The sequence below is a fragment of the Chaetodon trifascialis genome, chromosome 18 (assembly GCF_039877785.1).
Source record: "Chaetodon trifascialis isolate fChaTrf1 chromosome 18, fChaTrf1.hap1, whole genome shotgun sequence".
Lineage (NCBI taxonomy): Eukaryota > Metazoa > Chordata > Actinopteri > Chaetodontiformes > Chaetodontidae > Chaetodon > Chaetodon trifascialis.
The window spans coordinates 10558124-10629548 of record NC_092073.1 but is presented as its reverse complement, the minus strand read 5'-3'; the positions used below and the strand labels follow the sequence as shown (position 1 = coordinate 10629548).

At 43.4% G+C, this 71425-nt stretch overlaps 4 protein-coding genes across 4 annotated transcripts in view; 3 read left to right on the top strand and 1 right to left on the bottom strand.

Annotated features, from left to right (window-relative positions):
• The window catches only part of bloc1s5 (biogenesis of lysosomal organelles complex-1, subunit 5, muted), a 3585-nt gene extending 1008 nt beyond the window's left edge, over positions 1-2577 (top strand). The window contains exons 3-5 of the mRNA XM_070986601.1: positions 599-728; positions 981-1039; positions 1379-2577. Coding sequence (XP_070842702.1) covers positions 599-728; positions 981-1039; positions 1379-1552 — 363 coding nt within the window. The 3' untranslated portion in view covers positions 1553-2577. The remainder of the gene's footprint in view (positions 1-598; positions 729-980; positions 1040-1378) is intronic.
• A 15490-nt stretch (positions 2578-18067) lies between these two features.
• LOC139346629 (thioredoxin domain-containing protein 5-like) lies at positions 18068-26483 on the top strand. The gene is made up of 10 exons (XM_070985803.1): positions 18068-18337; positions 19663-19815; positions 20321-20426; positions 20528-20624; positions 21449-21564; positions 22465-22551; positions 22656-22814; positions 23220-23302; positions 23583-23712; positions 24538-26483. The coding sequence occupies exons 1-10, from the start codon at positions 18153-18155 to the stop codon at positions 24658-24660; spliced, it is 1239 nt and encodes a 412-aa protein (XP_070841904.1). The 5' UTR covers positions 18068-18152; the 3' UTR covers positions 24661-26483.
• Positions 26484-26570: 87 nt separating this feature from the next.
• Positions 26571-70022, bottom strand: bmp6 (bone morphogenetic protein 6). Its single transcript, XM_070985805.1, has 7 exons — positions 69110-70022; positions 44130-44322; positions 40302-40450; positions 39869-40066; positions 30840-30916; positions 28498-28608; positions 26571-28254 (listed from the first exon to the last, which is right to left on the bottom strand). Exons 1-7 carry the CDS (start codon positions 69516-69518, stop codon positions 28105-28107), a joined length of 1287 nt encoding a protein of 428 aa, XP_070841906.1. The 5' UTR covers positions 69519-70022; the 3' UTR covers positions 26571-28104.
• LOC139347118 (thioredoxin domain-containing protein 5-like) lies at positions 29217-30583 on the top strand. Its single transcript, XM_070986588.1, has 5 exons — positions 29217-29286; positions 29500-29567; positions 29973-30055; positions 30330-30459; positions 30566-30583. Exons 1-5 carry the CDS (start codon positions 29217-29219, stop codon positions 30581-30583), a joined length of 369 nt encoding a protein of 122 aa, XP_070842689.1.
• Positions 70023-71425: the final 1403 nt, after the last annotated feature.

The window sequence follows — 71425 nt, the reverse complement described above, 5'->3', positions numbered from 1 at the left end:
ACTCACAACATAATACAAAAAGTATACAAACAAGAATACATAATTAAAAAACGGAGTATATTAAAACAAGAAAAGATGAAAGCATAAAAAATTAAATGACAGAGTTACAACAAATGAATTAACTCATATTATCGTCAAGTGTGCTGTCAATTTTTTCTTGAAACAATTCCTATCCCTGGCTTCATGAATATATCTTGGGAGTAGATTCCATAAACTTGTGGCTGTATACAAGACTGACTTCTTCAAAAAATTGGATTTAGGACGTGGCAGAATTATATGCTCATTGCTGGCATTGCTGTTTTGTGCCCCTTGCAAAGGGGCACAAAACAACAGAGGTTCACACACAAATGTGCCATATTAGCATAAACCACAGCACACTAGATATTGGGTCACAGATACAGTCAAATAAAATCAGTATTTTGTCATCGTGTACCTCAATCAATGAACGTCAGATTTCAATATATTGTATTTATCTCCACTGTAAGCAGTTCAAAAAAATACTGAATTCAGTTTTTCTGAATCTGTGAGTCATTCTAAATGAACATTAACTTGTTTGCTAAGCACTAACAGTAGTAAACTTTCCTCTGCTGTTGTTTAGGAGAAACGTGGACACAGGGAGAGCAGACTGCTGGAGAACCTCAACAAAATGGTGCTGGAAACAAATGAGCAAATGCTGGACACAAATTTAGAAGGCATAAACCAGCAGCTGTCGGACGTCGCTAAACGCTGTAAGTCCCCGCTCACAGATTCACGCCTGAGACTTTTGTTGCAACTCGTACTGAAACTGTCATTTCATGCTCGTCCTGACATCTGATCACACACTTGGATTTGTTTTCATGTCTTCTGAAAAAAAAAAAGCAATGTTGTGTTATATGTTGGTCAGTTTACAAATGTTACTGAAGCCTGCATCACTGTCAAAATGATGTGAATGTAAGTTCTGAGAATACAAATACAAATACAATAAGAATATCTCTTCACAGTGGAGGCTGCAAAACACATGGCAGAGAGAGTCCAGCAGAGGGAGCTAGAAGCACAGCAGGTAAAAACAAGACTTCACAGTGCAGGTGGACACAATATCATAGCCCAGATTGGATTGCAGATTGTACAGACATTTATCATACTGTGTCTTGTGTGTATACACAGCACAATTAGGCTGAATGCCAGAGCTCATGCACTACAATGAGCTCGTCTCACGTCATCAGCACCTCGATGTAGTGTACGGATGCAATCGAATATGAGAACTTAATCTCTTCTTCCTGTCGCGCTGTGCAGTCAAAATGAGCTATCTGTCCTTTCTACAGATACAGATCAAGATTAGAGTGAGCCGTTTGAGAGGCTTTCTGTCACCGCTGTTGCTCATCTTCTTGTGTCCTTCCAGAGCACCCAGCTGCAGGCGAACATGGACTGTTTGAAAGATGAGTGGGCAGAGTTTCTGAAGGAGCAGCAGAGATTAAAGGAGGAGGTGGATGAGGAGCAGGCCAAGGCTGTAGAAGAACTCCACACACGGTACTCTGAAATGAAGAAGGACTTGACCAAGAATATACCCCTCTAATCAGTTTATGCTTGTGCGGGTGTGAGGGGAGAAAAACACACTCTTATTACATGAGCACTTGTGTTTATTGTGGACATGAAAGTCTACACACGCAAAATCAATCTGCTGGCTTTGGTTGATGCACTTGGTGGTTGCATTAAAAGGTTTTGCTCCTGCACAAGACTTAACATTTTCCAAATCGTGAATGCGAAAGTGTGATTAACAATGTGACATTTTCACAGGCCATCAAACTCACAGGTTTCTGTCTTTAGCGCATGGAATTTTCACGGCACCTAAAAGGTCTGGAACATGTCGTTTTTAAACAAGCAATCATTTGATTGCTCCTTGGCTGTGAAGTTTTCAACATTTCAGGATTGTAAATGGATGCCAGCCTGAAGGGTGCTGGTGATAAATTTGCATCGGCTTCAAGTTTAAAGGAACCCGGTGTTTGGCACCAAAGCGAGATCATTCAGTGTTAGAAAAGCTCTTCTGAGCAGGTGTGTTTAAAGCACAGGTCAAGTGTTGTAGAAACGAGCTTAAACAGAACGTTTTCCAGAACAAATCGTCCCTCACCAGCTCGCCAGTGTTTGGAACGTTTGACCTCTGACATTAACTTCAAGTAAACCAACTGTCTGTGAAGTAACTTTCATTATGAAAAGGCCTTTGCTGAAACCAATTTGAATGATCAGCAGCAGCTGTTTTGTGTTTGCTGTGCCACCTCCAATCTGAATTTAATGAGTCTCAAATCCAATATTTTCACTGCTGTTGAAACAGAAGAAACGTGTATCAGATTGTGTTCCTCTGGTCTGAATTTCCTTCTGGATCTCTGTTTGGTGGTTGTCATGCTTTGTGCTTTGAGAATGACAAGAAAAAACGTGCGTGACAAAAAAAAAGAGTGTTGGTTTCTATTTAACTGTTTCTGCTTATTAGATTAAGTGCGCACAGAGGCATGTGTTTTAGTGTAAATTGAGCGAATAATGTATAAAAGTTGTAACATGAAATAGAAAAGAAGTGACGTGAAAAAGAAATGTGTGGTTCTTGAGGGGGATGTTGGACTCCAGCACTTTTAATGCAGTGTTTTGCTTTTGCCTCAGACAATGGTGTGTTGTTTGACAGGTTAATGGATGGGTGGGCACACTGGGCACATTCCTGGCATGGCTAAGAACAGAGTTCATCATAGACAACGTATTAAAACAAATATGTAAGATACCCCCAGTACTCCTCAACATCCGTACCACACACCCCTTTAGATTGCCCAGACACCTCAGCTGTCAGGCTTCACCTCATCCATCAGCTGAAGTAAAATAAATTTTCTGTATGAAAAGTAAGAATAAAACAAAACAAGCCAGCCGTGGAGTTCCTCCACTATGTGACAACACAGCTGAAGTGAACTCAGCTCTGTATCGCCTTTCACAGAAGCTGCAGCTTTTTTCCATTTTGGCTAGCAGTGACCTGCCCCCTCTGCTCCTCATGCAACACCGATCTGTGGCTGCTCTGTGTCTGCCCATATTGTATGTGTGTGCGTGAGAGAGTCAGTGACGGCTAGCGTCAGAGCAGGACACGGTGGCTGGCATGTCATCAGAGATCAGAGGGCACATGTGCATCTGCGTGTGTATGTGTGTGTTTGTGTGCACGCCTTCCCACGGTGACTGCAGCTGTCCAGCGTGGAGACAGCCCATCGTCAGCTAACGAGGAGCGACAATACGGAAACGTGGCCCACCTCTGCCAGCAAGGCACCTTTTCATCTGCTCTTGTTTATTTTTTGGGGTTTTCATTGGAAAGAAAGAAAAACAGTCAGAGTACACGAAAGGTCACCGTTAAAGTCACATGAGCGTTAGCTATTCATGAGCCGAGGCACATGCGCTTACAGTTAATACAAGCCGGGCCAGATAAGTCAGGGTTTATATCTGTTATAATGAAGTTTGACATTGCCGTGTTATGTCAGATTTAGAGAAAAATTCAACTCAGCAAAATTTTGGATCATTTTGTGAACTGATTTGTAAGTTAGCCCAGGTTTTACAGGCAATAAGGATTCCCACAGAGTAAAGGGAACACAAAAAAGTGGTCTTCCAGGATTTAACACTGGACTACAGAGGTGCACATGCGTTTCAAGGGACATAACATTGTTTGTTGCCTGGCCTGCTCTTTGCTGGTCCAGTTCCACAAAACCATGAAATACCTACCTAATGACCAGGCTGAGGCAGTGTGGGAAAGCCCCCAGGTCAGAGTAACCTCCCACCATCCACAATTTCATTGCAAGACTGTTGCTGTCAATAGTAACATGTTCTTTGCCAAACTAAATTGACATTAAGCTGTCTGGGTTTTAGATCACTGTCTGTTTGTGTCCGCAGGATTGCAACAACAACAAGTTTCGACATTCATGGGAATTTTTGGTTCTAAGTGAGAGTGCAGGCTGTAAAGTAAGAAAAGCCAGAGATCTCAGCATCTGGTCAAGTAGTTGTTGAGTGGCTGGTATTGATCAACAAGTTTTCTTGTTTTGTTGGAATAAAACTGGAAAAGTCAAACTAACAATAGGGGCTAATGCCATCATGCATTTCTGAATATAATCTGGTCAATCTGGATAGATATATCCATCAAACAGGAAACTGTGCAGCATCCCGTGTACTCAGGCTGCTGGCACAGAAACGTTCCCTCTACACACACCAGTAAGACGACTCCATGCACAGAAAAGACTTGGGCAGCGGCTGAAATCTCCTGTTATCATCCTCCTCAGCCTGCTGCCTCATGCCTCTGGACCCTGGCTGGTTTGCTTTTTGTCTCAGTGCATCAGAGAGCAGCCTGTTCTTCCTGTTTTGCAGGGAGAGCAGTGCTCTCGGGCCATGGAGCTGCCGTTGCCTGTGCCAACATAAATGGTAAAGGGAACAGGAGCACCCAGCTGGAGCTCCATTGGGCAATGGACAAAGATAAGAGGTGTGTTGGTTCATGCAATCTGATGCTTTGTCAGAAAAAGAGCTTTCCACATCCACTGGAAAAGAATGGAATATATCACAAGGATGAAATGTGCAAATAACATCAAGACATTTACTGAAAAAAAAAAAAAAAAAAAAACATCTGATTTGAGTAATTTATGCTGGGTTTAGAGCCTGTGGAGAACTGCTGAAGCTTAGCTTGAATGACATTTCAACGCATCTTCTCTCCATGTCCAATATCCTCACATGGTGCTATCACCAGCTGCCCAACCTTTTCCAACCTCACCATCAGCTGCACAACGAATGGTAGACTTGAAGGAATTCATTTGGTTTTCAGAGAATGAGCAGTATCAGCATGAACTGGCAAAAAAGATGTTTTCAGTGGGTTTGAAACAATACAATGTAGTTATATCGCCCACCGGCAGATTTTAAGTAAATATGAAGAACAATTACATCAGGAACTAAGGACAATTTGAATAGCTGTGTTGTTATAAGGTTACTCCCTGTGCAGATGTTTGGTACGTTTGACTTATTTCTGCAGCCCATCCAAATGTGTACATACATTTATGCGGTTTTTGGATTTGGGATTTATTAAGAATGTACTTAGTATACTGTATGTGTAATCCACAGAGATGATACAGATTAAAAAAAAGTCACCAGAATTATAGAAGCATATGTTATTTATGCACAGACTCAACTTCTCAACTTAACAGGAAAGTACAGGTTAAGTACGACTTAACCGCAAACTGTGGCCTCAAGATTAACATCTTGTATTGAACCCATACCTGTAGCTTTCCAATCTTAGCAAGCACTGGATATTATAAGCTTAACATTTGGGTAATTGTCACTGCAGGATACTGTGCTGGATTGCATTAGTGTTCGTGATAATGTGTCCACTTTCTGTAAATGTTCCCATCCATGTGTCTGTCCCCTGGGCTTTGTCCACTCATAGCCAATGCCCATTCATAGCTTTAGCTTCTTTGTCAGCACAAAGGGTAGAATGTAGACCTTTATGAGTGTCAGGCAGGTCAAGGGCAGCTCATGCTATGACTTGATGTTTAACTTTCTATTCACTCTTCTTTACTGCTGTACTGTTTGAAAACTAATAAAATACCAGCAGAGCTTGAACTTTCTTGAAGAAACAAATAAAATACACATGAGCCCAGAGGACTGCTACAGTTTCTCCACAGCTGACAGCAAACTTGGCATTACCAAACATTTTCTTTTTGGCCCGATCACCTTTCATTTCAGGCGACTGATGAGATAAAGCAGGCCTAACAGAAACACAATTTCACTATTTTGTTTTGGAACAATAGAAAGCAAGGTGGTGTTCATTCACAGGCACTTTACGAACAGCTTATGAGAATTTTCAGACTCTGCATGCTCACTCGCTATCTTTTGTGCTACATGATGGGCCCCTGTTACTCAATTACTAAGGGGTCCAAAATGAAAATGCCACTGAACAAAAGCACCATGCTTCCAAGTTAATAATCCAGCATAAAACAACCTCAGGGAGTCGGTGATGGGTCCTGGGCGGATTGAAATGCAGGTGGTAATATGAATTCTTTGGCAATAGCAAACGTTCACCCAGTGAATCACTGAATAAGAGCAGGAGAGCGCTCAGAGCTGCCGTAAAACAAATTAAGAAATTGATATTTCTCTGAGGGAAAGGCATTCTGGATATACTCAGACCATGGCAGCTTAGAAAATGAGCACTGGGTGGCATATAAAAGCAATCACTGGAAAGAAAAGGGTTGGAAATTAAACGTCCCACCTTTTACCATAAATGCCAGCACTCCCTTATTAACAAGCTCTGATATGCTCCCCGGTGAAGGGTTACAGTGTAACACATCAGTTTTTATGCTGTACAGTGAACAGAGTCAGTTTCTCAACCAGATGCTGTGGTCAGATTATCTCTGTTTGAAAGACACACACACTCCATTGGCATCTTTGCGCAATAGAGGGTCTAATTAGCTGAACTGCACATGATGTTTTGCGTCTGCTCAGTCTCATCAGACAGCCTTGCTAATACAGGCTCAGTGTTCCTGCCAGCTCCAAGAAACACAGATAAGAGTCCAGCAACAACAAACACCTTCCTCAGTCAATCACAGGGCAAACAATAGCCAGAGAGGACGCGGAGAGCGGCCTGTCATCGGCCAGTGGCCACCAGCAGCAACAAAGCTTGTTGTCGTCTAGATTCCTGAACCATAGAGGAATGTCTGGCTTCATTGCCAATCACATACCCTCTCAATGGACTTGGTTTTCCCTGTTTTCTGTACCAGACAGGTATTTTCCTGGTCTTTCCTGGTCTGGTCTTTTTTCAACTCCTTTTGCCCTTTCAATGATGAACACTGTAGAACACCATTTCTTATGGTATCCAAATAGAAGTAAGAACTTGCTGTAGCTCTGTAATGTAGTTAAACCTGCAGGAACAGATTTTTGGTCAATTGCAAGAAATGCTGACAAACCATTTTTTAGTTGTCCACCCAGTGCATGTAGGCTAAGTCAAATATGAACTCGCTTTTAGCTCCATTTTTGGTCTCCACCAACTCCTTAGGGAACTATCTGGCTCTTAAGCAGCTATATGCTCCACTATGTTGATAAGCTAGTTGCTAATTTTGGTGTTAACTTTGCCTTTTCGACCTTTCTGCACTGGAAATGGCTGCCTGTAGCTGTAAATGTCACTATGTGAGCGGTGAGAATGAACCAAGGCTTTGCGAGCAACAAAACAAAACCAATGATGGTAAAAAGCTTCGTAGAGCTGATGGAATCAGCAAAGATGGGCAATAACTCTCCGCAAGTTTGTAGCTACGAGTGATCCCTTTCACATACAAGTAGTTATGTGGTGCACTGTAAACAGAAAAATATTTATTATAGCCTCTATACAGTAGCTCACTGGAGGTAGAACAAGCTCAAGAGATTTAGTTTGAGTCAATTTACCTGACATTACTGAACTTCCTGCCAACTCATTTCACTCGAGATTTACATCGTCTTCCCTTGAAATGTCCCCGTTTTGACATTGTGAAATAAAGGGTATGATTTAAATCTAATCCCCTGGTCATGAGAAAACCATTTGCTCCAAGCCTTTTTGATCATGTTATTTATAACTCATTGTCTGGGTATTGATTTAAGGAAATAAGTCCTGGAACAGAGAGGAGAAATGTAGGCAATATAAAGGATGATTCAAGGCCTTGGTGATTGAAGTAACAGAGATGTTGCAGAATACAGTATGTAAAGAGAAAAAAAAATAGAAAACTGAAAATGAAACACTCAAACTTTCCGTGTTGTTTATCAGTTCTGCTTTCAGTGTACGTTCCTGAATGTGACTTTGTGAGAACATACCCACAGGGCTTTTCCAAAGGAACGTTTTCAGTGTGTGCATTGTTAGGAATCATATAAAATAAAACTGATATAGCTGTAAAAGTTTAAATAGACAATAAAATCAGACACCATTCTCAGTGAAAAGGCACAGCAGGTGATTTCCAGATCTGGACAAGATGTTTGCAACTGCAATTTCTCACTGATCAGCCCTAGTTAACCTTCAGTTTGCTTAGGTTTGTAGAAATAAATGCCAAGAAATTATCTTTCAATGCAAACTTTGTCATTTCTGTTGTCTTTCTTTTTTGTTAGCTGTTCTGGGAGCTTTCATGATACTTTTTGCTGTGATAAAGTTTGTAGCAGGATACCCTTCAAATCTCATTACACGCATCATAGATTGTAAAATCATTGATGGCCGAATTGGCTGAATATAACGATGACTGTAGGATTGTCTTTCCTTCCAGAAGCTTTTTGGATGCCTCTCAGCTCCTGATAAATGACAGGCATCTTAAAAACAGGATTATCCCAACATTTTTTGGAGGCTAAACCAAGTGTAATGGAAGAAAAAGACAAGCTCCCCAAGCGATGAACATTTCACAAAGCTAACAAAGCATAACGCTTCTTAAAAAAAGACTTTTGTCCCATTGTCAGTTGGATCCAAGAAAGTGGAATTTCTCCCCTGTTGTTCTCAGATCAAGCCCTTTGCACTCACTGAATGATCTCACGATGAGATCTCAGAGGAGCATCTAATATCCCACCTACTTCAGCCCCTGAAACCCAATAAATCAATCAGTTGTGCTTTACAAGCCTGTGTGTGTTAGCCATTTAGGAACTCGAGAATCCCTGCTGCGGATCACAGCTAAAAACCATCCTGACTGACAGAACAATGAGAGAGACAGGACTTAGAGTAACAAGGTGCATGCATGGATGTGTGTGAATGCATGCTAGTTTGTGCCTCTGTGTAGATGTGATTTTTGTGTGTGTTTGTAGCAGCTCCGGCCCATGAAACCCCTCTGCATGTGAGTCAGCCTCTCATCCCGGCTTTCTCCAGGGAGGCCTGGGCTCTTGGCAGAGGAATGCATGGGAGTGGGCTCCCTCAATAAAGGCAACTCTCTTTCAGGGCCCGGGAACGGCCCTGGGCTTTACTTTTCATGGTTTCCCTCCCCTGTCTCTCTGAACCCAAGTGGGCTGCTGCTTTTGCTACTGCTGCTGCTTCCTTTCAAGCGTAATGGCTTTACCTTGAGGCTGAGAGAGAAGGACACAGAGGAAGGGAGGAGTCCAGACCTAAAATTATGACTCACCTACTGCATACCCATGTTAAGCACTGGGTGTCATGGCATCTTTTTAGAGCTCAACGTGCATTTAACCAGGTATGTCAGAACAGCCTGGATCAGACATTATCTTAAAGGTATAGAATGACATTTTGAGAAATATGCTTATTTGCTTTATTGCTGAGAGTTAGGTGAAAAAACCTGAGACCGCTCTCATGTCTGTAAGCTAAATATGAAGCTCCAGCCAGCAGCCCGCTAGCTTAGCTGTTATTAAGGGAGCCTTAGAAGCACTGCAAGGTGGATTTTGTTACTTACAGACAGTTTCCAGTTTTATGGTAAGCTAAGCCACAGGGATGCTGGCTTTAGCAAATCAAATTTCCCAAAATGTCCAACAATTCCTTTTAAAGGTGAAGAAAGACGACAGTTTTACACCTGTTGTCAAATTGTTCGGTCTGAAGGAGTTGTTTGCATAATGAATCAGAAAGATGCCAACATTAGCAACTCCAAGCCTTCCCTACCTCAGCGATGCACTGAATGCATAAATTAAAACTTGCATAAATTTACAGGTGCACTCATTGCTCTGCACCCAGTAGTGTCGTTGAGGCCTACCAGATGTGTGGCTGTGGACAACTAAGCTCTTTGACAGCTATATGGGGAGAGGAGAAAGTGGAAAGGGACCCGAGAAAAGGTGGGGAAGGAAAATCAAGATAGAAAAAATGAAGGTGAAAAGGGCAGCAGATAAAGCACAGGAGCGCTACTACAAAAAGAGACAGACTAAACAAATGGACGCAGCAGTAAGACAAACTGGGTGAGTGGAGGGAGGAAGAGAGGAACAAAGACGAGGAAAGAGGAAGACGAAGATGGGAGGGAAAGACACAGAGAGGGGAAGACTGGTCCCTGGCTTGCAGATCAAAGCCGGCAGTGAGCAGCAGCTCCAGGCCGGTCCTCCCAGCACCTGCTGCTGCCCCACCGCCAAGTCAAACACATTATTCCAACAGACGCACCGCTTAATGGCTTCTGTGGAGAGACCTTTACTGGGCCCATGACTGCCTCTGCAGATGCTCAGAGTGAGCAGGCTGCACTGACACACTCACACACACAGAAACACACAAAGGCTGCCTCAAACTCGTCCATACTCACTGCTTACACAGGGTGATGCATCCAGGAGAGCACACACACACACACACGCGGGCCCCACTTTCCTATGTGTGATCCATCAGATCATTTTATTGCACATCTGCTTGAGAACGGACATATCCAGACACCTGTCAGAATCATGAACTCACTTGAAATGCCCGCGGCCTGATGAAGCATGTGCACAATAAAAGATTTTTTACAATAAAACGCAAACACCTGGTTCGAGCATTGTGCCCCAGTCTGCCCACTCTAGCGCAGCACTCTGTTAAAGGGACCTGGGTTATGTTTGGACCCAATTCAATATTGAGCAGAGAACAAATCATCCTAAGAAAAACAGTAAACATCTGTTTTGTGACTTGGCCACCTCTCACTGGCAATGTCAGCCTGACCTCAACAAGGCTGGGCCCCTTTTACATTTTCCATGAGAGCAAGCGGGAGTACCAGTAAGTGGGTGACAGCATCTGTAATTTCTTTTTTCTTCAAAAAGCGGAGAAAAATAAAAACAAACCTTGACGCAATGAAGGCAGGCACTGGGGCACTCTTAACGTGCCTTGCAGTATGTCCAAAAAGAATAAAACCATGGACAGTCTTTATATACGGCCTTAGCTCAGGCAAAGTGAAGCCTCATTGGTTATTGGTGACGTTTATGGCTCGCCTCATATGAAATAGTGTCTGCTGAAACATCACTTTAGAGGCTGACTTTCCTCGTAGCTTCAAGCCTTCATGGCAGCCACATGATTTGTAGGTTGTCAATGATATTTGGAAGGGGCGCTCATGTAAGAGCAACCTCGCGTGTTCTTTTCTTGGACACAAGCAGCATGTCATCCTCCATTGATCTTTATAGGGAAATTCTGTGTTCTAATTCAGACGCTGGGCCCGGCTACAAAGCGGCAGCCAAGGAGCTGGTAGCATTTTATTTCATGACTTGCTCAAGGACACTTAAGCAGAGTGGATGCTTTCCAATGTGGGGGCTTCAAGGAAGTCTCTGTTATTATTTATACCACGATATTAATTTCTGTGGCATATACCATTTGATAATGCTAAGGGGGTAGATTAATACTCCACTGAACCTCTTTAAAAACTGGATTTAAGCAACTTAAAGCATGTCACACATCCATACATACATAATTCCCTTTAATGAAGATCAGAAATATCAAATCTGTAACATGATGAGTTTCCAAGGCTACGAAATTAGAACAACTCATTTGCAAAGACTATTATATTTCGCTGAGCTGAAAACTTTCCCACTGAGGCACCAACGGTCGTATATGTCTCCTCTGTTCTCCTTATTCTCTACCTTCTTCTCATTCTCTCTGCCCTACCTCAGCCCCCCTCACAATCTGGCCAGTTTATCCTGATGTCTTTCCCAGCAGGAAGTGGGGCTTTTACAGTGAAGGCTCTGGACCAAGACGCGTCTATGCAAGGCAGAGTCCAAGTCGAGGTGGGTCCTGTCACCACCTGTGATGTCTCACCCCAGGCGACATGTTTGAATGTTCAACAAGTTGCAGTGCTGTGCAACTTCTTTTATTTTTGAGACACTTGCTGACATAGATCAAGAAAATAAATGGCAAGTGATAGAGTCTTGTGACAGAGCTTTACATTGATCAGCATAGGCACTGTTAGCAGTGTGTGGGAAGGAAAGGCTAATGTCAGCATGCTAACATGGTCACAGTGTCAATGCCAACATGATGATGTATGTTTAACATGTTCATTATCTGGATTTTGACCTGAGGATGACACTGTAGGAAAAGTTAAGGATCAACAAAATTTCTATAATTTATTTTGTATTGAACTGTGCTTTGTCTGACGCATATTCCTCCATCTTAACCACCGAACAGCAGGTCCTGTGATCATGTATTGCTGCTGTTGTCAGGAAAATACATCTTTTATCATTTGCCAATACTTGTATCATTTAAAACTTTATGTCGCCATTTAGGTAAGGTGTCAATTCAATTTCATGATGGCTGATGCCAAAGGTTATTTTCGCAGGAGCATCTCAAACAGCGGCAATTTCCATCCACACCTGTCAATATCCAACCTGTTTACAGCTTCTGTGTGGACTTTCCAGCACTGGGAAAACAGCAGGATCCTGTAAGTACACAGGCCTTGTGGAAAATGGTGGTAATTCCAATACTGTAGATACCTCAGGAGACTTGGCACGGTTTTAGTCATCCGCCTGGAACCAGCAGAGAGCAGTAGAACATAAAAACACTTGGGATACAGAGGGAGTTGTCATGGTAATCCACAACCACCATAACAATTTCTCATATCCCTCCTCTTTATTTTTCTATATATATTTACAATTACCATTTAGTCTTTCTTTCTTTCTGTTTCTTTACTTCTCACTTCCCTCATTCTCTTTCTTTCCCCTTTTCTCGCCTCTCACACTCCCTTTTTTCCTCTCTCCCTCTTTTAGCCACCCAGATGAAAAGACAAGGCGCTTTCCGACTTCCATCCCTTGACGTTTGTTTCTGGAGTTGGTCCAATCATGTGGGAGGGCCCTTTCCCCGCTGTCTTTTCCCAGCACAGGTGCCTGCTGCAGTGGCTCGATGAGCTGTCTGCAAATGACATTGGTTCCCCTCCGTTGGTCACATCCTGTGTCCCGGATATGATACTGCCATGAGTCTCTGGGTTCCTAATGGAAACACGCCTCGCTTTGGATTGCATGATGGGAAGTGCTAAAAGCATTTCTACAGAAAGGCTGTGTGTCCAACAAGGTGATTCCCATATGTTTACATGACAGAATTAGATTTAGTCAGAAATAGCCTTTGAAATATTCCAGAAAGTCCTCTTAAAGGATTTCTCAGCGTGCTCCTTGGCAATGTTGAGAGGCAGACCCCAATTTGAAACAGATACTGTTTGTGAGAGCCGGTCTACAGCTGTTTGAGAACCTGGCTGGTATTATTGCTGCTATTTAGTTATATTTGACGATGATCACATTACCTTATGAAGATTTTTATGTTTACTTGTGACAGTAGTGTGAGAGTGATCTGTCAGAGCAGGATTTATAACATGAGTGTGACATTTTGGGAAATATGCTCATTCGTCCTCTTGCTGACAGTTAGATGAGAAGAAAGAAAAAAGTGTAGAAATGTCAACCTCACTAAGAGAGTGATTTCTTCAGGAAGTGACTGCTTCAGACAAGGAAAATAGTCCAGCACACAACCTTTTTACACTTCAGTTTTTGAATGGATAAAACAAACAATGTCATGTTAATACAATTAAGAGGTGCAAGTAGGTGGATTTTTTTTTACTTCTGGACAGAGCATGTCTCACTGTTTCTCCTGCAGTCTTTATGCTCAGCTAAGTCTAAGTATTTGTCCCAAAATGTCAAACTATTGCTATGATTATTACTAAGCATGTGGGGAAGGTATCCAGAAATAAGTCATATTGTTTGCTTTAAACAGCAAACCCTAGACAATCTAGACAATCAAAGAAGCTTGGCCTTCTCTATATCTTTCATCTTGCCAGCCTTAAAGATTTACTTGTACGGATTAAATCATAGAGACACGTCATGAAGTATGTCTTACCACTCTGCTTTGAGTTATTGCCCGCTTTCTGAACTTAGTGGCCGAGAACAATATCTAACTATAGCACAGGCTGTTTTTAAATCCACACACACTCCTCCTCTCTGCTATTTGCTGTCTCTCATTTCTCACTTTCACCCTGTTTGCCACCTGCCGACTCTTGCGCTCTCAGCCACTAACTTTAAGCAATTAAGAAAATAAACAGAATGTTCTCAGGTCCCCGGGGTCCATTAATCTTTCTTTTTCCTATTACAGCATGCTGTAGCTGGCCTGGCAAGGTGCCTGGCCATCAACAATGGGTAACCAGTAGACACCCACAACTATGCAGCCTCCACTTCACCAGGCAAAATGTAAAATGTGTCAGCAGCAATTTGGTCATATTTACCACAGCTATATGACATGTTGAGATTAAATAGTGATGTGTGGTTATTGGCTTGCCATGGTAACAATAGAGCCCCTTTGGGAGAGTTGGGCCTGTGTGTAGATGTTATTTATAGTGTGCAAAAGTCAAGGAAAATAATCTCATATATCATTTTTCACCTCCAATTAACTATGAAGGCATTTCTGTTTCACTGAGAGAGCAGCTGCTGGAATGTGAGAGCGTAGCGAGAACTATGGGGCACGAGTGGATGTCGAGGCCATTTTTTGAAATAATAGCTCAAATAAACTTTAGTGGGTGGGAGTTCTCGTACTGCCGACACCTTCATGTCAGCGGGATGGGCTAAATCAGAGCAGGAATACGATCACAGCAGTCATAACAGTTGAGACAAAAATACCTTTGATGTCAAATGGAAAAAGTTCATGAAGGCAGCGCTCTGTGTGCTCTTTCACTTAGTGGCACATACATGTGTTAAACCTCTTTAAAGGAAAAGAAATTTTAGGAAGTCCGCCTAATGGTGCTGTGAGAATATCAATCTGTCAGCCTAAAATTCACAGTAACGGTCTGATATTTTCTGAAATTATTCTTTGAGAATTAGATGAGACGATTGATACCACCATCATGTTTGTCTGTTAAAAATAAGACTACAGCCAGAAATCCGTTAGCTTTCCTTAGCGTAACAGTGGGAAACTGAACATCTTAAATTGTACAAAATTGTACGAAAACTGAAGTCTACCAACAGAAATGTGCTATTTTGTTGCACTGTCATTTCTAAACTTTGGTTTTTGTACAGATTAAACAAACAAGATAAGACATGTTGATTAATGAGCTTTAGACCTGCTTTATACGGATTTTGCTACCTTTTGACAGGTTAGCTGTTTTCCCCTCATGTCCCCAAGCCAAGCTAAAGTAACCAGTTGCTAGCTAGCTTTGTATTTATGATACACATTATTTGACATAAGATATAAATATGAGGCAGCCGTTTATCTTATCTTAGTGTAAAGACTTGAAATGTGGAAGCAGCTCAGACCCGGTCTGTGAAGTTCATCCACCAGCAGCCTCTTAAGCTACGTAATTAACAGCTGAGCTTGGTAAGAAAGGATTTTTGCCATTAATAGCCACGGTTATTAATTGTTCTTTCGAAATTCAAGGGAAGTCCAAAAGGATTAAGATGGTGCTGGACGCTGCCAGGAGATTCTTGAAAGTAATGGACATATTTGGAGAAGATGATGATGCTACACTGAGGGAAGGATTTGCATCAGCTCTGGCTGTTTTTTACAGAATGGACAGTGTTGTGAATGGGATCACTTTGAGTGGACACTAATTTTCACTGTGAAGCTGCTACAGTTTAACAGGTGGCGGTAAGACACATCATGTGGGTGCAATAATAAACCTCTGGCATCTATGGAAGGAGGCAATACACATTTACTGTGTGTAGTCTGCTGCAAATTCACCAAAAGAGGAACATTTAAGTTGACTTGCTGCTGGCTGTAGCTTCATATTTAGCTTATACACATGAGAGTGCTATACATCTTATTATCTAACTTTTAGAAAGAAAGTGAAAATGCAAACTATTCATTAATCCTTTGGCTATCATGAGTAAATGGGTCTTTCTCAGGCCCACACATACAAATTGCTGTATTTCTGAAGTGGACCTGTATAGCATACCTGCTATGATGGGGCCACAAAAATCAGTTTCGCACCCATCACACAATTCAAAAAGCGTGCAGCCATCTGCAGACTGCTGACCCTTTCGCTTTGTCTGTTTTTTTCCTAGTATGCTCTCTGCAAGTGAGGTCACAGCCAAAGGGTGAAAACATTTCAAGTTCTTCAAAGCGAAAGCACATTTTAGTTTTTACACCCGAAGGTTAAAGATTGCGTCTTGTCAGGCTTGAGGTCAATGTAGCATCATCCATCTCTGTGAGGGAGTCTCTTACAAGTATATTGCCTCTCCATTGAATGTCTGTACTCCCTGTGGACAGATTGTGCGTGTGCGTGCCTGCATGTGTGTTTAACAGTGGAATTTCAATGGCTGTCGAGGGAACAGAAGAACAATCTCCTGACAGAAGTTGCCTCGAAAGTACTGACACACAGACAAGACTTCATAAACACCTTAGTCTGGAACATATATATCTAACTTCAGACGCTGACTGTGTATGGTAGGATCATTTTCACCCGCTTTAAGCATATAGACACTCAAAAAGGCCTGGCTTTATGAAAGAGCTGCAACAATCTGGAATAGTGTTATATACAGTAGTGCCGCTCTGGGCGCCACCTCTGTCTGTTTCCATGCTGTAACCTCTTCCTCTCCTCTTCCCACTCTTCCTGTTGTCCAGATGAAAGGAAAAAGGGGGATGATTAAAGAGAAATACTGTACATATGAAGGCTGTCTCCATTTGGTTTCATGAAATCATGACTCTATTAAAAGTGAAGAGGAGAGGGGAGGAGACGACTCGCCAAAGAGCTGTCAATCCATGAGGCCAGCAGGTACTTTCTACTCTGGGAACAGACACACAAACACACTCTGTCGTGGGAATTGATGCATGATTTATGTAAACTGTCTCCATTACGCTAGACTACAGCCCCCACGAGAGAGGCACTATTTATCCAATGTAATAAATTGGATTAATTATATTTGCCTAAAATGTTCTCACTCCCAGGCATCGTTTCCATTATTGAGGGGGCAAGTCTGACTCATATCTGACCATCGGTGTAGAAAACTAACATCTGTCATCTGAAACATTATTTTTACAGTTTGAGCAACATGCTAACTTTGCATTCTCTTAATCCTCAGTCTATTTTCATAATATATCATCTTTTCATGGGTGTCTTAATAGATTTATACCATTAGCTATTCTAAGAAAGGCCAATTTGTTCTAGAAAGAAAGCCTTATAGGTGTGAAGGAAACTTAGACTGCCTGCCAAAGTGGTGTGGTCAACCAGAACTTACTAGACCATTTATATTCAACCAGTTTGGCTTTTCCTCGCTCTAACAGAGGTGAACGAACTCTCCTGAATGTCTCTTAAGTTATATCCCAATGACATTTTCTCTCTGAGCTTCCTGGTATGACTTCATTGGATTTCCTAAAGGTTTAAAGTGATATTTCACGTTTGAAATTGTGCAAACCTTGTATTCATCATCTTAAATATGGTGCTAAACCTTGCGTAAATCCCTGTCTATAAAGGGTTACATTCAGTTACATGTAATATAAAAGGGATGTGAGGATGTGGCATAGCTATAATTTTGTTTTAACTGCAAAATGAAAATAAATTAGAGTCTAGTGACATTACAACAAATTAAAAGTTAGGTATTCTACTATTTTTTAGATGTTGGTACAGTCTGTGTTTCTATATAGACCATAGCAATCTCACTAAATGTCTATATTCAATGTTTGGCATTTATAAAACAGAAAGTTTTACCAAATTTTTACATAATTGGAAACTGTCAGCTATTTCTATAGACCTATGTCATCCCAATCTCCAGCATGCAGCAGCCAAGGATGCTGATATACTCATGCTGAAGGCTTTATTGATGAACATTATAGTATTGGTATGTTTTCTGCCATAAAATCTTTGACCACCTAACTTTCCCAGAGGAGTGAGTGACACTGAATGGGCTGCAGATAATTAACACAACACCAAAATCAATATCATTGTCAGTGCAGACTCTTGAATAAATATTTTGTTAGTTTTCTATCATGCAGCTGTTAAAACTACGGGTCCATGGCAGGCATGTATACACCATCCTCTTAAAGTAAGACAAAGTTTTATGCACAATCCGCCCTCCGGCAAAGTCGCTCTAACCAAACAGGCTTCCATACTTCGGAATGTCACTTGCTTGAACCTGTCAGGCTGGATAGAGTCGCAAATCGCTCGCGGGCTGCCACAGATCTACAGAACATCCTGTTAGCGCGCACAGCTGCGCTAACAGCAATCCCCATATGCATGTGTCCCATCCACAGCCCACATTCCCTGCTGAAGCTGCCGGAGGGGCGTGCACGTTCAGAGTCTTTTCACACCATCAGGGACACTATTCACCCAACGAGACAGTGATTCACCATGGCCTCAGCACTGAATTGCACACCTTTCATGTTGTGTTTTATTTATTTTTCGTTACTGTTTGCCGTTGTGTTTTGCGACGCCGATGCAGAAGAAGATGAGCATGCCAAGCATTCGTACACGGTGGAGATGTTCAATGAGGCGGTGCCCACTGCACCCCACTTTGTAATGTTTTACGCCCCATGGTAAGTGGACAGTTAGTGATCAAGTTTTCACAGACGACGCTGAATTAATTGATTGGCACTAAGATCTGTGTGTCTCACCACCTCCGTTTACAGCAAAAGTAGATAAAACATGGTTGTTAGACAGGAATTTGAGCTAACCGGCAAGTTAGCAAACAAGCTAGCTAGCATGCAAGCTAGTTGGCTACCTAGCCTCCTGCTTTTGGTGAACCGGTGTGCTAAGCTTAGCGGCTAACTAGCATAGCCAAACAGTTAGCTGAGTGCAGTTTAGTGGAACACTTTTCACAAGGGCCTCGGTGCTAACAATGCTAGTATTTCGATAGCGGTTGAAATTCATTTAAAAACTTTTAAGTGGACTTTGAACGGGGACCTCGAACAACTAAACACAGTTTAAAACTGTGCCTTTTCATAGTTGGTGCAGACGTAGTATTGCACAGCTGAAAGTTGTACATTAGTTTTTGGGGCTGCGCTTACGTGGCACGCACTGATTGACTGGTGTTATGTCAGCGGTTACAAAAGTGGGGTCCGCGGACCTGCGCAAGTCTTTGAGGAGGTTGCAAGAATTCGCAATAACAGAAGTAATTTAATCGCCCAGTTTAGCAGAGAGAGAGAGAGAAAGAGATGAAGACAGAGATTACAATCTGAAGATAAGATCAGACGTTCAACTCTTTCATCTGTTTTGTCAAAGGCCAGACTCCAGTATGATTTACTTCCGCAGGTATTTGCAGGTCCAAACCTTTTGTCTGATACCCAGATAGATATTTTTACATGGACTGTGTGACGTTAACTTTTGAGTTTCATGCAGTGCCTTTCTGTCCACAACATTTGGCCTAAATGTCCTATCCCTGCAACAAAGCAGCATTACCAATTGGTTTCAAACTGAAATTTCAGACTTGCTTTTCCATTGACATGGATTCACATTATTTGCAGTGCTGATCATTGTCATTGTCAGTTAATCTTTCCATTATTTCCTCGATTAATCAATAAATTGTTTGGTCTGTAAACTGTCAGAAAATGGTGAAGACAACATCCTCAAATGTCATGTTTTGTCCACAACCCAAAGATATTCAGTTTACTGTTAAAGAGGAGTAAAGAAACCAAAAAATATCCACGTCTAAAAAGCTGGAATCAGAGGATTTTTTTTTCTTGAAAAATTACCTCAATTACTTCAAGCTTCACGTGGCTGTCAGAACCAGAAATAACCAAGAGCCTTTTCATTATTCTTGTTGATCATTCAGAGGAGAGTGGAGATATCAAATGCTTCAGTAGTAGACTCAAAAATCGCTCGTGCTCTACATTGACAGTATTTGTACCACTGTTGTTTCCAGGTGCGGCCATTGTCAGAGGTTACAGCCAACATGGAATCAGCTGGCAGACAAATACAACAGCATGGATGAGCCCCCAGTGTATGTGGTGAAAGTAGATTGCGTCCAGGACACCAAGTTCTGCTCCAATGTCCATGGGGTTAGGGGCTACCCCACGTAAGTTGCTGTCAAACTAATCCTTGAATTCAGTTCGTTTTATGTAGATGGTATGCATGAGATCAGCAGAGATATTTCAGATTTTCAGTGCAAAAAAATCAACTGAAACAAATTGGTTGAAAAAATATTGCATTGGCTGCATGCAGGATAAAATGAATTCTTACAACATAGAAGTAAACAGTCTCTTTCATTACTGATTGACAGAGAAGTGACACATTGACCTGCATTTAGTTGAATATTCTGCCCTTATCTTAGTGACATCCTCCCTGGTGTTGCTGACTGCATACTGTACCTGCAAACACAGCAGTCACTGGATAACTATTGACTTTTATGGCAATGATATAGTAAATTATGGGGTCCTGGCACTTGTAATGATGATTGAATTGGCTAGTTAGAAAACTGTGCTCATGCTCGGGTCATTGGGTTTTAGCGCAAGCTTGTGTAAGCTTGAATCTGTTATGCAACAACTCACTTAATTAAAAAAAATGTGTTCCTGTACATTTAGGTTGAAGTTGTTTAAGCCGGAACAGGAGGCAATTAAGTACCAGGGGCCCAGAGATCTTCAGTCTCTGGAGACCTGGATGCTGAAGACGCTCCAGGAGGAGCCTTCGGTGAGTTCCGTTCAATCAGTCAACACCTCACGTTTATAAACCGGTGACCCTTACAGTGCAACAGTGGTGTTCATTGGTGCCTCTTCTTGTGTGTCCTTAAGGAACCAGAGGCTGAACTGGAGCCTCCTAAAGCCCCAGAGCCCAAACAGGGCATGTATGAGCTCACTGCCCTCAACTTTAAGGCCCACATAGCTAAAGGTAAAGAGCGACCGGAACATTTCTAATGCTTCATCAAAGTGTTGTTGTACCACTTCGGAGAATGAATGGTTAACTTCATCTTTTGTATTTATGCAGCTGCATCCTGCCTGCAGCAGATAAATTGTCAGTGTTACTTTCAGTTGTACTTTCAGTTTTCGACCACACTCTGTTTCTAGATCCCTCATTAGAGAATGGAAACACCTCATTGCCTTGATTGACACGGCTGACATTTCGGCACAAGTAGCGGAGCAATAATCCACAACGTCAGTCAACCCGAACCAACTGCACAACACTTGTCTCCCCTCACCTCACGTTTCTGGATTTTTCGACAACGACTGCAAAAATAAACAGCGCTCACGATAATTGTCTCGCTGAAGTTGTGGCTCTTATGCCGCGCCGAAGTTGAAATGTTTTGGTTTTGAAGAAAAATAAATGATTTCTTGTTTGGAGATGAAAAAAAAAGGCAGGATATGACATACTAGGCATTTTTAAAACGGTGTTTATAGGTCCCACCTTCACATCTTGGCAACAGAGCCGCAATAAACGTTGTGTAATTGGTTGCGTGTAACCTCTGTGTGAGAGGTGTATATTTTCATTTACGGCAGGCAGTGTTGAGTTTGTAGCGCAGTCAACTTTTTACGTTGCCATCAAATCATAAATCTGAACACATAAACTTGCTCAGCCTCCATTTAGCACAGTCCATGTAGAAATTGGTATTTACTTATTGTATGTATTATCTTCCTTTTTCTTTTTCGTGTGTGTAATTTTCTTGGTTGTTATCTGCACCTTCTTTTTCTAATCTGGCTTTTCTTCTCTTGCTTCAGGTGCCCATTTTGTGAAGTTCTTTGCTCCATGGTGCGGCCACTGCAAAGCCATGGCCCCGACCTGGGAGCAGCTGGCCACCACCTTTGAGCACTCTGATGACGTCAAGATAGGAAAGGTGGGTCCCTCAGATTGCCTACAGGTCCACAGGTTCACTGTACAAGTTCTCATAAATAATTAATCGCATATTAGTGCCACATGCTGTGACACGGGTGAACACAGAGCACTACAAACGTGTACTGCAGTGCTCCTTCTGCTCTCCTCATTTCAAGTCACTTTACATGACCAGCATGTAGGTCAACAAATATTGTAAAAAAGCAGCCTTTTGCCACAGCTGTTCTTGTCTGGGCAGCTGCACTGAATGCACTGCATGAAGGACGGGAGTCACACAACAGAGTTTCTCTTTTCTGGTAATTGCCAGTTTTTACAGGGAAAATCTGTTAAAGTCCAACATATTTAAATCTCTCTGGTCATAATGTCCAGTGAAAGTAATTCTCGAGTTAGATGTGAAAGTGTTCTGGCTCCACATGCAGTTTCCTCCGCTGCGTCTCTTCTTCTTTCTTGCTCCTCTCCTGATATTTTCCCATCTGACCTGGTGAATCAAAGGTTGGCGTCAACCAAACCAGAGTTGGAGGTGATTGTTGAAGCAGTGACAGACAAACCAGAAAGGTTTCAGTAGGTTTTATTCTTGTTTTTGTTGAGTTTGAATGAAGTGTGTTTTACGATGATAAAATGACTGTTTCTGTAAATGGAGTCTGGTGGATTTGCTGAGGGCAGTGAAACAGCTGTTTCTGGTTCAACAAAAAGGATCTTACGCTTTAACAAAGAGTCCATCTCTGTAGGGATCCTTTCCATAATGTTGTCAGACACTTCTTACAACAGTCTGAGCCTGTCGGTGGTAAAAACAAACACTTTTAGTGGACGTACACTGATGGCACAAATCTGAAGTCAGTGCCGGGGCATTGTCTGCTAGGCCATTTCATTGTAGTTTAACAGCGCATGTCCGTTTCTGACCTAGGTGGACTGCACACAGCACTATGAGGTGTGCTCTGAGAATGGCGTTCGAGGATATCCCACTCTTCTCTTCTTCTACAACGGACAGAAGGTACAGAAAAAGTTCTGGACTGCTACAGCCTGCCTGCATCTGACATGCTGCCACTGTGGCTGTCCTGTTGTAGTCAGTGTATTCATCTGTGTGTCTTTTTGTAGACAGACCAGTACAAAGGAAAAAGAGACCTGGACTCTTTCAAAGACTTTGTGGACAACCAGCTGAAGGCTGCCGCCGCTGAGGAGAAAGAAGAAGAACCAAGCGAGGAACCAAAAGCAAACGAGATCCCCACCGAGGAGCCCGCCAAAGAGGAGGTGAAGGTGGGTGTGAACAAGAAGAAGAAAACATTCAGAAACGGTTGCTCCAGTGTGTAGAAATGATTCTGCCATGACTTGAAAGACTTAATGGTGCAGTAAAACCACTGATGGTTCACTAGGGTGGACCAAAACATATGGCAGCCATCTTTACCTGCATATAAGTAAAGATCTCTGAGCTTAGCACCCACTCAACGATATGCCTCTCAACCAGCAATTATGGTTAGGCTAGCCATTTCCTGCTTTTACATGTCACATTTTTGTCTCACAACTAAATGTCTTTTAATGAGATAACGTGGTCATGAATGCGGACCAGAAAGTTGGTATGACGTCCAGACTCTCAGCTGCTCGGTGAGATAAGAATCATCACAATTCAGCCCAGTTAAATATCAGTTTGTTTCCTGTCTGCAGTCCAGCGTGTTGACCCTGACGGAGAGCAACTTTGACGAGACTGTGGCCAAAGGCTTGACCTTCATTAAGTTCTACGCTCCATGGTAAGATTGGCATTTGTGGATCATCTTGCATATTAAGTAACCTCTGCTTGAATGTAGCTTTACGTATGACATCGCTGCATTAGTTGAATCTTTTGTAGAAGTAGAAGTAGAAGCATAATATATAAAACCACTAATTCACAAGGTCACTCAAATTACTTTTGTCCAGTTCTTTAAGCACCTGCAGAAGACACTCACTAACTCTTGTTTTCAGTTGTATAAATGGATGCTAGCATTAGTTCTCAGTCACTGTGAGTGATGTAATTCCTGTTGTCTGCTGTAGGTGTGGCCACTGCAAGAACCTCGCTCCAACATGGGAGGATCTCTCCAAGAAGGAGTTTGCCGGCCTCACTGATGTCAAGATAGCCAAAGTGGACTGCACTGTGGAGCGCACACTCTGCAACAAGTACTCTGTGAGTATCTGGGCATCATCCACAAGTTACACCATCGACACCGAACATGGAGCTCTGTGTCTCTCTGTCCCACATACACTTTATGTTTCTAAGATTAAGTGTGTTCTACAGGATGTAATAAAACAAAGATGGTGGTTTTTATCAGCGAACCATAAAACAATATGACTGCCATGTAATCAAATTAGATGCTCCAGACTGTAATCCTAAAGGAGATTTAACACATGGGTGAAGGACTGTAGAGAGAGAGAGGACACACACACACACACACACACACACACACACACACACACACACACACAGTCAGCTTCCCTTGGATGTAGACTGGGTGATGTTGTTGAGGGGGAATCCCAGTGCATTATGTCATATTAACAAGGTTTTATGAGGATTTGAAGATTTTACCGACAGCTCGTCTGTTATGATACAAACCTCAGTCAGCTTTTATCAGTCATCTTTAAAATGTCCACTCTTTAACTTCCCATCACAATTTAGATTTGTTTGTAATTTTGAAATCCCGTGGATAATCATTAATTCCGTTTGTAACTGTGTACAATGCACGTTGCACTGCTTGGAGAATTGCGGAGTCAGAGTTCAAGATCCACAGTTCAGTCATCTTTCTGAAGAGTGATGAATCACTAGGATGTGTCCTTTTTGTTTTGGTCTGTTTTTATATTTAAGATACCTCCTCATATGAGTCTTCGCATCTCAAAATCTAGCTGGTTTTCTCTCTGTCACTGTAATTTCAATTTAAACAAAGTTACTTCTACAAAGAGAATAATGATCATGTCTGTAAACCCCCGTTGTTTTTGTCGTTCCCTTGTCATTCAGGTCCGAGGCTACCCCACCTTGATCATCTTCAGGGCGGGGGTGCAGGGCGATGAGCATCATGGTGGGCGGGACCTGGAGAGCCTGCACAGCTTCGTGATGAGGCAGGCGAGAGACGAGCTGTAGAACCGGTCAAGTCTGCACTCGACTCTCTTCCACTCTGCTCGCCCACACTGCATACCTGGCCAGTAGGACCCCACTCTCTCTCCTACAGTAGCCAAACCTCTCTCTATCTCTCTCTCTCTCCACTCGGGTTCTCTTCAGAAAGGAGTCGGCCAATGACAGGCCGACGTTGTCTGTTCTCTCTCTTTCTCCAGTGTTCAAGGACAGAATGATTAAGTCGAGTGTTTTGGATGTGAATGTATTTCTCATTGCTGTCACCCAAACTTAAATCTTACCGTAAACTATCATTGGCTGGGTGTACAAATGAAGTAATATGTTTGACAGCCACTTTGCAGGCACTGCTCAGTCAATCAGAACCAGAATTCCTCGCACAAATTCAAGCTGACATTTATTAAAAGGGTAGCACTGAAGGTTTCTGCCTGTTGGAAAAATAGTTTCTATTCACTTGTTTCTGATGAACTTCTGTAACCATTTTTTTAAAGTGCTAAATTTTATACATGGGATCTGTTGTTAAATCACAAGCCATTAATATTGCGGTACTGTCATTCAGAAATTTGCCCAAAATGCCCAAATGTGAAGTGGAGTGTTAAGTTGAGGGTACTTTCTATCCATGCCAGTGACGGCCTATCTGACTTAACTCTCAGGGAAACGCCCACGCAGGCTAGAAGAAGTTGTGATGGAGGCGTCGCTGTGAGCACAGGGGTCTGATAATGGCACATGGGATGTGGTTATTTTCTGTTAATAATGATGTACATATGAACATTTTCTGACTCCTTTGCTCTCAATCAGCCATCCCTCTCCACTCCTCCTGGCGTTCAGGGTCTGGACCATGTTGCATCACCATCGCTGAACAATTTTATAGTCACTACTGCTTCAGTTTCATTGTTTCCTGTTTGTTCAGAGCCACCCATCAGATGCAGCACATTTACTACAGCTTGGTGTGAAAGCTTTCCATAAAAGTCTCTGTATCCTCAAGCACAGTACAAACAGTGTGAATGTAGCGTTTGTGCTATATCTCTCAGGCCTGGATCAGGCTCAGAGGATGTGGGAACCTTTAAGTGGAGGAGGAGAGGACACAGAGACAGTGTTGAGGGTGAAACATTAGTTTCAGATCTCATTAATGAGAAGTTGAGCTCTGTCCTCTGGAGCTGTTCTCCTGGTCGTCTTTTGAAGGAAAGATTAGGTTTTCTTAGAGCTTTTCTAAGCTTCCCTGCATGGTTGGACATGTTAGTCATAATACTTGTGAGCTTGTAACTGAGATGAGCATTCACTGCAGCTCAGGGTCACATGGACTCGCTTGCATCATATCACCTCTCTCACTATGATTGCGATCTGTTCTTTAGTGATGAAAGCAGCTACATCCAAGGTCTGTGTCACTTTCCTGGTCCCAAATGCTGTGAAGTGAACATCTTTAGGCGTCAAAAACAATGGACTGAATAGATGTAGTTGTTTCATGGGTAGAGAAAGAGGAAGTCTCATTCACTTTTTTCATTTCCATCTTTGATGATAACCACTGGTGAGATGTCTTTTTTGTTTTGGTCTGCTGTATACTGTATCACAAAAACCATCAAACTCACAAACCCACCAGTCAAAGGCCAAGAAAATGTCACCCGTCACAGACCCGGTTCTCATGGCATTTGCAGTTTGCCAGTAAAAGTTGGTCTTTTCTGTGACTTAACTCGCCTGCAAACGCTCTTTGAGCCAGGATGTGTGAAAAGTACATATGTGCTGCATGATGCAGGGCACCGTTTGTCAACCCAGGTACACAAGCAGTCACAGACACAGCAGTTTTTTCTCAGTAAAAGTTTTTATGGATAGCACATGGTCTAAGGAACTCCAGTGACAGAAGTATTTTTTTCCTTGTGAGTCACGGGTTGTGACTACCCGTGGGTTTTGTACAAAAAAAGAGTGAATAATGGCAAGTTGTAACATGAGATTTCATAATAAAATTTTTTTCAAAAATAAGTTTGTATTTTCATTTTGTTTTTTGCATCTGTCTCTGTTAATAAGGTATGTGATTTCATTTTTTAATAAAAGGTGCAATAAATAAGCGGAGAATGTACAAGTATTTACAAAAAAAACAGTCGAAACATGATCACAAATGTAAACAGCAGCTTACCAGAGGTATATTTTGTAATTTATGATTGGTTAGGCACGTAAGGTATTTTGATTCTTGTTGGTATTAGTTTTTCATTAAAATATATCTTCTCTAAAAAAAAAAAAACTCCACGTCATTCAAAGCTCACAGTAACATGTTCAATCGGTAAGACGTTGCCACTGGACACATATCGGAACACAAATTTCACCCTCAGGGTTGAAAAAGCAAAGGGCTAATTTCAGAGCGCTGGCACGGAAACCGTTCTGCCGGCTGTTTTTGACTCATTAAATGTTTTTCCACAATCTCTTGATGGGTTGTCAGGGTGGAAGCGTTTGTTAACTTTGCGAGTGCAGCAACATGGAAACGGCCATTTGCGGTATGTCGGAGGGATAAGGCTGTATTCTTCGGTTCTTTGGAGAAAAACATCAGTTTAGCCACAACATGCATCATGTTGAACCAGCCTGGTGAATCGCAGCTCAGCGTGAGCCTGGCAAATATTGACATGGAGGGGATATTTGGAGCAGCGTGCTACTAAAATAGCCTGCGGTCACTTTGGTTCAGTCCATATTATATTTTAGGAGGGCAAATATGGCTTGAGAAGAAAATACATTAGGAAAGAGGAAGGAAATATGAATCTACTGACTCCATGTATCATTTAGTAGTAGATTGAGTTAACATTTGCACTGAAAAGGAAACTAGGTTTGTATTTTCCCATCTTACTCAGACCATTTATACACATTTCCTGTCATTTGACCAGGTGTCATCACTGACTCCCGCTGGTTTTCCGGGCTGAGTCAGCTCCCCGGGGTCGCGCGCGGTTGGGAAGTTGCTCATGGGTAAATGTTCGAGCCTCTTCTGAGAACTGACCCGCCGCGTGTTTCTGTCGCAGAGGAGACGGGAAGGAAAGCAGCTCGGACTGGTCCCGCGACAGCTCAGTTTTGCCCTCGGCCTCTCAGCGAGGGAGAGGGTGCAGTAGCCTCTTAGGCGTTCATACACACACATAATATACAAACAAACACACACACACAGTCTTTCACTCGGTTGCAGACCCGTGAAGTGACGACTCCACAGCTGATAGAGAAGACGACTCTGTGGCTCAACACTGGAGGAAGGGTGAAGTTGCCTGTAGACGACACTCACATGGCGCCGTTTCTGCAATGGTCCCCTTTGAGTTTGATGAAGATGAATCTTATTAGACGGTTGTTTTGAATGGTCATGATCTTTCAGGGTGGACTGTCCTTGCAGGCTGAGGGTCTGAGCAGGAAGCTGGTGTCTAATTGGCATCACTTGCGCACTTTCAGCCCTTTGCCAACCTTTCAATGGAGCATCATCAGCCCTCGATGTCGGCGTCAGTGGCAGCCGCAGGCACGCACCACCATGTTCTTGTACTTCTTCAGGATGACGTTGGAGTTGTCGTCGAAGTAGAGCACGGAGATGGCGTGGAGCTTGGTGGGGGCGCAGCAAGGCTTCGGTACGTTTTCGGGGTTCATCAGGTGCACCTGGAATAATTAGGCATAATCTAAACAACAGATTGATAAAAACCATCCAAGGAAAATCTACAATCAATCTCTGAACTCTGACTGTTGTCGTTGTGTCTGAAGTCATTTCAAATCCCTCAGAGGAACTGAATGAGCACTATCATCAAAACCTGGCAGAGAGGGGTGACTTCAACTTAAAATACTTTCTCCTCCACCGTGTTAAGAATATTCTGAGCATGGCGAGCTCCTGTGGCTTGGTCTTACCAGTGTCTGTACAATGGCGTGGTTGGTGGCGTTCATGTGGGCATTAAGGGGGAAGGAGCACTCTCCGTCACAGTAGTTGGCCGCGTAGCCTTCAGGAGCAATGATCCAGTCCTTAGAGAAACACATGGCAGTAAACGTGAGCGGCACAGTCAGAGCAGAGAGGGAGACAGCATCTCAACATATCAATAACTAGTCGATCAGAAAGGTAAGACTGGATGTCTTTGTTCTGAAGCAGCAGAGAGGCCATATCTGGTTTCAGCCCACTTGACTCCTGTTGGTAAACTCGCTGTTAACCTTGTCTCCGAGGACAAATCCCTGCTCAAGCACTCCTGCCTGCAGAATCGCTCAGGGAAGCAATACTTCTCTCCTCCTTCCTTCCTTCCTCTCTCGTTGGACTGTTTTGCTCTGACAAATTCTCGGCATGTTTTACCTCTTTCGGACTTGTTTTGGTGTTTTTATCTAGTGTTGCCTTCCTGTCTGTGTCAATCGTCTCACTGTCTCTCTTCTCACTTCTCTGTCTGTCCCTCTCCTTATGTCCAGCTCCCTTTCCCCTGTGTGTTTGTGTGTGTGGTATTACTCACATTGTGGGGACTCGCCTTCCTTATGGGGACAGAATGCAAGTCCCCATAATGCAAATCAGGGTGAAGACTTGAGTTAAGGTTCAGGTAAGGGTTAGGCAAGTAGTGGTTATGGTTATTATTAGGGTAAGTCTCCAAGAAATGAATGCAAGTCTATGTAATGTCCCCAAAAGTGATGGAAACACAACACTGTGTGAGAAAGACGGAGAGAGTGCTGGCAGTCTCCCTCTAGATGTCAGTGCTGTGTTAACAGCTCACAGCTTGTTTGGAAGGGATGTATGTAGCTTTGCTCTTTTGTATTTTCCACAGTCTGTCTCTTTGTATGTAAACACACGCACGCACGCACGCACGCACGCACGCACGCACGCACGCACGCACGCACTGATAGACTCACTACTTCCTTATCCATTCACCACGTGTGAAGAAGAACCAAGCAAGGACCCAAAAGCAAACGAGATCCCCACCGAGGAGCCCGCCAAAGAGGAGGTGAAGGTGGGTGTGAACAAGAAGAAGAAAACATTCAGAAACGGTTGCTCCAGTGTGTAGAAATGATTCTGCCATGACTTGAAAGACTTAATGGTGCAGTAAAACCACTGATGGTTCACTAGGGTGGACCAAAACATATGGCAGCCATCTTTACCTGCATATATGTAAAGATCTCTGAGCTTAGCACCCACTCAACGATATGCCTCTCAACCAGCAATTATGGTTAGGCTAGCCATTTCCTGCTTTTACATGTCACATTTTTGTCTCACAACTAAATGTCTTTTAATGAGATAACGTGGTCATGAATGCGGACCAGAAAGTTGGTATGACGTCCAGACTCTCAGCTGCTCGGTCAGATAAGAATCATCACAATTCAGCCCAGTTAAATATCAGTTTGTTTCCTGTCTGCAGTCCAGCGTGTTGACCCTGACGGAGAGCAACTTTGACGAGACTGTGGCCAAAGGCTTGACCTTCATTAAGTTCTACGCTCCATGGTAAGATTGGCATTTGTGGATCATCTTGCATATTAAGTAACCTCTGCTTGAATGTAGCTTTACGTATGACATCGCTGCATTAGTTGAATCTTTTGTAGAAGTAGAAGAATAATATATAAAACCACTAATTCATAAGGTCACTCAAATTACTTTTGTCCAGTTCTTTAAGCACCTGCAGAAGACACTCACTAACTCTTGTTTTCAGTTGTATAAATGGATGCTAGCATTAGTTCTCAGTCACTGTGAGTGATGTAATTCCTGTTGTCTGCTGTAGGTGTGGCCACTGCAAGAACCTCGCTCCAACATGGGAGGATCTCTCCAAGAAGGAGTTTGCCGGCCTCACTGATGTCAAGATAGCCAAAGTGGACTGCACTGTGGAGCGCACACTCTGCAACAAGTACTCTGTGAGTCTCCAAGAAATGAATGCAAGTCTATGTAATGTCCCCAAAAGTGATGGAAACACAACACTGTGTGAGAAAGACGGAGAGAGTGCTGGCAGTCTCCCTCTAGATGTCAGTGCTGTGTTAACAGCTCACAGCTTGTTTGGAAGGGATGTATGTAGCTTTGCTCTTTTGTATTTTCCACAGTCTGTCTCTTTGTATGTAAACACACGCACGCACGCACGCACGCACGCACGCACGCACGCACGCACGCACGCACGCACGCACGCACGCACGCACGCACGCACGCACGCACGCACTGATAGACTCACTACTTCCTTATCCATTCACCACGTGTGTATCAGGACTTGTTTGGATGCACTGAATAAGAAAGTGGTCACTACCTGCCAGCCCAGCTCTCTGAAGCTGACGTAGAGCTCGTGTCTTCTGCATGCCGTCTTCTGATCGCTGCTGTTGTAATCTGAAACAGACAAACAAGAAGGTCATGGTAGCACACAGTCAGCAAAAACCCTTCCCTGGGTAAATGATTTCGTAAAAATATCCCAATCAAACCCCCTGAAAGTGACGCACTGCACTCAGAATCTGCGAGCAGAAGAATAACACAATCGGCCTCGTGTCACGCACTGGGTGGAGACATGCGAGGGCGTAGGCCAGAGCGCTGTACGTGCTTCACATTCATCTGCTGTCTAATGCATCTGAACGCACGCCTGCTTGACTCCTCCAGCGTTCAAATGCTGCTTGGCGCGAATGCTTAAGTGTTTTACGGACTCTCCTGCCCTCCAGTTTGCACTTAATTATCTCTGTTCCGCAGCAGGGGGGCGGCCGGCCGGCTGCAGACAGTCCCAGGTACAGGTTTGGTTTTCACAGTCGAGGAGGTCATTGCTGGCATCGGTCACCCCGCTGAAGTCAAGACAGTGACACTGACTTTCCACTGACGCATGGACGGCTCCCGCACTCTCACTTTCTCTTTCTTGCTTCGCTGATTTTATTGTTGAGACAATAAGTGGTTGCACTCGTTGGAGTCCTGTGTTGTTGTCCCTTAACTGCCACCTGAAGACGGGAGCCAACCAAGTCTGGCTTCTTGGTGGCCCCACGATGCTTTCAGCCTGAAGCCTTACAGTGATTTAATTGCAGTTTGTTGTTGGCCTGCACATGATCACATTGCAAAGTTAATTATAAAACTGCTAAACTCTTTTGGCAGAAGACCTTTTTTTTTTTTTTTTTTTTTTCATCACTTGTCATTAGGGCTACCATGCTGGTCTTTACACATTGAGCGACAAAAATAACATTTACAGCTTTGAGTCTATGTGCAACTGGCTCTCGCATCCAAAACTGTCATTTTTCAGATTTGCTCACTGCGTCGGCCTGTTTGGTGTTGCCACTTATCCCGTCAAGGCACACAAACATGGTTGTTTGTGTCTCATAAGCTATGACCACAGAGGATCTGTCTGCCTACAGACATGGTCAGCACATGACTGCAGTCTGCAACATGCACAAGACATAATTACCATATGATGTATGGACGAGCACATAATAAATGTACACATTTATGTCCATGCATGCATATCACATCATCAGATTTTTATTTTTATTTATTTTTTTTTTTTTTATGTGTGTGTGTGTGTGTGTGTGTGTGTGTGTGTGTGTGTGTGTGTGTGTGTGCGCGTCAGAGAAAAAGAGAGCCAGTGAGTCAGACTGCAGACGGGGATTTGTCACTCAGTCACAGCCACCACCCAGCCACTCACCTCAGTCCCTCGCCAACAGCAGCCATGGTTAGTCAGCTGGAGTTGGAGGGACACACACACACATGCACACATACAGTATATACAAACAATTATGTAAGGGTCATTCATGTCCTTGCATCTCTACGTCAATCATTCATTACCATTCATTACATTACACAAACAAATACACACACACACACACACACATACAAATGAGCTGATGTTTATCTGTTTAACAGCCAAATCCACTTAGCCACTCATTAAAAGGGAGAGTTGTAATTTCAATTCACCAGCGTCGGTTGCATTAAGATTTCATCATCAAATCAAATTTCATTTTGAACAGACAGGCTGACCGCACTGCCCAGACCCGTGTGTTTTAGCTGGACTCCTCTCAAGTATAAGAGAGAGAGACAGACAGCGGGAGGGAGGGAGGGAGAGAGGGAGAGCGAGCTGGATTTGTCACTTGGATTCATCTCAGCTTGAAGTAAATGAGGAGAGAGGGAAAGAGAAAATAGACAGAGAGGACTCAGACAGAGCGAGCAAAGAGACTGGGCTGAGTGGAGCAAGGTGCTAACACCGGTCCAGTTTGGGCTGCAGTTAGCTTTGCTAAAAATGTGCAGGTGCTGCACAATAATAAGGCGCTTTGTGTAAGAGCGTCTACCAGACACCATGTAAAATAATACAAGTCTACAGTGCAGGTTATACAGACTGAGAGGGATTACTAATAACTTGCTATAATGCCAAATATCACATTATCTAATTACAGAAAGGTTAATGGAAGTTACAGCAAGAGTTTCTTTTTCTTGCAGCAGAACATGAATACCATCATCTGAATGGACGGCTTAATTCTGCCAGAGACGGGAAATGAAAGGTGAGGCCTGTCACGACAGTCAGCTGTGCGGTGAGGTCAAATGGTCATCCGTAACCATCACATACGGTCAGGTGTTTCCCCCGTGTAGGGTTGCTTCCTTTCTGATAGGAAGGCCAGCTCACTGGGTGTCTGCTCATGTGGAAATACACTGTTTATGTGTGTGTTTGCTGATGTGTACGTTTCTACGGATGCACGTGTACTCTGTGCATTCAGGCATGCGTCTTTAGCTCCATGTACATCTGTCCAAATGCGTGCGTGTGCTGCAGATGATACCAGGTCACATGTACTCGTCCTGCCTCCCCGTGGACGGGCTGACCTGCCGTAGCAGAGAGCATGCGGATTTAACAGATTTACTGTATGGAGACCTTCACAAATGAGAAAACAGGCTGGTTCTAGATCAGCTGCTGCAGGATTCTGCTGATTTTTTCCTATAATTTTTACAGTAAATCCACATTGTGAGGCACATTTGCGGTTTGCGCAGTGTTTATATACAGGAAACATCCAAGGCCGGAGGAAAAGTGCCATTGAAAGAACTAAGCTGATTGGCTGAGTGACTTGGCTGACCTGATATGAACTTGAGGTGATGTTTATAGAAAGAGGAACTGACACATTACTAGTATTAAAGGATGGCAAGGCTTTCATACAGTTAATATGTGGACATTTATGAGTCTGTATTGGAATATATAATAACTGTGATGCCAGTCAACATGTCTCTTTCAATAACTAACATACACATTGGCTCAAACTGCACACACCCATATTACATACACACTTTCACAGAGACCCCCTCCTCCTTCATCCAGGTCTAGTTTATGGCGCGTGACATTCAGCTTTGGGTCAAATCACAGCTCAGGGTGGAGGGTGAGTGAAGCTGCCTGCATTATTCAGGCTTGTGCACCAGCAACCATTAATATACTTCACTGTGAGACATCAGTGGTTGCAGGTGTGTGTGTGTGTGTGTGTGTGTGTGTGTGTGTGTGTGTGTGTGTGTGTGTGTGTGTGTGTGTGGGGGAGGGGGGGCAAAATCTGATCCTGACTTAATTCATTTCTCTAGACTGCACACAGCTTCTTGTTTGATTTGCATGCCGAGACAGAAAAACAGCAAAGCTTCGGTGCTTCTAAATTAACAGCGGATTCTGGATTCTTCTTCTTAAATGCAGCACTTTTTCCAAGTGCAGCAACAGATGGTGTGAATGGGGCAGCAAATGGGGGGACTTGAACACATTTGGACAACATATGCATGTTGTCATGTGATCAGATGATGTAACTCCTGCAGTTGTCAAAATATTCTTAAACTCATTATATTGAATGAAATGTGGGTACCAACACAGTATCTTGCTGTGCTGTGTGCTGTGCAGCACAAGGTATAGTATTTAGCAACATATTCCCTTTTCCTCTTTCCCTCACTCTTACACACACACACACACACACACACACACACACACACACACACACACACACACACACACACACACACACATCTACACACAACTCATTTTCCTTGCACCTCTTGGCCTTCAAAGCCACCAGCATTTACAGTCTGTGGCGCTCTTTAAGAGGAATAAAGCTGATATTTACTGTGGGCTTTCATTGAGTGTAAAAGCACAGATTTGTGGTGCCCATAAACCACATCTCCCCTTCCTGCCTGTAAAAATTTAATGCCACACAGCTACCGCTGAGCTCCGGCTCCCATGAGGCTTCCATTCATTTCTTTTTCCTTCCCTCGACAGTGAGCAGAGGTGGGAAGCAGAACGTGAAAACAAATGACACTGCACATTAGGACTAATTTGTATACTACTACTGACTACTACAGTATTTAAAAGTCAGTGCTTTTTACATTTCAGTGTTTATTTTTCTTTAGATATTATCTTGGCATTTCTGCTGTATTTCGATGGTAACAGCTGGAGAGAGACAGGAAGGGCGGGGCGGGGGGGTTCTGCATTGTTAGATGGTAACATTAGTTTCATATTGGAGAAGTAGGTTTGCACAAAAGTAAATAATTAACATAATTCAGATGGTTTTATGACACTCATTCATTGAAGAGATATCCAATCCAATATCAAGCTATGACTGGCAGGCTGTTAGCTTAGCTTAGCATAAAGACAGGAGAGAAAAGCACAAGCATATTTCCTAAAATGTCAAACAATTCCTTAAAGTGTCAGCTGCACCTAAAGTCTTAAATTGTAGTTTCACCTGCTTCTTGCACAGCTGTCAGGACCAAATTTTTGATAATTTAAGATAAGATTTCCCTTACTGACATGCTAATGTGAGTGGAGTCAGTGGCACTGAGTTACTTTCCTATATTACAGCAGCGTACCTGGAAACGTTTCTCCATGAGTAGACAAGCACCCATTTGACCATGTGACACTGAAACTCTCCCCTGAAACCAATTCACGCTGAAGGGAGTGAGGTGGGCAGCAGCTGCCGGTTCCCCACCCCGTCTATTCAATAGCAGGGGAAACACTGCTGGACCTCACTGACCTTAATACTGTACTGTATGAGTCCTGGGCTCATGTTAACCCTTCACTGCACTACCTGCCATTCATTAAGCCCCCGAAACACTTTCACAAGCACCTGTCAGGAGGAAAAGGCTGTAAATTATATTTATCACACGCTGTTCCAAAAATACAAGAATTAAATGGTGCCAATTGAGACTTTATAGCTTGGTGTACGAATTATTTGTATGTGTGTGAGAGTGTGTGTGTGATTAAAAACGTTTCACTACAACTCACGAAAAGAAGAAGACGACTGCAGATTTTACAGTAGCAATTACTTGAACTCCCATAGAGGTGGTGGTGACAGAAAGCGTGGGTTATACAGGCCCGATGTTTAAAATTAAACCTGCGTCTTTAACTCGGCGGCCATGAGGACATGAAAGAAGGACGTCGCTGTCGTCCCTGACGTTTCTCCTCTCTTTTCCCTCCCACCAACCACTACTACCGAAGTTTATCTTTCTTCCTGTCTTTCATCACAGAGGTTATTAAACCCTGCAAGGGAGCTCCGCCACATCTAATTACTCCAACGGTAAACAAAAGGAGGTCGGGTGGGGAGGGAGCGAGGAGAATGAGGAGGTGGAGGGAGGAGAGGAGAGACAGATGAAAAAACACAGCTGGCCAAGTGCCGTGTTATTATAATTCTTTAAGCGATACTGTTAGCGTGGTCAGTCTTTTAGCCGTGCAGCTAATGACTGGCTAGGCCTAATTACAGGCCGCCTGTGCTGTGCCGGGACGTGATATTCCTTCCCCGGATGGTTGTTAACTTCCCCCCACAGCCAAAGCCCAACCCGACTCCCATTACCTCCCCGGCCCTCTTCGCCCACAAAACCCCAAATTACCTTTAAAGGTGTTGTATTGTTCTTTTGGCAAGGTGCACAGCAGCATTTTCCACTGTGCTCACATCAGGCACACCCAGAGGGGGTGGACGCATCACACTAACAAAAATATTCATGCGTCCAACTCGTAACTCAGAATTTATGAAAAAATGTAAACGAAAAAGACCCATTTGCCCAAGACACTAGTTTGCTCGGTCAGTCTGCTTTTGTGAGTGCAATGTTGGAAAACAAAGATGATTTATTACACATGTAATCTCACCATTATCTCCAATCTAATGCTGCAGAAATTTATTTGGCTGAATTTGTCCTCTTTTGTCATCTGGAAGACATTTAATATCACATGTCGTTTTAAATCCAGCTCGCTAAAATTGTGAAAATGAGAAAATAACAAGGCCCAAGGCCTCGCAGGGAATACAGTGGGGAAAATAAAGTTTCAGAGTTAAAAGGTTGTTTTATGTCCTGAGCAGACTGAGAGAGGCATTTTAGTGCTTTATGACAAAGCAAAGCACTGGGGCCCAGTTTATGAAATGTGAATGAAAAGTGACAAAAATAGCTCTTCACGCAGTGTTATACTTCAAATCAGGACAAAATGGTGTCAAACTGATAAAAAAGGTGCAGTCACATCAGTGCAGTGGCTAATCACACAGGTCAGGAGTGGGCAATTCGGGCAGAGGAAGGAAACTATTTTTAGAAAACACACAGAGCAAAGTAACTCATGCTGAAAAAAGTTTTTTAAAAGCCTCTATGTGGAAGCTTGTGCAATTAAAAATAAACACATTGCTGCCTTCCAGCCTTAGATCTCATGTTTTTTCTAAAAAAAAAATCAGGGTGAATTATCGGTGAAATACACCTTTTAGCTGGAGCTGTGGTGGCCTGATCTGATGTACTGTAGCTCTGTGCCAGATAGAAACGGGGGGACAACGTCCACATTTTGTTTCTCCCCATGAGCGCTCCACAAGACGGATGCTCTCCCCATCCATCCTGTCCTCCTCCCTGTCTCCGGAGTGAGTGATGCGGTATTGAAACCATATGCCCTCCTGAATTCCTCACGGATCCTCCCATCCCGTCCAATCCCAGCAGTCCTCTGCTGGCCGCGGACACTCGGCTGTCGCGAGGGGGGCCTCCCCGCTTCCTGTGTAGGATCTAAATATTTACACTCCCTGTCGTCCCAAGTGGCGAGGCGGAGAGGTCTTGATGTTTTGGGTTATGTAAAGTCCAGTCCTCCAGGACACATATTTAACAGATTGTCCTTGTTAGAGCAGATTTCTGAGCAGATTCACCTCAGAGAAAGTTCTCTCACTCTCCTGATAAAGACTGGGACACAAAAGCAGACAACCTGCCTTGTTCACAAATACAGTCTATTAGCATTTAACTGTCTAATTTTAAGGTGTGCACCTTCTGATTCACTGGTGTACCCCAGTATCACAGTGTCTTCAAGACATCTTGACTTAAAGTCTTACAACATCTTTGGACATCTCAAGCCAAAGACAGCTGGGCAGAAGAGAGAGCAGGTCTGGAGCCAAAACTGAACATGTGGTACATTCTCAATCTCCTGTAGCAAAACAAATGATGAGTCTTTGTTCTCTGTTATGTCAGCCTTTCATCTATTGCAATTACTGAGAAAAAGCCCTGCAGGAATTCAACTGACAACCTCTTGTGTTAACAGCAGCACACTGTAACCTACTGAGAAAGTGAGACAGATGCACTGAGCAAACAGGAAATACGGCCGACCAATCTCAGCGAGGGCTTTTCAGAGTAGCAGTGAGAACAAACCCAACTTGTCCCACAAATACTTCTGTATACCATGCAGATGGTGGAGCCATTAAATGGGGCGGCAGCAGAAGCAGAGCGGAGGTAAATCGCTTGCCAGGTAGCCAGCCAAGGCAGGTCGTGTGCAGCTGTGTGTCTAAGTGCACTAAGCTGTGTCCTGGCACCCGAGAACCTGATGTGAGCCGACTCTGGCCCAGGTTTGCTGGGTTTTTGGGGTGCAGACTTGAACCATTTTGTGGCTGAGAATCGGCTCCAGTTAGCGGCACTCGCGCTCGCTTTGGTCCCATCTCAGCCCCTGGAATCAGCACAAGTATACTTGGGCTGATTTTTGCAAGTCATTTATCACAAGTCTGACACGAGTCCAGCACGCAGGTGTGCTGAACTTAGGGCGCTGTTGGGCCAAACAATTTTGGCTACCTGAAGCTCACCAGATATTTAGCCCTATGAGATACCTAAATACAGAGAAACTATGTGCTTTGTAGAGTATGCTGCAGCATGTAAACACTACTATACTCAGGTTTACATAGTTTGATCTTTACCAGTTATTAGGCTGATATCTCTGACATGAACTCACAGTCCAGTGGACTATACAAATCAAATATTTTCTGGCTGATTTAAGTGATTTATGTTTAAAAATGTTGGAATACATGAACTCCAAACATACAGAGGTGGTTTGCTGGTGGAGGCGTTTTATTTGCTGCGTACAGGAATCTCCTTTGATTCAAAGCTTTGAGCCGTGAAGGCTTAGTATCACCATGATGCTTCATCTGTCAAATTAGCCAAGGATCAGACTGATATTAACACTCACTGAGCACAAGCTTTACGCACCGCACTACTCACACAATGAAGCCTCAGAGGAGCAGCTCAGCTTTAAATGCTATAAAGTCTGGCCAGAATTAAACGGCAGGTGAAAGTTGGGCGGATTAGGGTTTGATTTAATTTGAAAAGCTTGCGGAGCTCATAACATCAGGCTTATACCTGCTCATTACATCATCTGCTGAGTAAGAGGAGAAGCAGCGAGGACCTGATGAGGAGGTTGAGGATGAGGTCACCTATCAAGACGGATTCGCCGTCTGTGTGCTAAATCACTGAATATTCACATTTTGTGTCTCTCATTGTGAAGTGCTGTCTAAAATCTCTGGTTTGAATTATTACATCATTTATAGCATAGCAAAATATTCTCTTTGTTTAATACACATATTCCAGTCTCCTCTATACTCTCTCCCTAACACCACCCACTTATCTCATTCTCCAGGATTCACTTTTTAGTTGAAATTCGTAGCCAAACCCACCATTCAGCTCTCCAGCTCGACCTGTCTGGAGGGGTGCCACAGAAATCCCCTTCATAAATAAAACATCTTATACATTGCTCTGAAAAACACTGTATTTCCTGCTCAAGATCCACTTCATTGCCTTAAATCCATACAGAGAAACTGCAGTAAAAACAGATTTTGGACACCATCCCTGAGCGAGGATTTTCATCTGAAGGGCTGATTAGAGAGAGATCCGGATGAAGTCAGCTCCAATTTCTCAAGTGTCTCAAAGAGGAACACTTCAAACGCACGCTACCCATCCACTGATCTCAACAGGTTAGACGTCAGTTACAGATGTACTGAGGTCGGGTTGAGGTCAGTTTGTGTCTGATTGTGTTCATGGTTGTACAACTTGATGAGGTCATTTGAGGTGCAGTGTTTGTGTAGCTGACATCAGACTGACCTGCAGGGCTCAGGCTTTTGGATCCGTCCTGTGGTTGCGTGGATCGGTTGCGGTTCTGCTGGCGCCGTTTTCCGCCAGTGGAGCGGGCGGTGCGGATGTGCACTTCGCTGACTTTGAAGAAGGCCACCATGAAAGGCTGCTTCTCCAGGGCGCCGTCCCGTCCTATGAGTCCTGCCTCCTTAGAGCTGATACTCTGCCCTGCTTCAGAAGACACAGCGCTTAAAATCTACAAGATTTACCATAAAGGTCGAGCTGATTTGCACAATTCATGGTTATGTTGTGCAGCAGAGGAAACCACTGACTAATCCTACCCACACATAAACTAAAAACAGGTAAGAGTTTCTTTCAACTCCAGATTCATGTTGTGAAATCATGTGAATTTTGTGCTTTAAAGCTAAAAAAAAAAAACCATATATGTGATGTAATCTCTTACCGCTGCTGGTCTCCACGCTGACCTGCAGGCCCAGGTTGTGCATCGGGCTCATCACCCACAGGTTGCTGGTGGCAGTGATGTCAAACTCCAGCCAGCCCTCCTCAGCCGCCCACAGCCTGCGAGACTCCAGCAGGAACAGGTCTGCCTCTCTGGGAGAACATGGGAGATGATGCCAAAGGAAAACAGTTTTGTTACTACTAATTTCCTGCAAAACATTGGTTTGTATGAGGGTAACATGCCTGAAGAGTCTCAGTCATCCAGGTCATGCTTATCCAATTAGAGTTGAATCAAGAGCAATTGGACTTGGTTGTGGAAACTTGAAAATGTTACGCCTCTCATCTGAGGGGCTTCTTCAGTTCTAACCAAGTGGTGGGGAGTCCCAGGTATTCAACCTCTGTGGGGTCGTTACCACTGTCACTGAAAGCTCTCGGGTCGTTTGTGCTCCTGGCTCCTTCCTGAAGAAGAATGCTTTCAAGTTACTACAACCAAGTCCGGTTGCCTTTGATTCCTTGGACATGAGGGTAACAGAATCATAACAGACTGACAGAAAGATGGATAGCTGCACTTAACAGAAAATGCTGGGATACACTGTATTGTACTCCACTGTAGCTTTGACCATGCAGTCTACCTCTCCGAGGGACAGGAAAAAAGGAAGGAATTAAATCTTTGGTATCAGGCTACAAGCATGTTAATATCATTTACAATGTTCTGTGTGACTGAAATCAGGCTGCAAAATGGAAGGATGTGTCAAACGGGGGAAAAGAAAAAGGCCGAAGTACAACTGTGGACTAATGAAGGAAGAGAGAGAGCAGAGGAGTTGTAAGGAAAAGACAGTTTGAGTGATAAGAGGGCCTGTACTCCCACCGTCCCATTACAGTAGTAATAACACAGCATCGGGTCGGACGGACCCTCCTCCAGAGCAGACATCAAAGACTCACAATCATCCAGGTGTTCAGAGAATGCCCCTGCAGTCATGCATCAGCAGCCCCTCTTTATTGGTCATTAATGAGAGTGTTTCTGACAGCTTCCGTATAAGCCTCTATGCCTTGTTTTCCCTCACACACACACAGAGGCACACACACCACCCCACTGCTAAGTTCACACGTTTGTCGCAGCGTGGGCCAGTGCGCCTATGTTTCCGCCTATTCCCTGCCGTCCTTTGCAGCCGCTGTCCAGCTGACGAAGGACGGCAGGGGGTCCGTCAGAGAGCCGCCTGCAGGGCGATTGCTAGCGAGAGCCTACTGTAAAACGTCTTATTGACTCTCCGCTTAAATGAACTGGAATAGTAAGGTCAAAGGTGGAAGCTGTGTTTTTTTGCTACAATAAATCTCCTTTATAAGTCTTGTCAGAGAGCGTTGTTAAAAGTGTAATGCAAGGTGGGAGACTGTCGCTCACAGCTGGCCTGGTTATTTCATGTGCTTTCATCTTGTAAACTGCTGAAAAGGCATATTTGTAAAATTGTAAAAGAAATATTTAAGACATCTGGAGGCAAAGGATGCAGAGGCTATATCTCAGCAACATTTCAAGAACCTTTATGAAGCCAATATTACTGTTATCAATAACACATACAAGGAAAAACAACAATGAAATCATCTGGTTTGATACAGTATAATAGCTGGTAAATGCTACTGAATGGGTTCTGATCAGTAAAAACTGTCCTCTCAGCAACCTGCCCTTCCTCAATACGACGTCAGGCCTGCCACATTTTTGGCATTGTAATCTCTCCCATTTCTTGCCCACTGTTAGCGAAATCACCCCAATCAAATGAAAAGTACAAAGGGTGTCAGGCTAATTAAGCACCCCATCATTACGGCTTAGAGTCAAAATAGGAGTCGGGCTTTTACGGGAAGGAGGGGCGCAAGAAAGTTAATAGGCTCCCCGCTGATTGGCCAATTACAGAGGTACAGTTTTGCAAAAAGGCAGAAAATGGGCAAAAACAACAACAAATACTGAACAGCATTTTCCCATGTAAACCTTCAAACTTCAGACATCGCTGCCAGCACTGAGGAGAGAGAAGGTGAGGGCGTAAGATCAAAGAAGTTCCAAAATTACCGACGTTCCTGATTTTGCCAGCAGATGCACGTTGCACCTTGAATTCACCCCCACAAAGCACAAACACAGCAGATTCTCTCCACCTGAGAGCACGCCATCCAGGCTGTAATTTTCTTCAAGGTAAAAAACCTGTCCTACAATAACACAGAAATTGGAGATATATGGGCCCTTTAATCTCCAAATATCTCCCAAAATAAAAGGCTTTACCACCAGGCTGGAGAGCACAAACCACCCATTGTAGGGATGAAGGAATGCAGCAAATAAGTAGCTCTTGATGCCCTTACAAACCTTTTGACAGACAGAAAAATATACTTTGCCAACATCTACAGCTGACGGTCTTATACTTTCCAATCCTTGGACCTCAGAGCTGATCCAGCTTTAGCCTGGGACTGCAGTCTGAGAACATTTGGTGTTACAGACCTCACCTGAAGGTGTTCTGCTTCTTCAAAATCAATGCAAAACATCATATTAATGATTGTTACTTTAATGTGTATTCATTGAGAAGCAAAATATACCGGGCGACGTTAGACGTTAGCTTAAAAATGTTAGAGCTGGTTCTCGCTGGGCGGGCTAGATAAAACACAAATATCATTCAGAAATCTGACTGGATGTTTATCTGCCCCTGCAGACGTAATGTAAATGTTTGGCATGTATTAGCTGCGCTCATTTGGGGGGTTGGGAGGATTTTGAAGCTGTGCTATATCTGAAAGACGTGGTTTTGCTTGATTTTACAATCTAAACATTTCAGGGCCCAGAGGCTGTATAACACACAGGGAGAAAGACTGAGAGAAACACACAAGTAGAGGCAAGTTTTTTAGAATCTTTACCTTTTTTATCAACTGAGTATGCGTGTTGCTTTCAGGAACACCCTATCTCTTTTTGAACTGTTGATTCCCAGTGCAACCACAGCACAACCTCCTCTGCAAACTTACCAGATCCACCCAAGGGTGGATTTATGCACAGACATGCTGCATGTATAAGCGCTGTACAAATCCTCACAACTTTATTTCATCTTCTACTCAATATGCCAAAGCTTTGTCAGATACCAAACAAGCCAGGGTGAATTACAGGGAAATCTGTATAAAATGAACACAAGAAAATGATGCACTCGGCCGGGACGAGCTTGCTGTTGCTGTGGTTTGTGATTCATAAACATATTTAGTTGGCTCTCTGAACATGTTGGAAAATGAGGTCTTGTCCAGGCATGTTCATCACTTTTTAGCATCCCCTGGGAACAGTTTTGGTTGTCGTACTTGCAGTTTTCTGTTTGTGGATGTTTTCTCACTTTTCAGCATTTTTCAAAGTGCTGTGCATGTGCTTAACTTAGCTTACTTGTGTGGTTTCTTAAGCTGCAGTGTGTTGAGATCTCACATTTATTTGCCCCTTTATCAGGCTAAACGTTAAGATAGAAACATTTTTTAATGCTATTTGGTGTGGAAAAATTTGAAATGTAGCACAATCTATGTTATTTGAAAGTATGTAGAAGTACATATAATGCTGTAATTGCTGGTTTTGTATATGTGTTACTGAAAGATGTCTGCTTTGATGGTTGACACTCATTGTAGAATGAGTGAAATGTTGAAATGATAGTTACAACTCACGTAGAATTTTGATTTGATTTGATGAGAGGATTCATCCATAAATACTGTCTTAAAAAACCTTGAGAGGAATGGAGGTTTTATCCAAGGCTGTTGAGTGAGACCCACCCTGCCCTTCTCAGTCGCTGCAGGGATTCAAACTTGTTATCTTCAGCTTATCACTATGTGTGTGTGTTACCTGTCAGGGTGCTCCTTGACCACCTGGTAGACTTTGAGTAGGAAGGTGTCGTTGCGGAAGGCGCGGCTCACACACTCCTTGTAGAGGCGAAACTCCGCTGCGGTGACGGCCTCACCCTCTGGGATCTGTGAGAGGTTGAACTTAAACTCCTTGTGGTGACGCCGCTGTGGAGAGAGCTCTCTGTCGTACTCCACTGTGGACGGAAACACACACATGGGATCAGAGTATTAGGAGACAGGGAACAATGAATGAAAAATTAACTCTTTGTATAAAGTCAAATACTGATATGCATGTTTTATAGTCCTGGTCATTGAAAGTTTGTACTTCAGCAGATCAGTGAAGGATCACCTACATTATTTTCTTAAGGCAAGCATTGCCATTTTTGACCTTTTCGGTGTCTTTTCTGCAGCTTGTCTCACATTCATGATGCCTACTCTACAAATAGGTTCAAATTGCATATTCACAAACCGGGTTTCAGTGTAAATATACAGTAGTGAGCGATGAGCGGATATCCTGTTCACAGACACTGTGCAGAGGTCGACCATAGAAGCTTTTAAAACCATCACATGTGATTTATACTTAAGGTCTAATAGGTTTCGTGGCCTCCAGTTTCCCTAAATAAACCCCTGTTATCTTCAGTCCAAAGCAAAAGCCCATGATTTTTTTAAGCGGCAGCAAACTTAGAGAGCTTCTGCAACCACTTCTGACGGCGTGAAATGACAAAAACCAACAAATGCGCTCCCTCCTCTGCTTTTAAGTGCAATATGCGCCATAATGATAATGTGCTCTCTGGGGATTCAGTTCCTGTCTCAGCTGGAGGTTTCTCTCCCACAGCACAGAGCCTGCAGAGTTTGTCCACGGTCACACAGAGTGAGAAGAGGGAAATGAATAAAGAGGGGCACGTCGTGTGCAATTAGAAGGTCGTGTACAGAAATATCCATGCAGACATAAGCACTAAATGCTAGGCCTCAAATATGTGCTATATTCTGCTAAACACACAAAAAATGAGTGGCATAATTGCTTGAGAAACACACTCTTACTATTCTTCAGCCATCATACTCTTACTGATTTAAATACTTGTCGCATGCTGCACATATACAGGCACTATATCATCATCTTCACTCCATTTTCCATGAAACACAGTGAGGTTCAACACACTATGGTGGTGCCACCACGGCTGTAAGTGCAGACTCACTGGGAACCAGAGCTGGATGTTAACTTTCACCTGCAGTGGAACCAAACATAGAGTAGATGTCCAACATCATGCATTTGCCTCCTTCTGTCCTCCAACACTACAATACACAGGGTTTAGTTTGACATTTTGGGAAATACACTTAAGAAACTAGAGCCAGCAGTCGCTTAGCTTAGCTAAAAGTGAAGATTAATATGATGATACTTCTCACTTGATGAATGACAGCAGGCTGTTCAGACCATAGAGTCTTCCTCCCTCCAACATTAACCCAACACATGGCTTCAAGGCAGTGTGTGTACGGCAGTTTCAAACATATTTAAGACAGTGCATATCTGAGGTATTCATAAAAGTAAAGACCCCCTTTTTTATGGCAATATTTTACTTCACTCAAACAAATACTTTAGTTGGATACTTTTATAGCCCAGAGCTTAGGTAAGAAGAATTTCATTTTGTACCTGAGCCAAGCTTGTTAAAACTTTGGTAATTTTATGATGTGGAGACCCACCCAAAGTGGACCAATGACACATTTTGTTCCCCGAGTCACCGCTGAAGAGAAAATTGTGTTGATGTGAGAACACTGGAACCAATCAGACTCTCCCAAAAGTGCCAGCCCCACCTTGTACCCACACCCAGGAAGGTCAAAGCTCCCCTCATCCCCAGACATTCCCAACTTACATAAATGCTGAATTTGAGTAACAAACTGAGCAGAAAAGGCAGACAGGGAAGGCCGTCTTTCTAGCTTCATTGCATTTCTGAGGAAAAAGTCCAACCCTGAAGCACACTGCTGTGACTTGGTCAAAACAAATTACAATAATTGAAGCCTTTCGGTTCAAGCCTGAGCCAGATCTGCCTCTCCTCAGTTCCAACACGTTCCATCGCAGCAAAGGAAACCACCTATACAGAACGAGATGTTATTCACATCAGCGTCGCTGTGACTTCTATCAGATGTGACAGTGACCATTTCATCATCGCACTCCTTAAGCTGCCTACACACAACACACACACAGATGTTGCAGCAACTGTGTGTGATAACGGGTCTGGTCTTGTGTTGTAGGGTAGATAGATCAGCCGGGCTTGTGTGTCTGTGTGTGGACGACTTAAGCAGAGGTCACGGTACTCTAAATGACTTTACAACACTCCCTTCAAGAGCCCTGGGCTTAAAGACCAACAGCTTGAAATTGTATATTCCCTATTTCAGAATCAACGGACTTTCTGGCAAGAAACCTCTTTGATAAACTGTCTGTAGGTGGTGAGAAGGTCAGGAAGAGTTTCATATGTATCAAATATTTATTACATCTGCTGCAATGCGCTGCATGTTAACTGTGCAAAGCATCAGGCACCTGACGGCACAGAATGGCTCGACTCCAACGTGTTTGCGAGCTGAGCGTCATACCAAACAAAGGTAAATCTTTAGCAGATTTCTCTTTGTGTGGGTTGTTTTGGAAGGGGTGTTTGTCAAACTGTATTGGACACTGACACAATATGAGCAGAATGGGAGGACTGGGAAAACCGCCTGTTTCTCTGACTTTGGGAGGGTTCGCAAAGGATTCCAAGATGGTTGTCCTTTTGCTAACCTACACATATTTGCAACGGGTCAAGAGCAAATGACAGTAGACACAAACAGACAATGTCCTCTTTTCAATTGATTACTTTGGTAAATTACAAATAAAGGTCAGTTTGCTTGTTATCAGGCGTTCTACTCAGCCTGTAAAAACAGTTGGATAATATCTCCCGTAGCTCTGGATGAGCTTTGTTAGTTCTGAGAAAATGATATGGTGGTGGCGGTGGTGATGATATCATTGGGGTTATCTCAGCGTGGGCTTGAAGATTTCAAGCTTTTAATGAGAAAACCGGCGTTGCAGACTGGAGGTGTAGGCTCTGAAAGATTTACCAAGCAGGGAGGGTCTAATGAAAAGATGCTATTGGCTGCATTATGGGAAAAGTCATGGAAGAAGAAATAATAAATTGCTGGAACATCCCTTAAACATCTGATTTTACTCGCAAGGTTAGAGCTAACAATAGTTGCTTTGCATTGAGCGTGTGTGTGTTGACACTTCTATTGTTCTTTTTGCCAACTGGGAGATAAAGTAGTTGCAGTACAGTACAACAGTAGTCGTGGAAAATTCATTTTTCTGATTTGGAATTTCAACTACTAAATGATTGATGATGATAATTAGGCTGTTTTGTATGATGTGATCTGAATGCAGCATTATTACTGACTTCTTAACAGCCACTCTTAAGCCTTGTGTAGCCAGTTTAGGAGTTATCCAGTGCAGCCGTGGTCTTCCAGGAAGCAACACTGTTAACATGCTGCTCCAAGAATTCAACTGCCAACTTATTATACTTTGTATTTACTTTGCATTATTACTGACTTCTTAACAGCCACTCTTAAGCCTTGTGTAGCCAGTTTAGGAGTTATCCAGTGCAGCCGTGGTCTTCCAGGAAGCAACACTGTTAACATGCTGCTCCAAGAATTCAACTGCCAACTTATTATACTTTGTATTTCCTGAAAAACGCTGCAAAATCTTCAACAATCATACAAGGGAAGTGAAAGGGATCCTGGCCAAGGAGAAAATCGTTTTCAGCGGAGTGAAAAATGCTTCCACTGATTTCATTAGGCTTTAATGAAATTTGCAGGACACGTTTCTTGTAACATTTATTTTCCTGACATCCGAAGAGTAATCTCAAGGCACTCCTGAGCTCACTCAACAACTCACCAGCCTGTTCATGTTCAAATCAATTCGCAGAGAGGGGAGTCGTTCTGAACGGCGTCCAGGCGACGGCAAACAATTAAAACGATGAAATACGAAGACAGCCACAGTTCACATTATCATGTAAGCTTTATCACCGCAGTCCTCCGCGTTAGTGACCTTGGAGCCACGGCATTAGCAGCTGAGTAGCATTCCAGCTGCTTCTCCACCTTCTCGGCTTGAAATTCAATTGAAACCCACTGAGGTTTCGCATCTCAAATCAAAGGGAAGTCTTCACACGGCGCGTACAGGGAGCGTAACCTCTGTGCTAATCTACCATGACGTGAGCTTTGAGACAGGAACACACAGAAGGGAAAAGGGATTTAGATTTGGATGATTCAGAGAGGAATACATTGAGAGTGATTCTAAAGATGGGAAATTATATATCATATTAGTGATATGGTGCAAACAGTGCTCGATGGTAACCACAGGAAGAGAGTGTTTATGTGTCGCATGTGTGTCATTACAAATCTGTAGGTGTATTTTATGGTTTTATTTTATGACCACACCACCATCGCAGAAAATACGCACAAACATAAAAAAAAGGTTCATTTAAACAATCAGCTATTTTCTCTTTCAATTTCACTGAAGACACACACAAACAGAGGAGGCCAAGGTTAACCACAAAACCTGGCAATAGTGGGAAATTTGTGTGATGATTCACCTAAACGCCATGGGTGATTTCATCAGCTACGAGAAACAGAGAGACATGAGAGACAGAAAGAGAAAGAAAAGGGTGACGGAGAGTAAGGAGAGAAGAGGATGGAGCAAGGTAGAGAAGACAGAGAGCAGGAATTAAGGTTTTGAGAAAGACAGACGGTACACAAAGAAAGAGAGAAAGAAGAAAAGCAGTGAAAGAGAAGAAATGATAAAGAAATGATGAAAGAGAGGTAAACGGGAGTTTGATGTATGATGTATCAAATTGGATAACCTGCATGGAAACAGCAATACAGCAAAAGATTTTAAAAAAAGCAGCATTTGTATGTCATTAGATAGGTTTATGTCCTTATGTCCACAACACAGGTGAAAGAATAACTGTGGGAGAGGTGGATCAGATGACAAGACCAGATGAAGTAAGACAAAGTCGGTCATCACAGAGATGATGGAGAGACCAAAGGGACAGAAACAGAGGGAGTGGGGGAAAGAGACCGAGTCTGGGATGCAATGAGAGGAGGAGAGACGGAGACGGTCAGTGACAGAAAGAGAGTGAGACGGACGATTTGCAGATTCACTTGGACGCTTTGATAGAAGCTGTTCTCTCGTTTCCACCTGCGCAACATCTGGCGCTGCTGTCCTCTCCCTGCTGCTGTAGGTACTATGGCAACCCACACACACATGCACACACAAGCAAACGCGCGCTCACACACACCATAACCCTGCAAATCTTTTGCTATCGTGTATACATATGGTCCTTATATTCACAGCTTGCACATGATGAGTGGTTATCCGTATAAATGTCATAAATCACGAAACTGCTTCATATCCTTGTTTTGTGCCAGTGACTTAAAATTCACCACTCAGTATTTTAAAATGTAGAATGTTATGAATTCAATGTCATTGTGTGAAAGAAAAGAGTCGAAAAGCGGGCAGGAGTCCACGTTAGAGCATGTAATATTTTCTCATTTGATAAGAGCCCTCATCAAATTCTATGTATCCTGATCTAATTTGACTGTAATGGTCAATCAATAGTGTGATGATGCATTAGTGATGGACTGAGGACATGATTTGACAAAGAAAACCCCAAATCCTCTACGTACCAGCTGTGGAAGCAGTGAAATACCGCAGACAGGAGCTGTGTGACAGGTTGGCTTTTTATAGACTGCATGCCCCTTTAAGAAGCGAAGGAAGGAAAAAGGGAAAAGGTGCTGAAAGAAAGACAAGTGAGTGAAACTTTGAGCCAGAAGGCTGTCTGTGCTGGGGGAGGCGGGCGGATGAGCGCACAAACAGGCGAACAACATAGTCGAAGAGACAAAAATGAATGTGACAGTGATTGATAACCACAACCTCTGGAGTAAAAATAAAGAAGAGCGACTGCCAGCAAGATGTTAAAACACGCTGAAAGTTTGCAAGGTTGCGATCAGCAACTTGATACGATGGAAAAGTACCTGAAAAAAAGAGAGCAGACGGTGTATTTAAATCTATAAGTAGAAGACGGAAGATAAATTTAAAAGATTAATCTGGAAATAAACTAGTTTCGAGGAGAAGAGCAGTGTTCTTCGATGCAAAGCAGAAAAAGCAGGAGTGTGCAGGAAAGGCCCCGGGGTGGTTGACAGGCTGAGTTGTCTGTGGTCAGTGGTCAGCGCTTTTGCTCACACTCCTAACGCCGTCCAGCCAATCCCTCGGAGGGACAGCTGGCGAACAGCCGCCTGCATCAAATCCCTCCTGCTTTCTCTCACACGTCCCACAACCACAGAGCAAAACAACCAACAACCGCCGTCCCTCACCAAAATACTTTTTCGCCCTTCATCAACACTCAGCTGGTAAAATTAACTAAAGGGAACATTATGGATGGTTTTCTCAAAGGTACTTATGTTGTCAGATATTTTAAAGAGGGGATTATGGAAAGGTTTTAGCCTCAAAGCTGGATGAGCAATTAACTTTTCCATTGTGTGCTTGAGGCTTGTGCAAGGAACCGCTGCAATAGGTCTGTGACACAGATTTGGCCACAATATTTACAAATAGAGATTCCTAATGACTAATTGAGCGCGTCTTCTGAATCTATCTTCATGCTAAATAATTTTTCAAGTGTTGTAGACATTCCTGTAGCATCCAGTGCTGCGGTGTGGATGACAGAGAACAGTGCACCTGTGACCCAGATAATGGATTCTTAAGGGAGCTCTTATTAGATCTGTCAGTGAAATTTTATGACTGAGTACCAGTCTGATGACAGACAGAGATTTGGTACATACTGCCAATTTAAAGAGGGTTTTTCTTCATCCTCCTACAGTTTATGACATGCAAAATACACAATGCAAAGCCCTCCACCTCAGACAGGAGTAGCAGGTTTGTGACACTAGACATTCAAGCAAGATTATGTCACTTTTTCTGCACAGGGGTCACTGCAGTGACTTTTACAGGATGTTGGTACATTAAGTTTCCCTTCATTACTGATTAGTTTTCTATGACATGCTAAAACTTAGTGCAACTTTAGCACAAGCAGATACAATATCTATTTAAAGCTTGCTAACATTAACTGACTTTAGCCGGCACATGTAAGTTAAATGTTTTATCGTATTAGCTTCATTGATTTTTTTGCAACTAAAGGCTGGGAAAGTTGTGGAATGCTCCAAAAACAGCTGTTCGGAACATTCCACAGGTAAACAGGTTCATTGGTAACAGGTGATAGTATCATGATTGGGTGTGAAAGGGGCATTCTGGAAAGACTCAGTCGTTCACAAGCAAAGATGGAGCAAGGTTCACCACTTTGAGAACACATGAATTAAAGTTTTGTGCTACTGTCCTCACTGCAACATAAAGCTGCTCAGATGGATCCATAAAGGTGCACAGATCTGTTATGTACCAGGTTATGCAGCAGGCTACTTTCTGAATTTGGCAGCATTGAATGAGATTCAGAGAACAACTCTACTGGGGCACTGGAGAAACCTAGAATTACCTTCAATGCCGACATTTTTAAAGCTCTCGCTTTCTACAATATCTGCACATTACACAGTGGTTAAGGTCGGGGAAAGATTGAGGTTGTGCCTAATAAAACTTGAACCTTTTAATAGCAGGTTTGTGATAGGAGGTGAACTCAAATATCCTGCAGGAAAGTCAGACACGGTACAAGCCCTCCACAACCTTTTGTTTCAAGAAGAATATGCAACTTTGTGTGTTGCATTGAATGTAATTCTCAAGTTGCAGAATCATCTAATAAGGATGGAACTCCTGGGATATTGGACTGACTTTTCTCACAGCTCTATCCCAAAACGCATCACACAACCCAGGGTTTATTCTGCCTCGTCCTCTTCATCACAACAGGAAAGAGTGGATGTTGACTTTTAGCATGTTAGACAGGTACAGTTTAAGTATGATTTAACAGAAATCTTCATGCTCTGCTTTACTGTCCTTGCAGCAGGCCATGTTTGGTTTTGGGCTTTCCACTCAGTGTCTCTTGGAAGAAATAGGATGATTGCAGGCAGAACCACTGAGCTTGCTGAACCAACATGGGAACAAGAAGCCAGTGTAGCCGTAAAACAAGTGTCGCTTTTCTCTGCAGCGCAGCAAAGATTCCAGTATCTTCTCAATAACCAGGCTTTGTGGGAGTTTTATGCGCGGACCATGCCAAAACTGGATCCTGAAGACCCTCATAAAAATCCCTGCTTTCTAATTAAATCTGTAATTTACTATTTCCTCTGACCCACGTTACATCACACTAAAGGGGAGGCTATGAGGGAGAGACACAAATGAAAGTGAATGAGGGAGAGAAACGAATAAAAAGACATTTTCACAGAACACCCTTCAATTAAATTTTCACACACCAAGAACCTGTCAACACTGTTAAAGACTTTGCGGATGGTTAGACCAATGAAAGAATGCTCTGGATGTCCAAGGCATGAGAAGAATCCATCTGTGTTTATGTAATTACAGCCCATAATCTGCCTGGTTTTTCTCTCAGACTTGATGGTTTCTGAGGATAGGTCAGATACGTCCATGTCTTCCATCAATCGTTAATTCCTCCAAAGTCCCATCTAATTAAAAGGTTTGGCCTGTCACATTGACTTTCACGAGAAACTTTTTGCAGTTGATACGATCGCAACTCTTTGGCCTCATTGCCGCTGCTTCGTTCAAAAAGAAAAACATCTCATTAAGTGGAAATCTCTATGCTGTAAACACTAGTCTTTGTGAAGAGGCTCAAGCCAGATTTTATGCTTCAAACTCTTTAACCTCTGGCATCGATGCAGCGCGGACAGATAAAACTGCTGTTGATTTTTAGCAGAGCAGATGAACACTGCTGGTGTGAACTGTCGAAGGTGTGTCGCTATGCTTGGCTGCCACCAGGAGCTGCTTCCACGTCTGCTGGGTGTTTTGGCTTATTGTAATCAGGCAGCTGGCAGGGCAGCTCCTGAGGTCGAGGTACAAACGAAGGGGCTGGGGGTCTGCTGGGAGTCATCATTAACTTTGAGCAAGGATGTGTGTGTGTCATTGGAGACTCATCCTGTGCTCTGATCTTCTCCCCTGACCCAGCATCAAAGCCGACACACTGAGCACCACAGGACCAGCCATGGGCCACTGGCAAGAGCGAGAGTTTATGTCCGATGCGCGTAGGCACACACACATTTCAGAAAAGGGCTTACACACATGCACGCAGGGTAATTACACACACATGAGCACCAACGAACGAACAGGCACAGATGTAAGTGTTGAAGCGAAGAGCTAACACATACACATATTTTGCGTTCTCACACAAGTGAGGAAAAAAAATAGCTTATGCTAACATTCCCACACACACTTCGTGATGCGCACACAGTCCCAGAGGTCAGCAGTGCGAGGCAGGAGCATCAATCCATAGCGAGGATATGAGGCAGTAAGACCAGCCCTTTCGACTGTCAAGCCCCATTAGCAAACACAGAGCAGCAGCTGACAGCTTTTCCTCTCAGTGTCCAGCAGAAATCAGTACAGTGATTTTAACACTTTACTAATGACTGTTACGTGTTCCTGACAGACACACGAGCAGAGCCAAGGACTGTGTCAAAGGCTCAGCAGGCCAGGCACTTGTAAAGTCAGTCATATTTCAAGCAATAGTGTGGAAATCAAATCAAAATCAAATCCCCTTTGCCACAAAAACAGTGATTCAGCACACAGCTGGTTCATGAAACCTTCATCATCATCGTCAGATCTGGCCTCTCCGGCCCTTTTCATGGAAGACATTTTGATGTGCACACTTGATAATAATAATATTAGAATAAAATAAATGATGGCTGAATTCTGCTTGGGTTTCAGGGTCCTTCCTTTGTGCATCCTGGCTCACAGTCACACTGTCATGGCTTCTGAGGACAAGGTCATCACTAATGTTTGCTTTTCCTGCTATGACAAGTGAAAATGTCTGCTGTGAAATAGTATATAGTAAATAAAGATGGACGACAGCTGTGCTGTGCTAAATCTTTGTGCTGTTTGGACTAATCTTGGCTCACACATTATCTTTTACAAAGAAAGGCACAGATGACAAAATATGGGATAAGTTACAGGAACCTTGATTTCATTTAACTGTTTGAGCTGGTTGGATGTGACATTTTTGTGACCTACTAAAACACAGCAATAAATGAAAATGAGTACTAAGATTTGGAGCCTTTTATTAGCTTTATAAAGCTTTAATGTAATGTCTATTTTTAGCCACGCCAATAGACATTTGCACCCAGTTAAACACCTTTGAATTCAATTGTTCAACTAATGTATTTTCTTTCACTTTACACTCCTGCAAAGCATTAATACCACTGTCAAAGCAGCATTTTATATTATATGGAGCACTTCCTGAGAGCTTGACAATTTTCTCCTCTTTCACACACACACAGACAAACACACATTCATCAATGGCCTGGATATCCAGCCTGCTCTTCTTCCATTACCTCCCACAGGTTACAGTACATAATGACCTCACTGGACAGGCATCCCCAAGAACAAAGGCCCCATTTGAACCATATAATCACATTTTTCTACAGCCATCATCCTCCATATAATCCTTGAAAAACCATTTGGATTTGTCTACCCATCCAAAACCATGACACACAATGTCAGGCGTACTGTTCCAGGACACACACAAACTCACACATGAGGAAGAATATTTGATTCTTGTTCCCACCGTCCCAAGCTCTATCACCACTGCGCTGCATTCCGCACAAGATGATAAAATGAAGCCCGGACAGACATCTATCTTTTGACATTTTGAGATTTTTAGCTAGTGTCCAACGTGTGTGTGTGTGTGTGTGTGTGTGTGTGTGTGTGTGTGTGTGTGTGTGTGTGTGTGTGTGTGTGTGTGTGTGTGTGTGTCTAACCCAGGGGGTAGGCGGTCAGATAATTTGCTGTAATTGCCCCTCCGCTAACAGATAGATATCCGAAGTATGGCTGCTAGACTGTGCAGTATCAGTGTTTTCCATCAACAGACTGACAGCTGAGTGGTAGCAGTCATCAGCTCTCTGCTGAGTCTCCAGTTGGCCTCCAGGTAGTTGGATGTGTCATACCTGTGTGTCAATAGGAGATTTTATTCCATCTCTTCAAGCGCTATTACTTAGGATTAAGATGTGGTTCCACTGCAGGGGGCATTTAAGCAAGCTGGAGGATTTCTGTTTTTGTTATGGCCCATTTCCAACACAGCAGTGGATTGTACCATGAGGTAAAATAAAGTACCACAAGGTTAGGTAAGGTAAGGTGTAGAGTAACCAACTAGTGTTAAGTAGCCTAGCATAACGTAGTGTAATATCTCATAGCATAATGTAGCATAACGTAGCTTAACATGTTCCCATTGTGAGAAGATTGGCTTTTACTGGTGCTGTTGCCGTCTGCACAGGTTGGCAAGAAGCTGATGTGACTGTTTTGGCTCTGCTCAGTCTAAATCACAGGCAGTAAGTTAGGTATGTCATCAACAAAGTCTACTACAACAAACACAAAGAATGAACAAAACCATTGAAATGTGCAAACAACAGCATTCTGGCCCTGTCAAGCATCTTGGGCAGAAGAATGTGTGTAAAACATGAAAAGGTGTACCAAAGCATATCAAAGCATTTAGCACAATCAGGAAAGCGCCACAGAACAAATCAGTACCAGGAAAATACTTCAAAAGTGAAATAAGATTATACAAACATCAAGATCTACAACAAGCACTGCAGAGAAAACCCACAGAGAAAAGTGATCTGATGCAATGTTTTGGATACAGTCGTCTTGTATTTACGAAGCGTCCTGGTTTATGAAAAACAATGGAAATGCAAAATGCACCAAATACTCAAATGCTGAAAAATCACAAACTTTTAAAGTTTAGGCTTTGGAAAGTCTCCGCTCATGATTTGTTACATTTTTCCAACTGAAGGCTTTTTAAAAAAGGCTTTGTTTTTGTAAGAAATGCTATTCGGGCTTAGTGGTTTAAATAAAGATTGAAATTAAGATAAGATTTGAGTTGAGGTTCAGCGCTTGAGTTATGAGTCAGGGACGCAATTCACCAAAGCGATTTTGCAAGCATTGCTGCCACATCTTCACGGCAGCGTTATGTTTCACAAAGGACTGCTTCCTGCAAGTTGCAAGTCCTGCAGGGTTCTTGCATACTAATGCTTGAGCTGCATATATGGCATTAGTTTCGTGCTTTAATTAGGTGAGACCCAAGTTTGGAGATAAGGATGAGGGACCTCATTGGGTAAACAAGACAGACATGTGTGTGTGCATTCAACCTTTACACCCATGTCTAATATCAATCTTTCAGCATCATTTGTGTCTGTTCGAACACTTCCAGCTTGAAATGGCCACAGAGAAAAGCTCATTGACATTAATAGCCAGTTGCAATTTCCCCAAAAGCCCCTGTAAAAACAAGCACTCGTTTCATTGGACATCACCTCGAGCCAGTGGGCTGTCAACAAAAGACGGTGCAACATCTTTTTCACATTTACAAGGAAATTCCATAAAATCAGGAAACAAATGACTTGGAAAAGAAGTGCAGAAAATATTTCTTTGCACTTTATGGGGATGTGAATAAAAATGTAATCCTACAGCAGAGCAGCTGTCACAACAGCCGCTGGTCAGACCGACGACGGCGGCCCACACCTCACTTCAGCACAGATCAGTGGTCCTCACACAATGGATCCAGGTGACTTCTCAAATCCTCAAACACTACACAAGATGGCACAAATCAAAGTTCAGTAAAAAGCCACCTAATTACGGTGAGGAGTCCATGTAATTTGTTACTTCTGCTTTCTCAATCTTTCTGCCATTTTGGTCACAACATGACTTTAACTTTCAAAAATCAGACACCTGAATGGACTTGTGCTGCTTGTTGGGATAAAAGTACAAGATTCCTGCTGCTGGTTTGGTGCGTGAGTCCGTCCTATTCCCTCTCTAACATCTTGTTCTCTTTGGAGGCCGATTTGGCAGAAACACTTCTGGCTGTTTCGTTTAGACACGAGCAAGAAAATAAACGCAACCGAGTGCTGCGGTCATAAATAAAAGCCATGACACAAACACTTCACTTTCTAATGTATGTGACTAACAACAATAACAACAACAAGCCTAAACCAGGATCATTAATCTGGCAATGCGCTGCACACTAAAAGAAACGTTGTTTAGAGTTGGTCATATTGTCAGGGTTTGCTGGCCCTCGATTGCCATGGGATACAGGGGAAAAACACTTGCGTGGCCGGCAGAGGAGGGTTCGTCACAAAACAGAAGCTGCTGCAAATCTATCAGCGACGCATGACAATAAAAGGGGTTTTTGACTGTTGCTTGGTCACAACATGAAATCTCCAAATGCAGGATGACAGGCGGGCCTGTGATGATTTTACGAAGAAGCCATTAAAGTCAGTATTTATTGGGGAAGTCGGTGACCATGACATACAGGGGTCTGATCATTTCAAAAAGGAAACTTCCTGCGTGATTCTCTTGGTGTTCGGCTCCATTTCTTCTGCAATTTATACGGCAGGGGACAGCAACTTGCTGCTTTCCTCTCGGGTCGTGACCGCAGAGCCTCTCAGGAACGGCTCCCTCGGCAGCTTTAGGGATTCGCCACCGTTCAGAGCTAAGTGAATATTCCGTAAACAGAGATGTACTCCCATGGTTTTTGAGCAAAACAAAACATTTCTGTGGGTTCAGGCCTCATTTTATTTATGCTGTGTCAATACCGGGATGATGGTTGTTGAGAATTGGCTTTGATTTGCCTGTCAGGCATTGTGGGAAACCATCTGAAGGCCAATCACACAGGCATGTGTCTATGTGTGTGGTAGCATTCATAGTTACACTATGTTGGCTGCTTATTCATTATGTTCAGGTTGCTTTATGGGTAGTTGTTTGCCTGTGTGTGTGTGCCTGTGTTCGATGGCATGTATTTGTGTGTCTCCTCTGTCTGTGTGCTTCTACTGCACAGGCAGTAAAGAGGCCTGCTATAGTGATCTGGGGTTAATGTCTGCTTTTGGGCAGCAGGTGTGCATGTGTGCGAGTGTGCGCGTATGCATGTGTGTCTGAGCTGAGGCCGGTCTGGTCCCAGATTTAGAGGAGGAAGCCGGTGTCAGGGCCAGGAGATGGATCTCTCCTGAGGGATCCGATAAATAAGGAAAAAATATCTTTGAAAAAGGGAAACGCAGCTGTTTCCAAAGGAGAAGTCAAAATATTGGTGGCGTTGCATTCCAGAGCCACAAGGTAGAAGGCCGGCTCACTCTGTGATGCTGTTTGGTACTCCATTTTCCCTCCCTCTCACTACAAACACTTTCTCTTCCCTCTCTTCCTCCCCACACACCCCCCCCCCCCCCACCCCCCCACCACTATATCTCCCTATCCTCACCTCTCTGTCTGCCTTTCTTTCCCCTCCCCTCGCTCCGTCATGAAGACAGTCGAGCCTCGGTGCGATTCCCTTTGGAAAGTCCATGGTGACCACAAGGCATTTCAGCGGCTTAGAGGCAGAGCATATGATCCACTGATAAATCAGTCTGGGCCAGCTTCAATCTCCCCCCTGGGCTGACTTACATGTAAGACCTACTGCTTGTTTTACACGCAGGCACAGCTCCAAAAACAGCGACAGTAACTGGATACCTGTATATTCAAAAAGCAGGTGGGCTTTGAGACAAATCAGGAGAAAAGTAATCAGTGTTTCTAATAATACATCTGTCACAATGTCAACACTTTATCGGTGAGATGAAAGTGTGGAGAACTTTGGCTTTCTCCCTGCTATTTGATTTTTTGCTGAAAGCCAAAAATGCTCATCCAGACTGCCTTTCAGAATTATGTGTTACCTCAGATTGGGGGCCCCACCTGTTTTTTTAAACACTTTTCTCTAAATGTACAATGCAGTGCACTCAACATGAGGTCAGACCTGCATATTTTTAAAGCCTACTGTAAAAAATTCTTTAAAAATAGATGGGAAAAGTTGCAGAAATGGTAAAAACCACATTCATTAAAGTGTGTTAATCTACTTGATTATGTTTTGCTACTTGATTGTAATTTTTTGTTTGTATTTTGGGGCGTAATTATAGATTTGATCCTGTTTACATCTTGTGTTAATACACTCATCTGTCATAAACAAACAGTGAACAGTGACTGATGTGAGAAGATAATTCTGGGTCCTTTCAATTTGATTCGGATCCAGATGATCAGTAAACAAACCGGCAGCTTAGCCAGATGTTCTCAATCACACAATTTGGAGGTGAAACAGAAATTGGGCACATCCAAAATATCGGTGATGATCCTTCCTTGCCCATGCAACTACGGTAAGCACGGTGGAACAAAATGAAAACACAAAGAAGGTTTGTTTAACATGATGGTTATTTCCAAACTTATGAAGGTCTGATCACCTGTCATATCTTTTTAATGATGTTCCCTGATCTCAGAAATCAACTCAGTGACTGCAGACTTATTATTCCAGACAGAAATTCTGGCCAGAACTACAAAAATAAGACCCAACTTGTAATAAACTGGCATTAACATGAAACAAGAATCTGAACTTTTAAACACTCAGTCTGATAAGGTATCCAGGAGACTGGCTGCTCGGAGGTGTGGAAAGTGTCCGTGCAGGAGGAAGGACTGGGCAGAGTTTCCCCTGCACATCCTTAGTGATAAGATCCTTTTATCCAGAAGCCCTCACGGCACTGGGAGTGGATACATTTTTCTTATGCGTGGCCTCGATGGGAGTCAAACCCCTAACCTCCGGACATGTTAGTGTGCCGCTGCACCCACTGAGATAAAAATAAGACCATCTTTCTTCGTATTTCTTTCTCACCTGTTGTCTGCCTTTCTTTTCTATATTTGCAGTTTCTCTCAAAGCTCTGTTTTCAAGTGAAAAAAAAACTGAGCAAGTAAAAAAAACAGTGATAAAAGTGATGAATCTCCACGTGTTTGCTTAACCATAGCATCTTATGATTTTAACATTGCACGCTCATTATCCACTGATGAAACCACAGCATATACATGTCTTGCCTCACTTCCTCCTCTGTTCTCTTTCTCTCATCTCTCTCTCTTCCTCCCTCCATCCCTCCCGTCTCCGACTGTTTTCCTGTCAGTATCATGTTTGGAAAGTCAGCCCGCGGGTCAGCATAGGGCTCGTAAATTTGTCAGCGGCAGCGCGGTTGAAAGGGAGGCTACTTGCTCCGGAGGGTAAGGAGCATCTGCGCTCACATGGGGCCTTTTTCTCACTGTGGACCCACGGTTGTTGTTTCAGGCACGTCCTCTTTAGAGAGACGACCAGCCTGGGAACATGCGAGGGGCCGCGGGGTGCAGCTTTCTCTGTGGCACCAGTGTTTGATGAGGACTTCTTTTATAACAAGGTCTTGTTGTCTAACAAGTACACACACAGTAAATACGCTCCAATTATGAGTCCAGACACACACAAACCAGGTCACAAGTCTGCGTACTTGTAAGGACTTCATGTGAATGAGTGACGACATTCATTCTCTAACCCTTGACCCTGACCTTTAAGGAAAACTCCACCCGAATACACTCATCACTGTCAAATAAATTTCCATTGCTGATCTACCTTAAGTTTCAGGGTCCACTGTCTTTTTATTGTGGTGTATTTCCTAATTTGTAAGGCTAACTGGCCAAAGACACTTCAGTTCCAGCACAGGTGCAATAGATTTAGATATTTGCTGACAGCTAAAATAGTCTGGAAAAAAACACTGGACCAGAGTGCAGCGCAGCCACAAGACACCTCGCATTTGACACCCACAGAAAATACTTTTGCTCTCTTTTTCTAACCAACATCCAAACATCTGACTCAGTGCAACAGATTCACATCTGTGCAAAAGGCTGTCGCGAGGCATTTGGAAAATGGAGAAGATAACCACATAGATGAAAACAAGCTGGTTCTGGGGAAAAGGGTTCATCAACAAAACTCATTTACAAGAGTTCAACACAAGGTAACTCCTGGAAGGAATGGACCACCACTAACAGGTGACATGCAACAGCATCCACAGGTTACATTTTCCTCTGAATATATCTATTATATGTCCAAACTTAAAGCCATGTCCTGATGCAAATGACAGCAAAAGATCAAACCATGACATGCCAGCAACTCTGCAATGCAGCAGCGCTTTGAGCAGAATGCTAAAGTCAGCATGCTAATGTGCTGCTGTGAAGCGCCCAAAGCACTGAGCAAATATTAATCCTAACCTGATCCTGGCACTAGATGAAATAATGAATGTTGATTGATTCTGAGGGCGGGATCCTTCAAACAGTAGACATTTCACTAAAAGCTTAACATGTCAACTTCACAGTGACGCAAAGAGTCAGCAGTCAAAGTTGACAGGATTCAACCTCTGGGAACCACAAATGTTTGAGTAAAATGTCCTGGCAATCCATCCAATAGTTGGATTGCCTAGAGATTTCTCAGTCTGGTGGACAGATCGACCGGCGTGCTTCTAAAAAGGTTAAAAAAAAGGATTTCCATCATGTTCTTACTTGTTCTCGCACCATAAAATATCTTCATGTTGCACTCATATAAACACAAAGACATTTGTGTACACATAAAAGTGTATATGCAGCTCCTAGAGCAAACACACACTCACACCCTCCTTCCACTGCTCCTTCAAGGTCACCAAAGGCTTTAAATCACCTTTCACATGTCCCAGAGTTTCTCAGCCCTCCAGCATCCTCTGGGTGTGCCTCTTTTCTTTCCTTTCTTCCCCTCCTTTCTCTCTCTTCCTCTGCTCTTTTTAGTTACTAGTAATAAATCCCTGCAGGTTTCCCGGTGGCTTCACAGAAGAATGTGACAGCAGGAATGTTTACTGTGACATTTACGCCATTCCTGTCGGCCGTGGTCATCTCCATTACCAGAACGAACCTCTCCGGCAGAGCAAACGAAGGGCTCATTATGATAATGGATGGAGTTTACTGGGCACACAAGGACACGCCGATTCGGAGTTCAGCGGTTCACAGGTTCACAACCTTTTTGAACACTGGGTGGACCAGAAATTCCAAGACAAGACATGCACCTTCGCTTAAGTCCTGTACTGTAATGTAACATCAAACACATTACCATACAGATCTATATGTTAATGAATGAGTCCTTTGAAGAGGGACAATGTGCCTAAGCTGACAGAACTCCTAAAACTGCTAAAATAACAGCAGTGAAGTAAGTACCTAGAAACCGGAGAAACAAAAGGTCAGAAAAGGAAGCGATAAGTGTTCCTGTTTAAGGGATTGAAGCACGTGGTGGTTCCCAAAGAGTTTTCTGCCAGGGCCTGAGGAAACAAGGTCTATTTACTTACTATAACAACTGGCAAGTATGAGCCATCATGTCACTAATCTAAATTCTCAGCTATGCGTCATTCATATTTTCTTTAAAAACAGAAGATGAATGTCAGCTTCGAGCAGATGTGTGTGGTGATTTCCATCTGTTTCGCATCAAAATAACAGCTGCACGTTGATGCAGTTTGCACCAGTGCCACCTACGGCATCCACACGCTTCTCTGTCCTGTAGCATCGTCTGTTTCACTCTTACACGCCAAACCTCATTGCATCGACCGAAACACAAAACACAGGCAGCAGGTGTTTGGAACTTCCAACAGAATGGATTTTTGTGGTTTTGGTTGCATTTGTAAAAATGGCAGAAACAGAGGGGAAATACAGGGATCAAAACAAAGACGCACATTTGTTTGCATCTTTGCTTATTTCACATATACAAACGTCATATATACAAACCGAGCCTCGCACAAGCGCGCACACACTAATTCCAGGTTAATGATCTCCTGTGCATGGCCTCCTCATAGACAGTTAAACACGAGACAAAGGCTGACAGTTTTACAGCACTTTTAGCAGGAAAGAGGGATGCGGCAGTAAAAACACACACACATACACACACACTTGTTCTTTGTTTTCAGCACATACCCACACCCTCGGACTGATAGAAGGGGTTACAACAATAACTCAACATGTCAGATATAACTGTTCACAAAAGGAGAGAACACAGGGAAAAGTCAAGATATATATGAATATTTTTGGATTTTTTACATTTTGTGTCAGATTCAATATTTTTAAATGTTGCTTTTTCATGCCAGAATTCTTCTCTTTTGTGGCTGGAAAAGCCTTAAAAACTGCATTTGGACCACCAGACTCTCCGGTGAAACCCCTGCTATAATCAATATGTTTAATACAGGGCCAATAGCTTAATATATCATGTGCTGTCTGTTTGTATGAGTTCCTGAAGGAGGCCATCATGTGAACCTGTTTCTGATTAGGTGCTTGTTGCACAGCTTGTGGTCAGGGCCCCCTCTGAGGTCTGATTTGAGAAATCAAATATGAAATACAGTGATAATTTGAAACGTGGCAAAGACACAAAGAAAGATAAATGTCGAGATGGACGGATATGGAGCAAACAACAGATGAGTGAGAGGACAGTGATGCATGGCAGAACAAATAGTGCAAATTCCTCCATGCCTGCACCCAGAGGTGATAAATGGGAGCAGCGGGCCCTAATCAGATGTTCCGCCAGGGTTATCGGCTTTGTTCGATAGATCGTTACCAGCCGCGAGTGTGCCTCACTTCACCCCCTTATCTCGTCACACTCCTCCATCCCACGGCACTATCACTTTGAACTGGAATGTCCGATGAAGACGTGAGACTGGACGGGAGATGAAATGAAGACGGAGAGAGAAAATAAGGCAAGAGGTGTAATCTCTTCACTTCGCCCCGATCTCTGCTGCCATCTCGTCAAGTCAGAGTTATGGCGTGAGGGGGAGAGATATCATCAGGGTGGGTGGGCGTGGGGGGAGAGGGGTGTTAAGAGCAGGGTGTGTGACAGGGATGACTTCAAGTGTAAATGGAATGCTCTCTTATAAATGGTTATCTGCTGACCTTAGGGTCGTCCAGCTCTGTGTGAGTGTGCACACCTCCATCTATGTATCCACCCACAGCAAGAGGTTATCTGCTTCGATTCCTCCACCGACTGAAGACAATACTGTCAGGAGACATGCACGCACTTATGCACGCTGCACGGTCTGTGGTAAAAACGTAGATGGACAACAGAGCTGTCCTGCAACACCTCGTCTTTTACGACAGACATGAAGCTGGACTGGAAAAGACATAATCCGGTTAACCGGAGATGTTTCCCCCATCAACCCTGTTTGTTTCTTGAGGCAGCTGCATGTTTTGCCAGAGAGCTTGACAACCAATACAATCCAAACATGAGAAAAAGGAAGCATTTTAAAACACTGTAACTCAATAAGCAGAATTATTTGTATATCTTGGGCCATTCTTGATCATCACTGCAAGTTCAAGCGAGCTTGTAGCGGCAGTGAAATATCTGATACTGTAAACAAATGAAAACAAACACAGAGGTTTGCAGTTTGTTAATGTAACTTTTCTCACCATTGCAGGAAGGTTTCAACTGCCAAGTTTATATCTCAGAAAATATCCTTTATTCCGCTGCAGCATATCTTGAATTCCTTGCTTAACTTCTGGCTAATACTGTTTACGGTACGCTCAAAGTTGAGGTGAAGTGACGGGTGGTCTTGTGTTCTGTTCTGGTCTCTGCGGCTTTGCAGGAAGTGTTTCAAGACGGTTTAGTGAAAAATTTCCAAAGCTCCCTTCTGCATCAAACAATTGACTCTTTGATCGAAGCCAGCTAATGATTTGATCATGCTGGGGCTTTGGGACACGTTTCACTGCAAGGGAAGTGGCTTACCTGGGCTTAGGCACTGAGAAATGCAGCCAGGCATCATAAGACAAGGAAAACAGCCGTTTAATAAGGGCAGTTCATTTCAGAATAAGCCCAGGGCTGTCTGGACCCGGCTAATCTCCTGAAAACCCACTTCTTAAGGCTTCTGGCTTGTTTGCCTTTAAAGTGTGGGAGGTAGGCTGGTAGAAAGCTTGGCTGTTGACTTAGGTAAGAGAGGCAGTGACAGCTCAGCTACAGCCATGCAACGAGTTGTGCAGAGACGGAGAGGAGAAAGGAGAAGAGAAGGAGGGTAGTCATGAGAGACAAGTGCACAAAAGCATTAAATCATGTTAGAATATTGGTGTGATTCAACTTTCCAGAAACTGGAATGGCCTTAAAAGGGACCACAATAACTTAAGACTGCATCCACACAAAGCCACTACACATCTTGAGTGGACTGCTGTCCAATATCAGCCGACAACTGAAGTGACCCTGAAACTATGCTGACATTAGCTACCATTCTCCCTGTCACATAAAGCATCTCTGATCAGTCCAACACCTGAATGATCCATATGGCTGACAGAACAGTGTGAGAGGCTGAACCTCAATCCAGCCAAGTTAAACAGTTTGGGTGCAATAAAAGGTGTAATAAAACTATCACCTGGACTGGAGTAGCACCAACCCTAATTTTAGCATGTAGCCATGGAAAACTGGGACACACGCAAACAGATTTGTGATCTGGTGAGAGATACATACAGCACGTGTGGCTCAGTGGGAACAAAAGTTTGGAAAAAGACATCTGGATTTTACCTGATGATGAAACACTTTGAATAGAAAACTGTTCACCGACTAAAAGGAAGGCAGAGTCAAGCTCACCCGTCAATCACTGAGTTTAAAACAGTAGGAAAAGAAAAACAAGATTGACTCTAAAGTCTTGGATGGATTTGCCTGGATTATTATGGGACCTTCCCTCTGGTAAGACCCAGCAGACAAACAGTAAAGGATGGGAGAGCAAACAAGCATTGGGAGCTTTGGGCTGCACTCTGAGCCAAGCCAAGCTTAGAGAGGCCTCCACACCTGTCCGTCTGGCTGGCACGGGACAGCAACGGCGAGGCAAGCTCATCACAGCTAAATGCAGATGACACAGGAACAACATTTGGAGTTCATGTTCCGTGACCCGTGAAACCAAAGCCATTTCTGTGCATCCCTGACTCACGATATCCACGAGGTAGCAGCTCAACCACAAAAACCAAACCTGTTCGGAATAGCAAATTTTCCCCCGTGGGCTATTATAGCCCTCACATGGTGGCTGCGGATATTTGTTTAACAATATGTCACCCGTCATTAATTGAGAATTGACCTCTTGTATTTGTTTTCCACTGGGATGCACCTTACCAAGAGCGGTCAGTGTCTTCCCACTCACTCCACAATATATTACCTTGTGAGGGATTTATAGAAGGTCTGTGACCAGAGACCAGCATCTGAAAAGGGCAGGTCATCCTTTTTCCACTAAACGCATCGCAACTGTACTTTAAAACCTCACATAGGGTCTTCTCAGAGGAACATACTACAGCTAAGTACATATATGTGTCTGCTCATGTAAGATTATCTGTTACCTCTGACAAATAAAAAGGTAAAATCATTTGAATTCATGTTCAAAGAAAGTCTGCATGTTTAAGCCACAAAGAAAAAAACATCTGTTATCTTTACGAACCTGCTTGTAAACAACTGCATGGCTCTACTAGAGGTCTAACACTCCTTGAACTATGAATGTAACCATTACCCGAGGACCCTGCTGGGCATTAGGACAGGTTTGGAGCTGCAGCGTGTCACACAGCATGAGTCATTCTGCACACAGTGTCACTTCACTAGACCTCAGTGGAAAGCAGGACGTCCGCAAGGCAAACAGTGATGAACGTGCTATTCTAGGAATGAAGATGAAAAGGGAGCTGGAAAATATGCTTCTGGTCCACCAATTTGAAGTTTTCCACCACTTGGTTGGCTTTTTTTTTTAATGGGTCATTCTGAACAAGTGATGAAAGCTAAGGAGAATGGATGACTGAACAAGAGGTCTTCATGAATCATGGGGGGGGGGGGGGGGTGCAGAGAGTGCACTTGAGACTGGATGTAACAGGGGCTCTTAAATCTACCCGAGCCCCAAGAGAGTGCCCTCAGAAAATGAGCTCTCTTTCTGCTACTGCCGCAGCTGGCTGTGAAAGACATCAGCTCAGGATGACGCTTAAATCACTGTCATCTTCTTATTTGGTCACTTTAAAGTCCGAGGTTCTTACATCCACACGCGGGGAAGATCTGCTAATGCAAAAAGGTGAATCCAGTTTTAAATCAGTGCATTGTTCTTCGCCTTGATTTGGTTTCACACACAGGGATTACGTGGTGAAGGTGCCTTTTAATGAGCGAGTCTGCTTCGGCCTCTGTCTGTTAATCCTGCTCTATATTTTTCAAATCGTTCCTGACAGATTGTTTGGCTTCCCCTCTTTTCTTCCTTTCATTTATCTTGATTCTAATTTGTAGTTTTACTTTGGCCACACGTGATATCCAGATTTTTAGGCCGCTTTTGAAACAAAAAGGACCACCCAGAAGAGCTTCAGCCCACTTTCTACTATAGCTTTCTAAGTCACTCCATACAAACCGCTCCAATCGAGCAAAAAGACACATTAAAAACCAATCGGATGGCGATGACACACGGTAGTCGTGCAAGGCCTTATTTGCAAAGCAGATGGAAAGCCTTGGCCTGTCCAACATTAATTACAATCACATTCAGGGAGGAAGCTGTCCCTCCTCCAGGGCGGTTAGGACTCTGTGTACGGCTGGAGGAGATGGCAACCTAATCCTCCGGTCACCGCAGAAATCTGAGGGAATCGTCAAAAGATGCACAGGACGCGATTAATCAAAGTGGAGAGCCAGATGTGCAACAACACAGGAGTATAAACCCAAACTTACACAGCACAGGAATACCAAAACCACAGACACACAAACACCACGCCGCCACCATCACACTCCCACACAGAAGCCAAGTGAGGGGCTTCGATATATGATACCAAAACGACGGCCTCCTCCTGTCTGAAGATCTGGTTTTCATCACTGCATGTTGCAACACCCAGACTCACAGGACCAATAAGTAGAGAAACATTTGCTTTTTCTAACCCCGACCTTAATTCTCCTCTTCATGTGTGGCACTGGGTGACTGCTAAATGCTTTGCAAAAGGTGAGGGCTGAAATATTTGAAGAACTTCCTGTTTCACGAGAAGCTAAAAAACACGAGACTGCATTCTTCAGCAGTGATACATTCCCACTGCTCTCCCGGCTGGATCACGACAATGCCCTTCGCTCCCAAGGAGGATGACAATCAGTCTGGATTTAAGCCTCCTCGTCCACCAGCGTCTGACTGTGGCAGCGCCTGTTTATCTTCAGCCGCTCTGTTTAGAGTCTCCCAGTAAACACTGGAGCTGCTAATGGAAGGAAGGCCTTTTCGCTTTTATGTTCCAAACTCGTTGTGATTAAAGTGTCCCTCTTTATCGTCACCGGAGCTAATTAAAGGCAAATCCGCTTGGGTAACACAAACAATGCGACGCAATTTACGCACAGAAACCGCAAATCGCTGCTCTGGAGGTCAACGGCAGGAATAGCCCTTTATATACAAATACCAGCGGTGGTGGTTGATGGTTTGTAAGTCTATTTTTCCCGCGAAGACATAAATCATGCAGGAGATTGCACAGCAGGACTGACCACAGAATTTCGTTCTTACAAATGAGCGGAGGAGGGCCAATCTACCCGGAGAGGGGACGCGTAACAATAAATTACGCCGAAACAATACATACCTCATCAGCTTTTGTAAACCAGAGGAGGCGAGGGACTATCGGGCCTCTGTGTGGTTCACACAGTGCGATAGTTCACGATCCATTGCTGACTACCACTACTACTACTGTGTGCGTAATTGTGCTAGTGTCCTGTACACAGCGGAAATAAAAATGTGGGTCAACTATGAGCTCCGGGTTTCCAATATTAAAAACAATAAAAAATATTTTAGGATGAGCCCAATTAATGCTTCATCTGTAAACATCATGCGGATCCCCATACATTTGCATGTTCTTCCCAGCTTGAACCTTGCTTGTGCCAAACACCTGTTTCACCCTTAATTCAGTCTCGCAATGAGAGATTCGACTCGTCGATCCAACAAAACCATTTCACAAGAGCGCAATTACGCACGAAACAATCCCCGATCAAATTAACTAATTTCAAACCTTACCTAGATTAACGAAGCTCATCACCATGTCTGCGTCATTTAGAAAGGCAGTTTCTTGGTATGTGGCCAGAGGCGGACTCTGGGTCGTCCGCATGGTCTGATAGCGGTCCAGCATGCCCTCCACTTGGCTTTTCTCCTCGCTCGATATGGTGTTGTATAAGTCCAACATGAAAAGAGGAGCGGAGTTGTACTTTCCGTGCGACAGATGCGGTCTCGGTCTGTGCGGCAGCCCGAGGATGGTCAGGATCTCCTTCTGCATCTCCCTCTTCTCGTGCGTCCGCAGCCGCCGGTGGATGAAACCCGGGTGCACTTCGTTGTTTCCATCCAGTGAATAATTACTCCCCGCGACCAGGAACATGCAATAATAAGCGCTCCACCACAATCCGACTAAGGCAAGCCAGCAGCTGGTCATGGTGTTGTCCCGCTGTGCTCTCCGGAGTCCCAAGTGTGTCTGGCTTGGAGCTTTAGTCGCCTATCCCAATGTAAAATGTGCGTAATGGTAACCAAAGTCCGCCCGAGCGCGCTGTTATCTGTCGCAGCCGCAGATCAAAAGCCAGGAAAGGCTCGTGTATCAAGCCATATGAAATACTTCCTAAAGAGAAATGCGCAAAATAGTGTCGGCCCTGCTCTCATTTCTGATTCCCGTAGCGCGCTGTGCTGCTTCAGGATAAAGTGCACCATGTGAAACTTTATTCTGAGCGCTCCGGTAAGTCGGTCAAAAGACGCCGTTTGATACGAAGTCCGCCAATAAAAGAGCAACAAGTCCCCTGAAAGAAGCCATTTTAACTAAGCGGATGTGTTTGCTCTCCAAAATATAAGATTTTCCAACGATGCGCACTGACAAAAGCCGCCCTTCAACGGTAGAAGTGGGCTCAGTGACGGTCACCTACTTCTTACAGGCTGTGTGTGTGAGTCTAACAGGAATCCGCAGGTTGCAGTCCATAATATGCGTGCGCGTGTGTGTACGTGTGTGTGAGAGTCTGTGTGTATGCGTGTTCTGAAACCGCCCACTCCGTGCGCACTTAGCCAGAGGTGGAGCTCTTCAGGCTACAAGGACAACTCTAACATCATATTTCCATATTTTGCTCGCTGCAGAGTAACAGCCTGTCCATTCTCATAAAAACGTAAAGTTAGTCTACTTTACATTTATGTTCCTCATAATGTTCCTGTGGCGTTTTTACAGCCTCTGATACGACGACTTCATCATAATCCTACTTTTTTATATTTTTTGTTGGACTTTTGTATGTCACTGCTCGTGCTGGGGTGTAGCCTCACACCGGTCAGTTTTGTGCAGCAGTTTCAGCTGCAACAGCCTGTTTCAGACGGTTTGGATTGCTGCGCTCTCCACTCGAAGCTGGAAACGTGCGCACTTTCATGAAATCGTCAGATGTGTTGTAATGAAGCACGCGCTCCATCTTGACACATCCAGAATCAAGGTGCGCTTCAATTCATTCCGCTTGAGCCGAATGAATGTTGCCCAGTTGAGGCACGACCCCTGACGATGGAGTGAGAAACAGCAGCAATGACGCGCAGCACCCGCGGAGAAGCGATCTGATCTCCTTCAAACACCGCGGAAATAAACGCACTGAAGTGCTCTGATCAACTGAATAACATTTAAACTTTAAACCGGTTTCATGATGGGGCTGCACCGCCCACTCACCACCCTCCCTTTCAGTGCAAACCATGAACCTCCAAATGTGGTGATTTTGAATATTTTGAATATTATTAGTATTTTTTTGTATAAACTTTGAGATTTAAGAGTTAAGTGAAGATGCTGCATTGTTGTACATTACACTACCCAAAAGTACAAAAAGAGCTTAAAATGCGCGCAACTTTAAACAGCAGTAAAATACTACGTACACGTGAACGCAGCTGTAATATTAATACAAAAACATCAGATATTACAGCAAAACACTGACAGGGAACATTTTCATGCAGAATGAAAACTTTAACTTTTGATATTCAAAGTAAATTTTGCTGATAAAACTTCAATTCTTTTACTTAATGCAGGGCTTTTGCTTTTCACAGCATGGTATTAGTACTTTTACTAAAGGATCTGAATATTTCTTTCACCACTGATGCCATATACTCGCAGAGCGCAGCTGAATATGTCCCAGAATCCTCTGACACCAGAAAAGGAATTTTTTAAAGTCTTCATTTCCTTCTCTCCCTCCCATGATTCCTTTCACTCTAACCTGTGTTATGTCTCCGTGGTCCCTTCAGACTGTGATGGTCCTGGTGATAAGGCCCAAAGGTGTCCATATCTCTGTGTCTCTGCTACTGCTGCTGCTGCCAGAGCCTATCTTATCTGCATGTGAA

Excerpts from the sequence above, each read along its gene's own strand:
- LOC139346629 (XM_070985803.1), top strand. The coding sequence starts at position 18,153 with ATGGCCTCAGCACTGAATTGCACACCTTTCATGTTGTGTTTTATTTAT. Across the intron at positions 19,816-20,320 it reads GGGGTTAGGGGCTACCCCAC|GTTGAAGTTGTTTAAGCCGG; the intron begins GTAAGTTGCTGT and ends CTGTACATTTAG. Across the intron at positions 20,427-20,527 it reads CGCTCCAGGAGGAGCCTTCG|GAACCAGAGGCTGAACTGGA; the intron begins GTGAGTTCCGTT and ends TGTGTCCTTAAG.
- bmp6 (XM_070985805.1), bottom strand. The coding sequence starts at position 69,518 with ATGACCAGCTGCTGGCTTGCCTTAGTCGGATTGTGGTGGAGCGCTTAT. Across the intron at positions 40,451-44,129 it reads GTCAAGGAGCACCCTGACAG|AGAGGCAGACCTGTTCCTGC; the intron begins GTAACACACACA and ends ATGTTCTCCCAG. Across the intron at positions 30,917-39,868 it reads CAAAAGCCTGAGCCCTGCAG|ATTACAACAGCAGCGATCAG; the intron begins GTCAGTCTGATG and ends TGTCTGTTTCAG.
- LOC139347118 (XM_070986588.1), top strand. The coding sequence starts at position 29,217 with ATGAATGCAAGTCTATGTAATGTCCCCAAAAGTGATGGAAACACAACA. Across the intron at positions 29,287-29,499 it reads GTGTGAGAAAGACGGAGAGA|AAGAACCAAGCAAGGACCCA; the intron begins GTGCTGGCAGTC and ends CCACGTGTGAAG. Across the intron at positions 29,568-29,972 it reads CCGCCAAAGAGGAGGTGAAG|TCCAGCGTGTTGACCCTGAC; the intron begins GTGGGTGTGAAC and ends TCCTGTCTGCAG.